General features: G+C 36.7%; 4 protein-coding genes across 5 annotated transcripts; 3 read left to right on the forward strand and 1 right to left on the reverse strand.

The window, feature by feature from the left end:
* Positions 1–6,177: 6,177 nt before the first annotated feature.
* On the forward strand, positions 6,178–10,208 carry LOC116163907 (mitogen-activated protein kinase kinase kinase 15-like). Its single transcript, XM_031478038.1, has 3 exons — positions 6,178–6,555; positions 6,612–6,893; positions 9,879–10,208. The coding sequence occupies exons 1-3, from the start codon at positions 6,178–6,180 to the stop codon at positions 10,206–10,208; spliced, it is 990 nt and encodes a 329-aa protein (XP_031333898.1).
* A 15,246-nt stretch (positions 10,209–25,454) lies between these two features.
* LOC116163280 (muscle-specific protein 20-like) lies at positions 25,455–59,160 on the reverse strand. 2 transcript variants are annotated; one of them, XM_031477151.1, is made up of 3 exons: positions 59,021–59,160; positions 26,080–26,291; positions 25,455–25,979 (listed from the first exon to the last, which is right to left on the reverse strand). In XM_031477151.1, exons 1-3 carry the CDS (start codon positions 59,048–59,050, stop codon positions 25,667–25,669), a joined length of 555 nt encoding a protein of 184 aa, XP_031333011.1. In that variant the 5' UTR covers positions 59,051–59,160; the 3' UTR covers positions 25,455–25,666. The 2 variants fall into 2 exon arrangements, with proteins under 2 accessions (XP_031333011.1, XP_031333012.1); XM_031477152.1 differs by lacking the exon at positions 59,021–59,160 and adding an exon at positions 27,684–27,701.
* Positions 31,905–33,145, forward strand: LOC116163281 (myophilin). The gene is made up of 2 exons (XM_031477153.1): positions 31,905–32,029; positions 32,484–33,145. Exons 1-2 carry the CDS (start codon positions 32,024–32,026, stop codon positions 32,985–32,987), a joined length of 510 nt encoding a protein of 169 aa, XP_031333013.1. The 5' UTR covers positions 31,905–32,023; the 3' UTR covers positions 32,988–33,145.
* On the forward strand, positions 48,004–53,595 carry LOC116163279 (circadian clock-controlled protein-like). The gene is made up of 5 exons (XM_031477150.1): positions 48,004–48,369; positions 48,418–48,566; positions 52,400–52,625; positions 52,739–52,888; positions 53,404–53,595. Exons 1-5 carry the CDS (start codon positions 48,303–48,305, stop codon positions 53,559–53,561), a joined length of 750 nt encoding a protein of 249 aa, XP_031333010.1. The 5' UTR covers positions 48,004–48,302; the 3' UTR covers positions 53,562–53,595.
* Positions 59,161–72,089: the final 12,929 nt, after the last annotated feature.

Genomic DNA, 72,089 nt, shown 5'->3' on the forward strand with positions numbered 1-72,089 from the left:
GGAGACACACCCCCTCACACCCCCAGCGCCCCAGCCACCCCAACTTTTAAATCTTAAATAGTGACCCCCATGTGTGATACGTCGTTGGAAAGCTCTGAAAAAATGCTTTCCAACCATACCAAATAGCATTACATTTAGGTTAGTAATTATCGTGCAAATCAAAAAATAAACATGGAAAATCGTATTTAACTTGAACTTCCAAACCCGACTTGACAGCAACTCATTTTTGATCGCCAGTTATAATCTATTCTCAAACTCTTGTCGAACCTTTTCAAATGTTGGTTTTGCAATATTTCGACATTCTTGAATTATTCTCTGTCTTAGTTCGTCTATGTTCGCCGGTTGCGTTATAAATACGACAGATTTCAAATGTATCATATTAGTTTATTTTTTGATTTTCACGATAATTACTAACCTAAATGTAATGCTATTTGGTATGGTTGGAAAGCATTTTTTCAGAGCTTTCCAACGACTATCACACATGGGGGGTCACTATTTAAGATTTAAAAGTTGGGGTGGCTGGGGCGCAGGGGGTTGGAGGGGGTGCGTCGCCAACTATGTCATTGTGATTCTCCCTCCGAATTACCGAAACGGATTTTGATTTTTTTAAATATCTCGTTTATTTAATAAGATATGGGGGGTGGTAAGTTTTCAAATTGTCACCCTGTATATTGAATAGCTTTTTTTACTACGAATACAGCGATGTATGGCACAATATGATTCTTTATTATATTATTTAATGGAGCCATCATTGAATTATTTTGACATTTTGTTAACGCCTATATACATACCAAAATGTTAAAAATTTCATGACAAACGTTTTTTCTGTCCTATTGGGGTTGTTCGGAAAGTCATTTCGTTTTGTGTGGTGAAAATGAAAGACGAATTTTTTAAAGTGTATAAACATTTTATTAAATTATATATTCTCCATTTTGGTCCAATACCTTTTGTCATCTTTCGGGCAGGACATTGATTCCACGCTCATAAAACTTCTGGTCTTTGCTAGCAAAATACTGGTCCAAGTGAAATTTGACGTCTTGATTTGAGGTGAAGGTCTTCCCGTCCAAAAATTTTGCAGAGACCGGAACAAGTAATAGTCTGAAGGTGCCAAATCTGGAGAATATGGTGGGTGTGGTAGTACATCCCATTCAAGCTGTAAAAGCTGTTGGCGGGTTACCAAACTTGTGTGAGGTCTCGCATTATCGTGGTGGAACACTACACGTTTTCTATTGACCAATTCTGGCCTTTTCTGTTTAAGTGAATCGTTCAATTTGTCCAGTTGACCACAGTACACTTCAGAATTAATCGTGGTATTGTCCGGTAGAAGCCCAAAAAAAACTATCCCTTTGAAATATCACCAAACAGATAGCATAACCTTTTTTTGGCGAATATCGGCCTTCGCAGTGGTTTGAGCTGGTTCACCTTTTTTACTCCATGATCTCTTCCGCTTAAAATTTTTGTAAACAACCCATTTCTCGTCGCCAGTAATGATACGCTTCAAAAATGGATCATTTTCTTGACGTTTGAGAAGCAAATCACAGTTGTTAATGCACCGAAGCAAATTTCGCTCTGTAAGAACATGTGGAACCCATATATTAAGTTTTGAAATAAAACCAAGACGTTTCACGTGATGATGAACGGTCGAATTCGATAAATGTAACCTCTCAGCAATCTCACGAGTTGTTATTTGACTGTTTGCATCTACCAATGCCTTTATTTCGTCTCCATCGGCTTCAACGGGTCTTCCAGAACGTGGTGCATCTTCAAGATCGAAATTGCCGGAACGAAATTTTGCAAACCAATTTTGGCATTGTCGTTCGGTCAGTACATCTTCTCCATACACATCGCATCATTTCCGCCTTGCCTGAACTGCATTTTACCTTTTCGATAGTAAAAAAGTAAAATATGCCGAAAATGCTGATTTCGATTTTCCATCTTTGATAGGGCACCAAACAAAAAAATGGCAAAGAATCAAACAAAACTCTTACCATACAAGCATTACTATGTCAGCTGTCAAAATATTTAATGTTTATGCGGCTTAAGTGTAAAATTGGCTGTGAAACAATACAATTAGGTTCTCTGTTGAAGAAAAACGAAATTACTTTCCGAACAACCCGATAAATAGTAAACAATTTTTAACATTTTGGTGTCGTCAAAAGCATTCAATGATGGTTCTTGTAAATGACGTATCCTCGAATTTTCTTTAGTTTGTACGCACGTCATCGGCGTATTATGACGTCATCAGTAAGTATGTTTACGTAGCATTAATCAATGGATGAGAATATATAGGTACGCAGGCAGCTATACGGACAGTGCTGCATTGCAAAATTGTCGTTATCTAAACGTAAACTACCACAATTTCGATTGACGCACAATTCTGCCTTAACAAGCTACATTTTGTGAAATACATTGATCAGTCTAATATAAACACGTAATTCCAACGTTTATTAAGCGGCAGAGCAAAGCAATGCAAGCTTTATAGGAGAGTCGATGGTGTCCGTCTGTCCGTCCGTCCGTGAACACAAGTGTCAAACGCTTGGACCGATTTGGTTCAAACTTTGCATAGTTGGCCTATACAGGGTGATTCCTATAGTACCTGCCACCGTTTGGGAGCGTATAGGGGGTGCCTAGGGGAGTATTTTGATATAGGACACTTGGGGTCGGAAATCTAAAATAAGGGCGCCAGAACCAAATTTATCTTCTGGAATATCACGCCTGTATGTAGGCAACCCAACCGACCGACGTTTCGCGCGGAGCGATGCAGAGCGAGTTAGCGCGAGGAAGCGACATGGGAGGGAAGGAGGGAAAACAACAGTCAAAAGCAATAACGTTTACAAGTGTTCAACGTGGCCACCGTTGTTCTCAATGCACTTCCTACATCTAGCCAACTATTATTATACTATTGCCATGTGTTTATTCACTTGATACGCGTCGTTGCAGACGGGATTTCGTGGGTTTAAACAAAATTCTGATCAAGTGTCAGCCACACATCGCCGCCTGAGATCGCTCCGTGTGCACCGCCGGCCGGTTGGGTTGCCTACCTACAGGCGCGAAATTCCAGAAGGTAATTTGGCTCTGGCACCCTTATTTTAGATTTCCGACCCCAAGTGTCCTATATCAAAATACTCCCCTACGCACCACCTACACGCTCCCAAACGGTGGCAGGTACTATAGGAATCACCCTGTATAAAGAAAGTAAACGGTATAACTGGAGAAACGAATAAAGTGTAGGGTGGTCATTAGCACCTCCAGCTTGGCGAATAGCGCCAAAAAACCGCTGAAAATGATACCTTAGTTAAAAAGGAAAATAAAAATAAAATTTAAGGCCCTAAGATTCTGCAAATAAAATACAATTCTTATTAAACGAGCATGCAGCAAATAAAACATTCGTAAGCACAAAATGTTTAGCGCAAACATGAACTTTTGTGGTTAACCGTTTGTTTTTTCGCGGGATAATTTTACTCCACTCTTCAACTTGCTTTCCGGGATTTTAAAAAGCGATACCTTTTCTGCATTGCTTTCGTAGCCTGCGTTACAATTAGGTACGCAACATCTCCTTCCAAGTATTGGCACATAAACGAATAGATACACCTACACCGCAAAACGGACAGCACCTTTACAACCCAATACTACTGCGAACCCGTGAGTACGACAGAGATGGCTATGGCTCGCCTCAAGCTTTCTCTGTCGTGCGGCAAGCGTTGCATGATCGGGGACAGCCATCTCCGCCTGAATCGACAGTCGTCGGATTCTTACACCGTGGGTCACACCAAGGTGCTCTGTTGCTTTTTTAGATGCTCTTTAGGGGTTTATTGTGGTTTAAATGATCTTTTTATTTTGTTAATACGTTGGCATTACAATATTCCCCAAAAACAGAATTGATAACGTGCAAACTAATATCTATTAAAGAATCATACTGTGCCATACGTCATTGTAGTGGTAATAACAAATGCTACTGAATACAGAATGTATTTTTTTCCGGTCCATACAAAAATGCAAGTTGATGATGATTTTTCAAAGATGAAATCTTGTAGAGCTTAAACAGTGCCCATGAGAAGTGTTACCTATTGGTTTTTTGGTATCTTTTTCAATAGTTCCAGAAAAAAATAACAAGCTAAAAAGTCCTTATGCAAGCATAAATGACGAGAGCGTATTTTCTTCCTAATAGTTAATGCTGTCACATTCTCTTCATGAAACGCTTTTAAATGCTTTTGTAAATAGCATTGCGCATTGTCTACATTAGAAATTTTATTGAATACCTTCGTAAATAAAACATACCAGCATGCGTTAACAGTAATTTTGAAACCGGTATTAGTTTTAGTTTCATTCAAGTTGCCTACATATGATATTTCGTTTAACTGCTTTCATAAATAAGAAAGTTGCCATTGCGCATGCGCAAAACCAAATTTTAAAACTGGTGTTAGATTTGCTTGTTTTCCAAGTGCCTATGTATTTAATTTCATTTAAATGCTTCAGTAAATAAGGAAGTTGCCATTGCGAATGCGCAAAACTAAATTTTGCAACTGGTGTTAGATTTGTCTTTATTCCAAATGCCTATGTATAAAATTTCATTTAAATCCCTCCATAAATAAGAAAGTTGGCATTGCGCATGCGCAAAACAATGGGCGCGTTCATAAGACACAACTGTTGTGGAACATTTACCGATACGTCTTATAATTACGTCGCTACTTTTACGCTCTTTACGTCGGCCATTTTTAGTAGCGCTACACACACATGTCAAAGTATGGATTGTGACATAAAACCACAACTGTTGTGTCTTATGAACGAGACCATTATTTTGAAAACGTCGTTAATTTTACTTATATTCGTAGTGTTTACATATAAAGTTTCATTTAAATATCTTCATAAATAAAAAAGTTAGCATTGCACATGCGTTAAACCAAATTTCTGACACTGCGCATGCGCAAAACGAAAAAAATATGGGTATGCACGGAATCCTTGGACCAAGCCCTTTCAAATGAGCCCTATATCGCCAAAATCGGTTCAGTGGTTTAGAAGGAGTACGTGTGACGGACAGAAGGACGGACGGACGTCAAAGTGCAGCCAATAGCGATTTTTCACTTTGACGAAAATACGCTAAAAACGAATATGGCTAATTTCGGATGGGAATTTCCGAATTTTTAAAACATCATTTTACTAAGCCCTAAAATACGCAACTTTTTTCTAATTTAACCGAGTGTGTATCTCGAAATGCTGTTCATTCCTATCTGGGACAACTGTATTTGAAGAAGTGATTGCGTTTTTAAAATCAGTGGCAAATGTTCTAGTCGATTTTGTGAGCTCATGACCTATAAAATATTTCAAAACTACGTATCTTTAGGCATTAGAAGAAAAATGTGTCTTATCTGGGAAAACAATGTGTGACGCAATGTCTTAGCGGCGATAGAGTGTGCTTCCGTAAACAAACAATATGCGATGTAGATATTAATTAATTAATAGACACACTCTAAAGATTGTAAACTAATTAAACCCTTCAGAAGATTTATCAGTCGTTAAATTTTGACGACTCTTAACGACTACAAGAATCAAAACAGATAGATCATTTTTATGCAAAGTGGTAGTCGAGATTAAAAAAACTGCAATTTTTGACAGTAATGCGTCGTATAGGATAATAAAGGAATATATTTTAAAATCAGCAAGTGACTGTTCTGGTGTCTGCACCAGTTGTAACCCAAACAGGAAGTAATAGAATAAAACTGATAATGATAAGCACACCATCCTTCCTTTTCACGGAAATTGTGCGCAAAGTTTTCCTATTATTTATATTTTATTTATATGACATGAATCTTTACAGTCTTCTTTCTCTTATTAACGCAGATGATTTTAGTTTTAAGTACTCTTGGTAAGGACGATGATTGATAACCTTTAACCTTGCGTAAATATTTTGTGAGCGTGTGAGTCTTGTTTATATTTTTACCTGTGTTTGCTTTATTGTGGTGTTAATTGTGATTGCAGCTCACATAGCAGAGGGTCCCTTTTACCGCCAATACAAATGCCTGCCGCTCTCTCTTTCAACAGGTAACCATTGCTTTTACCTTCGTTACAATTTCCAATCTTACTAACTCGTCTTTTCTTAACCTTAACGTATTCAACCTATTATGGCGAATTATGTGGACCGTTTTCCTTGACAGTTTGGCGTCTACGCCTTCCCTAGACATGGACCCAGACTGTGACAGCCAACAAAGAAGGGGATCCACGGGCACTCTTCTATCGCCAGAGGTCGACGTAGGAATAGAGACCGACGGATTTTATCTTTTAAAAAAAGACTCCCAGCGAAGGACAACGCTCGCAAAAGTCCTGGCGCAAGACGGCGCAAAGATTTGCGAGCTTTGGATACAGAAAATTAGAACAAAGTATTTAGGCGAAACAGTATTAACGTTGCAGCATTTAGCTAAGCTTATGGGTGGCTTAAAAGAATATTTAACTGAACAGTCGTTAACAGTTATTGAAACAACTGTGAGACACTTGAAGGAAGAGCTAGACTTTGACGCTACCGCAATAAACCAACTGCAATTTGCCATATATCTATATCAAGTTAGTATTTGGATCTACGCAACTAGTTTGAAATCTCCATTCTATTTCTTTTACAGGAATCTGTAAACGAGGTACTTCGACGTCACCCTATTAAACCGCATTGGATGTTTGCTTTAGACAATCTGGTGAGATCTGGTGTTCAGGCAGCTATTACAGTTTTATCTCCGGAACTAGGCGAAAATTTAGCAAATCATAGTTCTCCGAGTACGGTCAACTCTGCGAAATCGAGCAAGAGTTCAGCTGGTTATGACTACCGCGATCAAGTGGTTCAATTGCGTGCAGAAAATACTCGTTTACTACAAGAATTAATAGACAGTCACAAACAGTATCAGACGTTGGTAAGTGGCTTTAGTTATTTCTTATAACGGGCGATCAAAAATAAGTGACTAGTGACTGTCGATTGTTGACAATTTATAAATATTCCAAACTTTCCATAAGAATTACGAATTCACAATTTAGTTTTCTATAATTCATTACTTTAGCTGCTCGCATATTTGAGCAAACAAAGAATTGACGTTAGCCGGGCGCATAATTGCGCACCCCTTATTTTTAATTAATAGCAATTAACGTTGGTCAGAAACATAATTACGGAAAGGCTACATTTTAGGTAAGGCAAGGTATTGAACATGAGCGCAAGGCATAATTGCGGCAGGCTAAATTTTAATTAAGCATATCTTGAATTACGCCCCCTTGATGGGAGATGCATTTATTTCGAGGCAGTTAGACCATACGTACCTTTCGTGAATTATAAAGCCTACATGCAAATTATAAACTAAATTAATCAGTGGTAAATGAAAAGATATTGAAGTGCCTAATAATATTGCAAATTTTGACTACTCTACAATCGAGTTTCTATAACCTCCCGCATCCTTTACAACCAAAATATCAATTTCTTTAGAACCATCTTAAACTATTCCACTCTCGAAACGAAAGTTTTTTTTTCTGTTATTGCTTTAATCGCATAACCGAATTCTATGTAGGGATCACCTTTAAACATTATGAGAATTTATTGGCATAGAAACCAATACTGTTTTCCAGTGGCGGCTCGTGTGTTACAAATACAGAGGTTCTGCAAGCTCTGCACTTATATTTGTTGAACCCCGAAAAATTCCTGGATTCTCCGAGACACTCGTCTCTTCATGTCCTCGCAGTGCCAATTCAAACATTTCACAAATTTGTATGTAGTCAATCACTTTAGTTAGTAGATTTCGCCATTTCTTCCTTAATTTTTGTTAATATTTACCCAATAGGCAGAATCTAGTTGTTCTCTATTTACTGTGGCGTGGCTAGTAAAGCGTGTTATGTAAATAGGATCGGCATGTTTCCTTATTTTTTACTCAAATGTGTTAAATATCGGTGACTCTAATTTGTGTACACGATTTATTTCCGCCAAACAGTGCACACGGGAAAGAGAAGAGAGCATTTTTCTTATGGCACCCACATATCGATTCGTTTCTTAACATACAATTCGCGATTAAATTGTCTATATACTGTTTATCACTCGAGCCTTCTTCTTCAATGGAAATATAGGCGAAATGGACGTCCGTCTTGTTTTAATTTAATTTTTTTCGTAGGTGTTGTTTATAAACTTTTTAACATTTAATAAACTAGGAATTTCTAATGCGAATATCAAAATAAACAAAAAAATAGGTAGGTATAACAATACGCGAAAACTTTAAAATTGATCCGCAAGTAACAATTTCTCACCGAGAACCGAGCTGGGGCTGCATCAGATGCAGTTCAAAATCTCGTTAAAGCTACACACTAAAAATAACCTCCGCGAGTGTCGCGAGGTGCGGGGAAACCTTGAATTTGGAGCGCAGCACCTTCTCGTATCGCACTGCTAAGTTTATATAGTCTAGTGCGCGGAGACTCATCGTTTACTGTGCTGGGAAACTATGCCACCTTTTAACTTCCGCGCTTGTCGCGCTTTATTTTATTATTATAGGTTTAACTGTAAAGCTTATTTTTTAATTTTCTGGTGGTTCTGCAGCTCTGCAGCCCTTATACACCAGCCGCCACTGCTGTTTTCTTAGAAAATAGTTTTAGAAGTAGAGAAGTTTAGTATTATTCCCTGAGCACCTCGCTGAGCACCAAGATTGCATCCAGAGGCGCTTGTGCCGAGGGTTTTAAGGTGCGAAGACAATAATTAACTTCTCTACCATCCGTGGTATATGTATACTATTTTTTTCACTACTACTACTTGAAGTCTTCTAAATTAACATATTATATTGATAAGAAAGTGAACGGTTGGACAGAATTTTTTGTTTATTAATCTAACATGTGAATCAAGTGCGTGGAAGTACAAGTCAAACAGGCCGTATTTTGTTCTGTCATTGAGATATTTTCAAAGAGTAATTTCGTTCGAATTTTTTCAAAATGTGATAATTTTAGGTATGTAATTTCTCTGGAAATGGCGGATGGTGGCATTTATTCATTTTAGAGAACTTGTCTAAACGTTTATTGAGTGAAATTTCGGGTTGTGTTTTCTAAAAGTGACAGCGTGACAGTTCTCATTATTGACTACTAGTTAATAATGTCCACATTATTAACCACTTTATACAACTGCCGAGAAAGCCTACTTTACAAGTGGAAAAAAGGTTAATAATCATGTCATGAGACGCCACTAGTGAAAAATTGCTATTTGTGTATTAAGAGCGCAAAATGATATATTGTCGATTGAAAGAGACAGTTGACGCGCGACGAAGGAGCGCGGCAATCTCTCGAAATCGACAATCAATTTGCGCTCGAATTACACACAAGATTTTTTCTACAATCGAGCAATTCACATATTTCCAAAAATATACATCTTTCACTGTGACATCTTAGATCATCTTAGATGTCATTTACTGGTTGTCATTGGATACTCTGAGCAATGCATATTTGATTTATAGTTAATAATTGGGAGAGCGAGCGTTTTTTTTATTTTGTCGCTTAGTGACTTTCCTAGAAAAAGATGACGTTTGCGTTATCACATACGAGCGCAAATGCCTACTCTGACTATATGTAGAAAAATATTTTTGTTAAATCCAATAATTAAAAATGTGTAAAATTGAAAGAAATTGTCTTGAACGGTTTCCCAAAAAAGTCGTATCTGACACTTGCCATGAAAGTCGACAACGCATGTATCGTTAGCATTGCAGTTTGTAATGAATAAATTAAAATTATTTGCAATATTTACCTTCTTCAGAGCAATTTTTCCTTATTTTAGTTGTCATTTATGGCGCAAATGTTCGTGATTTTTAATGATATAATTATGATTGTTGCGCCATGATAATTGATATTTGAAATTTGTTATTAGACTAAGTACCATCATATTTTAGGTAAAGCTATCAATTGACAATAGCCAGCAACAGGCCCAAGCTCTCAGACAGATTCTGTCATGCCGTTGTCAACAAAGAGATGACGTACAAATCGACCAACGTTTACACCAATGGTTGCAGGGACTCGAATTAGACGACGTAGGACAAAAGTTAATCAATGAGGGTTTTACTTTAGAAGAAGTATTGTACATTATTAGTAGAGAAGATTTACATAAGGTTGGCCTACGAGGAGGTCCTGAGCTTCGCATTTGGCGAGCGATCGTTCATCATCGGCAAACATCACCGTCTTTATGCAATGGAGACATTTCAGAAATATCTGGTACAGTTTAGTTTGCCTTTTATTTTTGTTCAAGACTGTTTTTTTTTATTTTAACGAATAGGTTTTTGTTTTAATTTATAGATTTTATTTGCGAAACACCTCTAATGTTCCATATTTTTAACAATAATGATTATTATTGTTTTGTTACTAAGTGCCTTAAAAGTAATTTTATTTTTTTAAGTGTTGTTAATTTAATTGAATTATGTGTTTTATTTGTATATATGCTGGCATATTTTATTAGTACTTGGATACATAGCAAATTTTATTTACATCTTACTGTGAGTTACAACATTTGTTACTACCAAATGTTTTGTCTTGTTCAGTTTTTTTTATTAATAAATGCATATAATACTCACCCTTAATTATCGCTATCTGATATCCCTCTAATAAACGGATATGTAGTCATTTTGGTATACAATAAATAGTAAATGATTAAAATTGCCACCACCCCGGAATCAAGTAATAATGATGTTTTAACTTTAACCAGTGAGTTTTTTATCTTTTTTTTTCGTTTCTTGTCATCAAATAACGTAAACGTAGTCATTGCTGACTCGTGTCATATTAAACTATAAAGAAAACAAAAACATGCAAGTTGAGTCTATACCAACCTTGGTTGAGTCTTGCGTTACACAGCATCAACTTTAGTTTTTATATAACGCAAATCGGCACAGACTAGGCCCCCCTTCACGTGCAGTTCTTATCTTGAATTCTTGGCGCGCGCTCCCGATGTGTGACATGCGTTGCATCTACACGTTCGCGCTTGATTTTTAATTTATTTCAGTTTTATTCTGTTCCCGGGTCTAGTAGTGCAACAGTGCTGTTAAAGAATAAGTTTGAAGAAGAGGAAAGCAATTGCTTTTTTGTTGCTGGTGGACGACGAAAGAGAAGTAAGAAGAAAGAGAAAAAAGTATTGGTCGAAACTATGGTATTTGAGAAGAAATGAATCCACACACATTGATTTGTTAAAGGAGATAAATCAAACAAACCCTGAAACCCGGGAAACATAGGACTACCCATTCTAAATTTCATCAATTACATTCTACTAAAGCTATCTCTCTTTTGCACACCTTAAGCGTACTACCTCCACCTTTGTCATATTGTGTCAATCCCGATGTGAGAACTGAGCGCATCTACATGCTCACATCTTGCTGTTGCTGCATGTCAGTTCGCGCCAGGAATTTAGTCTGATTTGATTTCTTCGCTCCGCGCCGCAACTGAAGCGCGCCTGGCATGTTTAACCCCTTCACGTGCGAGTTTGGAATTAACTGAAGGAGCGTCAGTCCAAAACTGACATAAAACTGCACGTGAAGGGGGGCCTTAAGAAAAAAAGTACATATCTGTACCCAGGGATGTACATTTTTAACAGTACGGCACATCACTTGTTTTAACTTACAAAAAAAAACACATTGAACAATCCAATCGTGTTTTCTATTACCCACAAATAATTCCCTTTTTTTTATTCAGTTGTGAATACTTGAACAGTAAACAAACCTAATATTTCAATATTCATTTTTAAAATTTTTCTACATTCACAGTGCTATTAATTTAGAAGTAGACATAAGGATTTCCTATGTCTACTTTTAAATGACAAAAATGCTTCTGAAAGGCGCGTAATTTTATACAACCAAATAACATGCGCGCGCATTTTGCATTGTCATTCTAGATTTTAATAAAAAACGACAGCAAATAGTATGCTTTAGGTTATGATGACATTCAATTTCAAATCCTCCGTTAAAGTTGAGGGTTGTTTACGGTGTCGTATGAGGATCGCATTTAGATAACCACTAATTTTAAAGCTATCAACACAGAAAATAAGTCTCTGACGCTCTTTAAACTATTACTGGCACTGTACCAATTGACCATATCAACTTTTCCTTCAGTTGAATAAGTACATCGCACATGAACGAAAATTAAAAAAAAATTAAAACAATATTCTAATGTGATAGCAAATCTTCATTTGTTTTAAGAAGATATTTTGTTTGCATAAAATTAGGCATCCTTCAGAAGAGTTTTTGTTTTTTAAAACTAGACATAGGAAATCCCTATGGCTATTTCTAAGGGCCGGTATTTCCATCTTGGGATAAAGTCAAGTATAAGATATCTTCCAGGTAAACCGACAGTTAGCCTCGCTTCGGGTATTTCGAACCTCGTTTAAATATTATCGGCAGGATAAGTTCTAGATAAAGTTATTGGGTAGATTTTCTGCAGTTATCAACATAACCCCAGGATATTGCGTCAAATTTCTAGTAAACTGGTGACGTTTTAAAAATTTGCGAAATTACCAACCGTACCTTTACTAAATAGGAAGAAAGAAATTGAAGTATATAAGTAGAAGTACGCAAATACATATTATGTTTTCTTGAAGGATAGGTAACCTATTTTAGATTCCAAATGGATCAAGATTTTCTTGACACAAGCACACGATTTTCAGATGTGCTGAAATTAGCAGTTCTTTTCTTTCTACGCGGTGCATTTACATCACGATTTTGGTTCATGTTCAGAGTACTCATAAGTAAAGCTTATTCTGTAATTTACGTTTGTCAAGTATATTACAAGTCACCGAATTTCTTTCCAAAACAAAAGCATTCGTTCAAATTGTCAAGTAGTAAGCTATCTTGCTCTAATATATGACCCTGCCGTTCGCTATCTTTTTCTATTACAGACTTCTAAAATCGGCAACATTGGCTAGGGTTAGGTAGCTATCTACGGGATATATTTATACCGCACGCTGATGCAAATACCCGCAGATAGATAAACGGAAGATATCAGCCGGTATAAGTTATTTTGCAGATACGAATCTACTACTTTATCCGAAGATGGAAATACCGGCCCTAAGTGAATATGACTGTAGGTATACACATTTTATTATATAGTTTATGTTTGTTTTAAGAAGCTTTTTCAACACGCACCAAAACAGAGCTAATATGCTCCATGAGCTTTGATGATTAACCAATAGACCGCGGTTACTAAAACCAATCACGTCCGCAAAAGGGTCATTGATCAAAATCCACCAGATTTCAAGATTGCCGAGTTCGCGCTTCTCACGCTCGGTCGTGGCATCACTATGAACAAGTTTCATAAGCTGTTTTGGTCACGTAAAAGACATTAAAATTGTGCTATCGTTCGTTAGGCTGTTGTCAGTAAATTTTCCTATGCGATTCAGCTACTGCAGTGACTCATCCGGTAAATAGTATACTCTACTCTGTTAGCTGTAAATGTTGGCAAAAAGTCTAAGTTTGTGATACCATGAGATGCCCCAACCTTAGCAACAACCTATGAATATGCTTTATCAATAAGAAGCACTCTATGTATACATTGGCCCATATGAATAAAAGGGAGCAAATCCTTATAATTGTAAAATTCAAAGTAAATACTCGTAAGTGCTCCTTCACACTGGACACAATGCGGTGCTGCTAAACAAACCAGTATGAAGGGGCACTTATGAGTACTTACTTTGAATTTTGCAAGTATAAACATTTGCTCACTTTTATTCATACGGACCAATATGTTATTTACAAAAAGCTGCCAACCGAAATCTGGTGGGATTATAGAAAAGATTATGAGATGGCCGGAATTTCTCCGAAGACAACCATCTGCACGAAGCACACACTTTAGAAGGAGCTGCAATACCATGATTTGAACACAAATATGCGCACTACCAATTAACTGTTATCTGTAGTTAGTACATGTTCAATGAATGTACTGTTTGTGTTACAGAAATAGCTATTTGTGTATTACAAAGCCATAGAACAACACACTTAGAATGAAAGCTGTTAAGGCGGCTCCACACGCAACGAAAACCCAAGGCATGCCTCGAGGCGCAAGACCTCAAGGAAACCTCTATATGTGTATGGAGAATTCTGTTGAGGTTTTCCTGCGCATCAGACGCCAGGGGCCCTATTCTTGACTCTACGTATTTATCAATGTCATTCGTTTTGTCAACCAAAACGATGAACTTTGATCGAATGGTATTCTTGACCGTTCGAGAATATTTCGAATTCGTAAATATCATTCGTTTTTACAACGAGCGGAATAAGCCACTCGAATTTATACATTTACCAAGGGAGATTTAAGAAACTGCAGCAAAGAGTTCTTATCCGAACTTATCGATATGTACCTACGTCCTACAGGAACCATCGTTTACGTAATTAACGCACGTGCATGTCTTAAGACGAGTCTCTCGATCTGAGTCTGGCTTTACAGCGCATCATATAGCATATTCATTCTTTTCGTGAGGGTGAAGCAGTTACCAATTAGTTGTTGGAAATTCATCATATTTAGCTGTTTCGCAACCAAAAACAAACTATAATAGAATTCACTGTTCGCAACCATTGTAAGCACTTTTTGCAATTTACGCAGCTATGAGAAAGCAGTTGCAGTTCAATTGTGTCGTCACCAAACTGTTGTCAAGGAAACTACTAGCAATTTCTACGTTGCCAAACATATCATTCGAATTGAAATGATAAAGGTTACGAAGGGTACACATGAATAGCGAATGATAGTCGTATGCGACTTTTCATACATCGTTTTAAAACGAATACGAATCAATTCGAGTGAGGTCAAGAATAGCACCCCTGGAGGCGGGAAATTTCAATACAAAATCTCATTCGATTTGCCTCTTCTTTTATAGCGTCCCAAGGCCGATCGTATTGTGTGGATCGCCTCGAGGCGATTGTGCCAATCTTTCGGACTGAACCTCAGTTCTTTTAATAAATTTAGATGGGAGTAATATTTCCTTTTCTGTAACTAGTCTTTATAGTCCAGAACTTTCGCTTCACTCTTTTTTTATTACTTTCGACAGCTAACAATAATCCATATATATAAGAGAAGTATATGGATAACCGCCTATGATTGCAATGTGCAAATTGTTCGCCATAAAAGAGAGCTGCCCTATTCCTTAGTCCTGAACTCTGTATTTATGCGCAAACTCCCCAAGTAAATATTTACTTCTCTCCGCCTACTTTTAAGTAGCGCCAATTTCAAATTTCATAACCTATAACTCGAAAATAGGGTTAAAATTTTATTAAACCATTATTGTGTGCAATTACCATATGTAAACACAACCACGCACCATTCGGAAACTTCACCCAGACTTCTATTCGCTTCATGCAGTTCATATTCACCACATTGGCCCCATTCCACCTGCCGACTCCTATCACTATTGTCTGATCCTGTGATGTCTTTAGATAAGTATACTAGCTGGCCGAGGCCCACCCTCCCAAGACCAATCGCCGCCGAAGCGTTTCTTACCTGTTGACTATATCGCTTCGATTCCCCTACTAGCATCTTCACCGATCAGCGACGACAATTTGAATCTTCCCTTTTTTGTGCCCTCAACATTGTTTTCGGCACACAAGGATTCGGGACCTGCAGTCAATGGCCTACTTGAATGATTTCACTGCCAACTCAAATCAGCGCTCACGTGCCACCCAGTGCGTTCTGGTTCAAGGTACTCCGTATCGTTCTGCTTGGAAACTGTAGCATTTTCACGGAGAACTTTCGAGCTTCCTCAGCGGAGTTTGTTTACGGTTACACCCTTCAACTTCGAAGGCAAACTTTGTAACGATTTAGAAACTTAAATTGCAATTGAAATAATATACCTATAGGGATTATATCTTGAATATAACATGAAATTGGATAAGTTCGCATCAGCTATAATATAAAGTGATACATTACCAATGTTCAAAGAAACACAATTAAATTAAAGACATTTACTGATTTTAAAATAAAATTAACATTGTCGAGTTGGAAATCTTTTAGGTGTTAAGTGACCCCCATATAACTTCGTGCCCCCATCATGCTTGCGTGCATCCAAATCAATGCAGTCATAGCGGTTAAAATGACGAGAACACAACCTTGTTTTTACATCATCGAATTCCGATAGTTCACATGCTTGCAGTCACCGATTCTTGTTGCTTTTTTCACTTGGGAATCTAATAACAAGTATGGCATAAATGAATTGATTGCAGATAATTGCATTGTAACTTACTTGTGCCATGAAACCGAAGAATCCACTTTCCCACAAGTACCTGCATTTCTTTATTTCTAAGTAATGAACACACTAAAATTGCCAAACATTAGGTATTCCTTTACAATTATTGTGTATCACTTACGTATACTGATTTATATAACTACGAAAGGCTTCTTTACTATTAAAATTAAACAAAAGTTCAATAACTCATAAACAAAACAAACAATTTAACCTCAATCCGTTATGTCAAACTGGAGTAAATGCTTGGTAAATAACACTACATAATAACACGCAAGCGCATTAGCGCCTAGTTCCCAACTAATGACAGAAGTATATTTCCATCCACTAACGTTGGCGATAGGCGTGTCCACTCGTTTATCCATATACTTCTCTTATATATATGCAATAATCCAACAACAGCAAGAACGTCGTCCGTCGACGTCAATTTTGCGCGAAACTGGCGTGCCTTAAGGCTGGTCTTCGTATATTCCGTTGTGTGTGGAAACATAGACCTCAAAATTCGACTCAAAGAGCCTGAAGAAATAAAAATAGCTACAGAACAATATAAATCTGCAAAAAGCTGTACCTACAGCAAGTGACACCAAAAGTTCCTCAAAAGAAATTAAATAATGACATACCACTAGAAATTAAAATAATAATTACACAGAAGAGACGTGCTAGAGCAAATTGGCAGCGGAGTCACACACCCGCCGATAAAAATGTGTACAATCGCTTGAGTAATAGGTTAAAGGCAAAACTTAGAGAAGTAAGAAATGAACAATTTGAGCCAATATATATATATCCAATCTAACTAGAACTGATAATTCTATATGGAAACCAATCAAAAACTCAAGGGAGCCTAAACTAAATGTACCACCAATAAGGAAAAATAATGCCGAACCTTGGGCGAAGAGTGACAAAGAAAAGGCTAACCTATTCGCAGAGCACCTCACCACAGTTTTTCAACCACTAGACAATGAACCAGATAATGAAATTGAAGAAAATATATCCACTCCTTTAGAGCCATATTGAAAAATTAAACCATTTACCCCAAAGGAAATAACTGCTGAAATAAAAAAGCTCAATCCCAAAAAGGCCCCTGGTATTGATCAAATAACAGCTAAAATGCTGAGTGAACTCCCAAGAAAGGGCATTGTATTATTAACGTATATTTATAATGCGATACTGAGGCTTGAATATTGGCCAAAATGTCTCAAAGTTGCACAAATCATAATGATTGGTAAGCCAGGAAAAGATCCAACGGATGTTGCCTCCTATCGTCCTATAAGCTTGCTTCCAGTTGTTTCCAAACTTTTAGAATAGTACATTATATATCAAGGTAGAGAAGTCCACTATTATTGCCTGAGCACCAAGATTACATCTCGAGGCGCTTGCGCCGAGGGGTGTAAGGTGCGAAGGCAATAATAGACTTCTCTACCGTGGTATATATACTATTTTTTTTCACTACTAGCACTTGAAATCCTCTAAATTAACATATTATATTGATAAGAGAGTTAACGGTTGGACAGAATTGTTTGTTTCTTAATTTAACATGTCAATCAAGTACGTGGGAGTACAAGTCAAACAGGCCGTATTTTGTTCTGTCATTGAGATTTTTCAAAGAGTAATTTCGTTCGAATTTTTTCAAAATGTGATAATTTTAGGTATGTAATTTCTCTGGAAATTGCGAATGGTGGCAATTATTCGTTTTAGAGAACTTGTCTAAACGTTTATTGAGCGAAATTTCGGGTTGTGTTTTCTAAAAGTGACAGCGTGACAGTTCTCATTATTGACTACTAGTTAATAATAAAAAATTATTAACCACTTGGAACAAATGCCGAGAAAGCCTACTTTACAAGTGGAAAAAAGGTTAATAATCATGTCATCAGACGCTAGTAGTGAAAAAAAACTATTACTTCGGAGAATTAATGAGGACCTTGAGCCCCAACATTGGATTCCGGAACATCAGTTTGGTTTTCGTCGCGCTCACTCCACGGTACAGCAGGTCCATCGAATCGCACAAGTTATTAACAATGCATTTGAAAATAAGCAATACTGTTCAGCGGTCTTTCTTGACGTTAGCCAAGCATTTGACAAAGTATGGCATCCTGGATTACTATACAGTGAGTTTTTTTTAAATGCGAACATACGCTTTTGTATGCAATGTAATTTGCCTATGTTCGATTTTTAAAAAAACACATCAATCTATGTAGTGTGCGCGGTTCACATTCCCACCATCAAAACGCGCAACTTGCGTGACTATGAACAGCAACGGTTTCTATAGTTTTCATGATGAAGAGCACTCGATAAGATTTTTTTTAAAGAAGCCATGTGAGGTCATAGTAACTTTAGGATAAATTTTTCTTAAACTTACGATAACTTGGCCTCACAGGCCACGTACTGACACCACAATTCATTGTGAACCAACCTTCAATTATTTGCAGGTCATGTGCACCTGGTATTCTACTAATTTGATCTATTCAATACATAAATGAAGAAAATAAGAACATAAATAACGAAAACAACTACAATAAATGTTCAAAGTGTCCTTCTTGACATTCTATAAAGCAATCACCTAATCGATTTCGAAATTAAATTGGACAGCGATATTTTTAAAAATATGACAGCTGTCAATTGTATCTACTACTCATTTGAACTACTCAATAGATTGATCTGTTTTTTTTAAAAATCGAACATAGGGAAATTACATTGCATGCAAACTCCTATGTTCGCATTTAAAAAATATTCACTGTATAAAAACAAACACTCCCTACAGCCTATTTTAATATATTAAAATCATACCTGAGCGAGAGAACATTCCAAACCAAAGTAAGTGAAGAAACATCAGACCACTTCCCCATAAATTCTGGAGTGCCCCAAGGTAGTGTTTTAGGGCCTTTGCTCTACATTCTGTACACAGCAGACCTGCCAATGACACAAAATACAACAACAAGAACATTTGTAGACGACACTGCAATTCTATCCAGTCATGAAAACCCTCAAATAGCATCAGATTATATCCAGACTCACTTGTTTGAACTACAACAATGGCTAAACAAATGGAAAATTAAAGTAAATGAAAACAAATCGGTACATGTAATATTTGCCCTCCGTAAACAATTATGTCCAGCAGTTGTGATAAATAATGTGCAGTGCAGATACCACAGATGGAAACGGCAAAATACTTAGGATTACATCTAGATAACAAGCTGACGTGGAAGGAGCATATTAAAAAAAAGAAGAAACAAATAGACATCAAAGCAAGAGAACTAAATTGGCTAATAGGAAGAAAATCTACTCTACACTATCAACAGAAAATAAAATTCTAATATACAAGGCAGTCATCCGACCTATCTGGACATATGGAGTAGAGCTATGGGGCTGTGCTTCTAAAACAAATGTACTATTAATCCAAAGAAACCAATCAAAAATACTCCGGCAAATTGTAGATGCTCCGTGGTATATAACAAATCATACAATTCATACAGATCTACATATACTATTATGTATTTGTAAGTCTGACAACACTGTAACAGTCGCTTTTGCATTCGTCGGTTGGTATGGATCAAGGGGGATAAAGTAAAGAATGACGTTTCAAAATGTGTGCTGTGGTCCATAATTAATAATGATAATCCCATAAAATACACGACAAACTGGCGACGAGGATGGGATAGACACGTGCAATTAAACCACAGACTCGAAAGATATTATACATATCATATTGTAGGTTATAAAATGGCTCAATCTCAAGACATTTCCCAACTGGTAGGCGTTCTAACACAATTTATGGATAGGTTGACGACTCAATTACAACCACCGTCTCAAACACAAACTTCCAATCTATTATTGACTCAATCGTTAAACTTTGAAACGTTCGATGGCGAAAAGGAATCATTTGACTCGTATCGACAACGCCTCGAAAACTTTTTTGAAATCAAGCAATCAAACTTTTGCTCGTTTAAATCGTAGGACTACTTCTCAACACAGTCACATTCACATGTAAATTATAAAGACCTAGGACTAGATAGACTCTGTTTAAAATGTGGTAAAGACAACCATAGAACTCGGGAGTGTTTCCGCGAACGTGAATCATTAAAATGCTCTGCATGTAATAAAATAGGACACGTATCTAAAGTGTGCATTATGACCCTAACTCAATCAAAATCTAAAGTAAATAGAGACTCTGTGCGCGTTAAAAGAATCGAAAGTGAAACGGACGAATTAAGATTTATTGAACCTCAATTTAACGTAAACCGTGTAATAAATATCAACAAAACTGAATTATCCGAAGACTCGCAAAAATTCATGGTCCCAATAAAAGTAGGTTCGGTAACCATAAACTTTGAAGTGGACACAGGAAGCCCAGTCACCTTAATTAATCAACATGATTTTAACAAACTTCAATATCCGTCTCCTCTGAAAACCACAAATGTACTTTTTCGAGTTTACACGGAACAAACGTTTGCTCCTTTGGGGGTGATCCAAGTACCAATAGAATACGGCAACACAAAATCAGTCGAAGAATTGTACGTAGTTCCTGCCCCCTATGCAGCAATAGTAGGACGTGTATGGCTTCGACGACTAGGAATTGTAGATATTAAAAATGCACCCACAAATAAAATCTCACATCTTGCAACCTCCAATTCTGAGACACTAAAGAACGAAATCATGCAATCTTTCTATGATGTTTTCGAACAGAAAGTGGGTTGCGTTCCCAACTTTGCTTGCTCGCTCCGTGTCAAAGACAATCATATGGCTCCACTTTTTATGAAATCCAGACAAATTCCCTATGCACTGCAAGAAAAAGTAGAAGCAGAGTTAGATCTGATGGAACAAAATGGGCTCATCGAAAAAACAGACTACTCTGAATGGGGATCACCACTGGTTTGCGTTCCAAAACCAGATGGAAATGTACGCCTCTGTATTGATTACAAAATGACAATCAATCCGCACTTACAAAATGCTCGTTATCCAATCCCTCTTATCGACGACGTCTTAAACAGTCTCCGAGGTAGTGCAATCTTTTGTATTCTCGATATACATAAAGCCTATCAACATCTGCTAGTCGACAAGGAAAGTCAAAAGCTGCAAACAATTTCCACACATCGCGGTACATACAAAATGAAACGTCTCGCGTTTGGAATTAAAACGGCTCCCAACGAATTTCAAAAATTCATTGATACTGCTCTTCAAGGTCTCGAGGGTGTTGTCTCTTATTTTGACGATATAGTTGTGCACGCTAACTCCCTACAAGAATGCTATAATCGACTCGTAAAATGCTTAAATCGTCTCCGCAGTCTCAATTTGCATCTCAATCCTTCAAAGTGCACCTTATTTGCGAAGAAAATTAAATATCTTGGTCACATTGTTAGTGCAGAAGGAATCCAGAAAACTCCAGAAAAGGTGGAGGCAATATTAAACGCCCCACGTCTCAAAAATGTTCAAGAACTCCGTTCATTAATTGGCTGCGTCTCATATTATTCGAAATTTATGCCAAAAATTGCTGGGATAATGCGTCCCTTATATCAATTATTAAGAATCGGGACAACGTTTAAATGGACAGCTCCGTGTGAATCCGCATTTCTGAAAATCAAGCAGGAAATTTCTAGTAACCGAGTACTCATAAAGTATGATCCAAAGTTACCGTTAATCCTCGCAACGGATGCTAGTCCGGTTGGCTTATCAGCAGTTTTGTCACACATATATGAAGGAGAAGAACGACCTATTGCGTTTGCATCGAGGGCACTTACCAAAAGTGAAGAAAATTACTCACAACTAGACAAGGAAGCGACCGCAATATATTGGGGATTTCAAAAATTCTACACATATATATACGGTCGAAAATTTACACTAGTGACTGACAATAAACCTCTAAGCCACATTTTTGGGGCAAGCAACTGTCTCCCAACCATTACAGCTTCACGCCTCATAAGATACTCCATGTTTTTAAGCAGTTTCGATTACACAATTAAGCATCGTAAATCGGAAGACCATGCAAATGCAGATTATCTGTCTAGAGCTCCATTACCAAATCCCAAACCTGAATCTACAGATGAAGATTCTGAAGTTTTTAATATTATCGTGTCTCATTTAATTTCCGACCCTATTACTTTTCGAACTATACAGTTAGAAACTGACAACGATCCAGGACTAAAGGAATTAAAACGGAATTTAAGTCACAATAAAACAGCAACGACAGAATTCAGTCTTCACGATAACGTTATATTCCGAGGTCCTCGGGTAATGATCCCAAACTCACTGCAAAGGTACGTTTTGAATGAATTACATTCAACCCACCAGGGAATTGTGAAGATGAAAGCTCTTGCACGTCGATATTGCTATTGGAAAAAAATCGACCACGACATAGAATGCCTTGTTAAATCCTGTAAAGCTTGCTGTGATGTGAAGCCAAACCCACCAAAAGTACCTCTCCACAAATGGGAACCACCTAAGGAAAATTGGCAACGAATACACATGGACTTTGCTGGTCCCTTTCAAGGAAACTATTTTTTCATTGTCGTTGATGCATACTCGAAATGGCCAGAAATCATCCCGTCGAAGTCAGCGCCGACATCAGCTTCAACGGTGATGATGCTTCAAGAAATCTTCAGTCGTAACGGCTTACCACAAATTTTAGTCTCAGATAACGCAACAATCTTTAAATCAAGGGAATTCAAAGATTTTTGCAACAGGAATGGTATTCAACAACGCTTCATTGCCCCGGGTCATCCAGCTACGAATGGGCAAGCCGAACGATTTGTCCAAATCTTGAAAACAAAGCTAAAAGCTTAAAATGAGATATCCCACCAAGAATTTAATAAACGACTCTATCGTAACAGCCAAATTACGTCTGGGAGAACGAGTACAATCACGAAACTACAGCTCATCTACACTTTGGAAATATGGAACCGTGGTCCAAATATTAGGCAATCTACATTATCTTATTGAACTCGATGATGGGTACGTCATAAAACGCCATATCGACCAATTAAGAAAGACTCAGGTGCCAAGGAACGAGCATGTACCAAATGTTTCTGAACCAAGCGTTTCTCAAGACAAAACGGTCCACATGCAACCAAATACTCAACAAGGAAAAAACCCGGAACCCATTCCTATATTACCATTACCACTACCAGAACCCACTAATTCTGAGTTACAGGCAGACCAACAACAACACCCGCCACTGAGTGTAGGTGAATCTCCCAACCTTCTACCAAACACCAATCAGCCCGATGACCGATCAAGTAGGCCTGTTACTCCGGTCAAGAGTGAATCCACATCTACCGCTGTCCCACCTGAAACTAGACAACCCTCGACAAGAATCAAACGCCCCGTAATTCGCATGAATTTATAACTACTTATAGTGATATGTATGTGTGATAATGTTGTACTTTACGTCTGGGAGAATTATTATGTATTTGTAAGTCTGACAATACTGTAACAGTCGCTTTTGCATTCGTCGGTTGGTATGGATCAAGGGGGATAAAGAATGAGGTTTCAAAATGTGTGCTGTGGTCCATAATTAATAATGATAATCCCATAAAATACACGACATATACCAACGGTTCAGGAAGTAATCCAGGAGAGAGCTATCAAACACCATGAAGTCCTAGAAACCCACACAAACCCCTTATTGGAACAGTTACTGCAACCAAGGATCAATAAAAGACTCAAAAAATTGTGGCTTATAAACTTAGTGCGGGAGTAGTGTTCTCAAATTTCTTTTGACAAAAACAATTTATAAAACTTAGTATTAAGTTACATAGGTTGCATCGATGGATGTTAATCATATCATGCTATTTATCTGCTAGTACACCTAGCGGTCGTTATAACCCTTTAGCTAATAGAATACATATGTATATTGTTCTGATTGCTAAATAAATAGGTAGAAAAAAATAAAATTAAAAAAAAAGTATTTGCACTTATTCGCTGTGAGAAAAAATGCTTTTTATAGATTAATATTACAGCAGTACTCGCTTTCGAAACGTACTCAACACCAAATATTAAAAGGTACTTAGTTTAGAGAAATACTGCATATCTGCACCACTGACCTAAATAAAAATAGAGATCATTGTTCTGCACACCTGTGCGTATAGCGTATCCAACGTGCCTGATGTACTCGTCTCATAATCCATGATACAAAAAAGAATAGAATCTATCCACCTAAAGAGGAGAAATCTGTAGATTATTGAAGATTGAAGATACCTACGGTGGGCAGAGACTTGTGGGTTCGTTCATTCGTTGTACCCTGTCCTCTAACAGACAAAATGAATACTTTCGAAATTGCATTAGGGCTTTGAATTAATTTTATATTCAAAGATTAGGGATCTCAAATTTTTCCTACTTGTAGGCAACCCGTTATACGTATTTGCATTACAGCTGCGTTTACTAAATTTCCATTTAGCAATCTGTTCTTTACGTATCGTATATCTGTGGTTGTAGGTAGATGCGAACGATCCCAAAAAGCTTGTGGCGAAAGTTATGCTGCAGCCACATTTTTGCAAATTTATTTGTAAAAAGGCAGCTTTTAATCTCACTTTGGCTGTCTGGCTGGCTGGCAGTAAATGCAAGCCCGTAGAAGAACGTTTGTAAAAAGACGCGGAGTGTATGTACAATGTACTTATCGGGGCCGTGTAATTAACAACTTTAGGGACGGGACTACAAAATGTGGGTCATGCTACCCTAGAGTTTTTTCAGTTTTTTTCTATCTTCTTATACAGTTTTTCTCCGATTGTTTTCAAATAGGTGTCGTTGGAAAGATCTTGACAACGTGCACAACTTCTGCGTGGCGGAATTTTATGTTTTTTCTTAGGGGCGAAATGAACCACCTTTTACACCGCGCTTCGATGAGTAGTCGACTTTGGGAGCCCAAAAGTTTCTTAGAGCTCGAATCTGGGTCTCTCCTTCTCGAGTGGTCAACAAAAGCTCGAGCTATGAGAAGTACCGAAAAGTACTATCTGCCCCACAAAAATGCACTGCAGTCCCTTCGATCTCACACGATGACCTTGATAATTTTTTTACTTATAATTTTTATTTTTTGTGTTTACTAGTGGCTCTGTCCCGGTTTAGTGTCACAAAATTATGGTAGGTAAGCCTATCTATACCTATTCCCATTATTGACCAGTAATAATATGGGCCATTGATTAAAGTATGGGCCATATAGGATAACTGGGTCAGGTAACGGTATAGATCAGCCGCTACTGCGTTACTGTGGAAAAGATTCTAAATTAATACTCGCACGTAACATGAGGTTTACGTATTTACACATACTTGACGCTAAACGAAATAGAGGTATTTGAGTTTTATTAGAGACGGACAATGACATTTTCTACAACCAAAAACAACGATTAAATAAACTCAGCTGCAACTAAGATTGGTCTCACATAAATTATTACAAACCAGTAGTTATTTTTAGACAACCATATAATTACTACTTGGCGTAAAACTTAGTTTCAAACTAATACAAATTACTTTAGTTCATTAATTATTTGACGAGAGTTACTTTCCAAAGATAATTTTTCTGGAGGCCCCGAAGTTTTGGCCCGATTGGGTCGCTCCTTTGTTGGATCCCGCTTGTAAACCAATTATGGCTTCGCCCGCCCGCAGTTGTTCTTCTGAAAAATCTCGGCGATTTTCCTCCGATGGCCTTGGACCCAACCATGGGCCTCTCCATTCGGGATGACGGTACGCTGTCCTTCCAAGAGCGAAGATTGTTTGTGTTACCAAGACGATGTTTTTGAAATCCCACAAGTCTGTTGTTTGAAATAAATCAACGTCGGGAACGCCGTAGTGGACACACGCCTTTTGGAATCTGCAAAATTTGTCATTTTATGGTGAACAATTAAGTGTTGTGGAAAAAGTATGAATCATAGAATCGTATTGTAAAAATCTAGCAATAATAATAATCTTACTGATTCAGATTGTCCATCATTTTATAATCCCCTCCGGAAGTATTAACTTTTTGAATTATTCCAGGCGCCAATCGATTCATAAGCATACAAAGTAAAACCCCATCTCTCAGATTCTCTTCATACGAGTATCCTGGATGAAACCGTTGCCCCACCACTTTCTCAATCCAATCTTGAGCCTCTTTCTCTTGTTGTGGGTCACGTTTGCCGGCTACCTGCAAAAAATTATACCTGTACTTTTCCCGTTATCAAATGAATTACATCAAAACATAGACAATAATTCTAATCGCCGAAGGAGATATCCTAACATTCACCACACTACTTTGATGGGAAAGCAATAGGTAATACGGGTTCTCTTTCAAAAAATAAAATTCGTTATTGCGAACGTTGTTGTGTAATCTACGTCATGTTACGACTGAGAAAGTTTGCGACACGAGCGGGTTTGCGAGCGAATGGAGGAAGTGATCTCGAGTGTATAACTGTAGGTATAAGGGTTATTTGTGTTTTACATATGGCGTTACCGTTGTCATTTCCAATGTCTCCGATGATTGCATGGATGCGAAATTTGAATTTTTATACTGTTTATTTAGAAAGATAAGAAACATTTAGAAATAATATTGTGTTAAAATTATTCAATTAAATCGGTTGTTGCGATAAGAAATTTGTTAGCGTAATTAGTGCCGAGTTAAGCAGGTTTTGCCGATAAGACAACATAAATGTTTAATTTCGAAATCGCAAATTCAAGATATGGCAACAGGGAGGGTAGAATGATTTAAATAGTAGAGGAATACTCGAATCGTGGCTAGTTTGGTGGTGGACGTTAATCGTTGTTTTGTTTTTGTTTTGGACTTTGAAACTTAGCCGCCTATTGTGTTGGTGATGGGGAGTCGTTGCCGTATTTGAGCGTATTGTTGCAAGACTTGTCACTCTTGCCAGCTGTGAAGGTTTATAGAAGAAACTTAATCGTTGCTGTAAAAGACTTTTACTACGCCGTTTAAAGAGAGTGTTTAAGTCGAATTAAAGAAGTGAAGTTCACGAAGAATTTGTTTTCCTAGTACCTACATGTTAAAGGGAATTATCTAGGAGTTCATTTATCATCAAATAGCCAATATTACATCTGCAATTCAAACAAGGCCAGTGTTCGAGATTCAAGTGAATCCGTCCATCCGAGGATGGATTCAGAAGAAGCCGAGTTTTTCATTCAACAGGTGTTAAGAAGGGTGTTTGCGCAGGTGCATTTCAAGATTGATTTGTTTTGTGGCCTATGGGTAAGATATTTCGAGAAAACTTTCACTACAAATACTCGTAATACTATTGAATTTAGTGGTACATACCTACCTATGTTAAAGAGTGGACTTCATCAAACGGTTAAAATTCAAAATCAACTGGAATGGAAACTTACAAATTTTCACTAGAACTAGAAGTATGGCGAGGTATATTAAAGATTAGTGTTGTACGATGTTGAACGCGTGAAAAATACGCTTTAAACAATCTCGGAAGTGCTACATCTATACCATTAATTTATACAAAGTGATTTATGATTTTGAGTTATAGGCGAGAAAGTAAGAAGATAAAAAATTAAGATGTGGGAGACACTCTGCACTTACCATAAACCGATCTCTGAAGAAAAAAGTTCAGTCACTCGGTACATACCTATCTACTCTTAATTAAGTGGACTAATTATTTGTGTTTTCTTTTATAAATACTCGTACAATAATATGATGAACATACCTTAACCTTCAAACAACATTTTTGATTTTTGTCTTGTTACACTTATTCATAATATGGTAAATGAAATTAAAGTGTAGTTAGAAAATGATCAAAGTTACGAATCAGAAACTTATAATGACAACCATGAATGTATTAATATTAGTTTAGCCATGTTTGGTGTTTCAAGTCAAATGTTGGAAGTGTTATTAAGTAAGATTTAAAAATAAATGTGATTGATGCCAAGTTCAATTTCAATATCGTACTAAGTAGGTGATTTTCCAGGAGCGGTTGCCAAAATTTAATAACGCGCGCTTTTCTTTTTAGTTTATGAGCCATATGTCGATAAAAAATATCTAGGTACCTATTATTGGAATTGTGGTTAACGAACAAAGCTTAGGTACTAAAGGAATTTGCTGTTTCCCTTTTGCCACTGTTGGGCATTTTTAACATAACCTTTTCACGAAGTGATTTTATCTAATCATGAATGCCTATTCCTTAATCGCAGTTTGTGGCAGATAAATTGCATCTTTGAGTACCTACGTCTGCTTTCTACAACGACAATGTTTACTGCATTCGAAAATTTGATCAATGAAAACGTTTTGTTTATTTACTATACATCAACGTCAACCTGTAGAATGTTAAGCTTTCAAGGTAGACTGAAGCTATTTTTGAAACCCTATTCTTAGTGTCCACGTTACATATGTTTAAAGAATTATAGATGCGTTTTTCTTTTGTAATGGTGTTGTATTTCAAATCCATAAATTGGTTTATAACCTTGCATTGGCTATCTCAATCCGAACAAGATCCAGTTAAACAATAGAACTACAGTAACCGGTGAAGTCACAAAAAGTAAAACAAATACAACAATAATATATTGTGGACGATATTTAGGCTAAAATACTACCGAAGATAATAACGAGCAATCATATGCGAATGTTTTAATTTAATATAAATCTGGAAGATTACATTGCGCATACGCACGGAATTGGTTTATTTAATCGGAATTTACTATTTTAGTGTCTATTTTTCCACTTTAGGATTGTTTTTAATTGCTTAATTTCTTGTCTAATTTTATCATCCGTGCAAATCATAAGGTGAAAAATTGCATTATTAAGGAACATTTGGTCGAGTGCATTTAAGTGCTATCTGTTTGGATGCGATAAGGACGTTATCGTGAAAGTAAATTGATTTCGAGTGTGTTTAGCGCTGATAACAAAGCATACAAGTACACCATTTCTTTTGCGCGTAATGCTGTTATGGGACATTTCAAGCGGTCCGTATTGGGCGTTACATTTGGAATTGGCGGAAGTAGGATTATGATGATTAAGTGGAAGTGGTGTTCTGTTTAAATAGCAAAAATAAGAAAGAAACGGAGCTTGTTAGTCTAAGGCGGCTGTCTCACCGTATGTTGTTGAGAGCGTGTACGTTTTTATACGCTAAGTTTGTCAAGTAATTCGCTTTTCTGTTTGTTTGAATACGCAGTTTCGTTACAATTGGAATAATCTGTGCATATATGCAGTTAAGTTAAAGTTTGTATAAAATCTAATGCGGTTTTCTCCTACGTTGATTTTCAAAAAGCAGTTCTAGTGCTAAATGACACCGTTTTTGAACATTATGATGATTATTTTAGTCAACAAAAGTTTAGTGTTTCCCGTCTGAATAGCCATAAGAGAGAAATTGTGTCCATTCATTCAACAAATCAGTTCGAATGATTGATTTCAGTGTAATAGTAAAGGAATGAAATTTCCTGATGCTGTCAACGAGTGTTTTTTGTGTTAATGCTACATTCACCTGAATATCGCAGAATTGTTGTTTTGACCATATCAAATCGATTTTTAAGAGTTTTAATACTTTTTTTGTTTATTTCTGTCGACCGCTTGCGTGTAGGGTAAATGAACCTGGCTTGTGGTTGTGTATTTCAGATGTTTTTTTGTGCCCAAGAAAGTAGAAAGTATAGATGAGAGTCTGATGAACTCCACAACGGAGTGCCGAGAAAGGTAATAAAGATTATGTCGTCTGCCTGTTTAACCATTCGGTTGAAGTTTTGACAAAAATTTCTTCTTGAAACACAAGGAAATTGTTTCCACGACGATATTGTAATTATGTACACTCCATTAAAAATACTTCATGCAATGAACTGCTGGAATCGAGTTATAAGAAGCCTTTGGTCTACATGCGATTTACGCATGCGCGCCCGCGCATTGGCGATGCGAGCATACTAGTGATGGAATTAGTTTGCGTACGATAAATTACATAATTTTTTTTAATATCATATCACATGAAGGTGTTTAAAACGTTCAATCAAAATCAGGCTCGTCGTTTTTAAGAAATACCCAAAAAATTCTCCAAACTGGCTCTCGCAATGACTGGGTCTGGGTCTGACCAGGTCAGTGATACATTTGGAAGTCATCATAGACTCCCGCTCGACCTCGAAAGGGCACATTGAGCGAATAAGCAAAAAGGTCACTGCAGCAGGGTTTTGATTATACATGGGGCTCGACTGGTATATTGACTTTACAGTGTAGTGATAGGGCCAATTAATAGTACTGTACGGTGCACTTGTATGGTGGCCTGCTATGCGCAGGGTAACCTACAGGAAGCAGCTAGGAAAAGTCCAGAGACTCGCCTGTCTGGGAGTCATTGGAGCCCTGAAAACCACGTTAACTTTCACCATGGAGGCACTTCTGGGACTAGAACCTTTACACTCAGCTGTAGAGGCAGAGGCTCAGAAGGTTTTCATATAGTTAAACGATTGGGACAAGTGGACGGATCGAGCTGGCCTTGGACACGAGGCGGATCTGGGAGGATATTCTCAGGTCAGATCTCCTCCTCGTCAGAAGGGATGGTGATCCGGGCTGTCTTACTAAGACCAAACAGTTATAAAATCACTTTTCCAGACAGAGTGCAGTGGCTAAATTCAGATGGCCGATTCCTCAAATCTGAGGGACTCGTGTCGTTTACAGGCGGGTTGCTAACGGAAATGGAAACGAGTATGGGTATCGTATGTGGTGATCGACAGAGAGCTGACATCCGTTTCTCTCTTGGTAAGCATAGCACCGTGTTTCAGGCAGAGATGTCAGTCATTATGACCTGTGCACAGGAGAACCTCCGTAGAGGTGACCGTAAAAGCATATATACATATGCAGCGACAGTCAGGCGCCGCTAAGGGACCCAATCAGCAGACAGGTTCCGATCGGCTACGGCGCTTAATTGTAGGCGAACTCTAGATAGATTATGCGAGTCTAATAGGGTAAGCCATAGAGGAAATACAATTTACTCTATGGATAAGCTCGATCTGGGTGCCAGCGCACTACGGAATAGCAGTGGTGGGTTCTTCTAAGCGTCTAAATCTGAATAGAAGCCAGATTAGGAAGATCACCGGCGTCCTCACGAGGCACCTGCACAACATTGCACTTGAAAGAAAGCCCACGTGCAAGTTCTGTGGCGAGTCAGGTGAAACTACCGAGCTTGTGGTCTGTCACTGGGAACAAGATTGAGAGCATTATCTCAATGACCAAGACATGAACTTGATGGATTTTTGTTAACTATAAAATGTATTATGTAAGATTAAAATGAATTGTCGTTAAAAGTGATTGTAATACCATTGTATTTATAACCAAATACAATGGTAATACTGAAGATCCTTCGATACTTCGTTGTATCTATTAAAGGTCATACCATTTAAATCACCCCTGGTCGAGATAATACAGCGTTAATTACATGCACGTGGTCACTTGTCCTTGAGTAGGTACCTTATGTTAATTACCTACTTATATCAACGTCGAAGAATGTAAGTGTTGTTAGATGAAAGAGTAGGTACCCACAGTATACCTACTCTTTGATGAGATATAGGTACTTTAGATGAAAATGGCAACAAAATTGTGTTTATGTTGTGTTATATATAACTTATATTCAAGATTCAAGGTTATATTATATGTATAGCGCCTAAATGTTAACACATGATTTACCAACCACGGAAACAGGTGTAGCTATAATATCATTGTTTTTTACATAACAGCGATATGTAAAGAGATTATTACCAATATTTATTTTAAACCGAGTCTTTATAATAATTATAGTTCTGTACAAAATAATTCGTGGCTAAAAGGTTGATGACGACTACTAACAAGAGTGCACTGCATCTCTCGCCTCCGCATTGGGCGCCCTTATATTTTAAACTTCCCACAATAAGCATCAGTAACGTCGCGACGCTCGCATTAGACGCTCCAATATTACCATGGCGGTAAGTTAACATGCATCATTTTACAATTACCTATCATCCTTCTATTAATTATTATTACACTCAATAACCAGCAATTTGCTAACACATGTGCATATTGTTTATTAGATTTGCATGATTGCAAAACGGATGAGTGATTTTTATACTTTCTGTAAATAATTTAAAAACTTTTGAAATCGTAATAACAACGCCCCTTGCCCGTTGAAGGTATCCTCATTCGATATTTCCTAAGTAACACATGCGCCAGTGTGAAAGTAATATCAAATCAAGGGAATGTAATTTAGAAAAGTTACATTAAAAGTTAAAAATAGTCAATCACTCTACCGCCAAATTATTTTGGGAAGTGACAATTGTTTCCTCTTGACTATCGCGTTCCAAAATATTAAAGCCTCTAATACAGATAAATTTAGATTTTCATTCAGAATGGCTCACGTATTAAGCTCCTTTTTCGTTGTAGCCCCGTAATAAGGACCAAGAAGCAGAAGTACTTAACTGGATTTTCCAAGTAATAGGTCAACCAGTTCCAAAGGGCGAATATGAAGATATTTTACGTGATGGAGTTGTACTCTGCAATCTTATGAACGTTTTAACACCGGGAAGCGTTAAAAAGATCCAAAGCAAGGGTACCAACTTTCAACTTATGGAAAATATTGAGCGCTTCCAGAAAGCAGTGAAGGCGTACGGATTGCCACAAGAAGAAATATTTCAAACCGCAGACTTATTCGAAAGAAGAAACATATCCCAAGTTACACTAAGTCTTTACGCTTTGGCCCGATTGACACAAAAACACCCCGAGTACCAAGGACCGTCCCTTGGACCCAAGATGGCTGACAAGAACGAAAGAAGTTTCACCGAAGATCAATTAAGAGCATCTGATGGTCATCTCGGTCTTCAGATGGGTTACAATAAGGGCGCATCTCAATCTGGTCATGGCGGTTTCGGTAATACAAGACATATGTAACTTAATATTCATTTTTGAAAGTTGCATTTCGTATTTATTTAAAAGTTCAGTCCATAGATGACCTCTATGTGAAAGTTTAGAAACCGACATCTTACACTACATAATAAATATTTTTATACTTCATACGCCTTGTCTTTAAATAAAATTTAACAACTTTACGTTACGCTTTGGCGTGAAGTGCATGCGTTCCTATTTTTATACACACCTGCTCCTAATGCAATTCATTACGTACGTCATATCGACATTGATATATATGTACCTCATAAATGATCATCTACAGAAATAATTTTCGAAAACACGCTTTGGTTGCCAAGAAAGCAAAGTCGATAATTTTAAAGACAGTCGATTAAGTTATAATTTGTAGATTGAGGGCATTCACACAACTGATTTATATTTAAATTAGATTTCCCCACCGCCAATAAATATCGTAAAGTAAGAAGACAAGATATACATATAATCTTGTAAGAAGATTTTGTTGAGGCGTGGTCAGTGGATATTTTGAGTGCCCAAACATGTTCTGCGAATCTATTTGATTGTGAAGTTTCTGACAGTCTCCACACATAAAACAGAATCTTGACCATGTTCGAGTTTCCTTTTTCTGCAGAACAAAATTAAATTTTCTCATCTCCCACGATACACAATTCCTCCATGTTTTTACTACTATAATAGAAACGGGTGCTACCTTATCAAATTTCATATCGCATGGGTTTATTTTCGAAGCGTGCAGTAAACGGATTTTTGTTGTATGATACTCGCCCGAATCGCTAATTGCATGTTATTTGCACAGCTTTCAACATCAACCTACATCAACAAGTTTTAATATGTGGGTACACGATGTGATGATTTTGTAGTCATTATGGTTAGAAAAATTGGTGCGATTAATTTTTCTATTTTTCACCTTAGGAATACGCCGTTTAGGGTACGAATTTTGGGAAAAGCATACTCAAAAATGTGAACAAAGCCGTTAATTGTGCTATGGTTGCTGCCAAAACAGATTGGGTCAATTTGAGGACCAGTGACAACAAACAACTCATGAACCCCGACAGTTCAGGGCCTTTTTACCTGAGCTCCTCGGCACATCTGGGTCTTCTAAGCTTCTTAAACTGAACCGAGGCCAGATTATGGGCCTGGGCCCTCACACTGAACCTAGTTGCGAAAAATGGGGATAGATACAACGAGCATTTGATGGTGTACCGTGTACCTAAGCGTGCTGCTTAGTCAGCCTCCCCTTGTGATTAGAATAGCAGGTATAGTGCAGACTACTGTCGTCAAAAAACGTTTGTAGCCTTGAGTGAGTTTGGAGTCTACTAAAAAGTAACCGTCGTAGGATTTGAATGAAAGCCGGTTGTGTTCTACGGTCATTATTAATAAGAATTATCAACGGATATTTGGCCACCTGTCTGAAATTGGACAATGCAAAGCTCTCGATTTTTAGGCTTTCCGCGCTATAACGCATATAAGTATCCTCACTCTCAGAGCTACAAGTCTGAAGTATCCTACCTTCATATAATCGTAAAATTGAAATCTACCACTCGATTCAACTTGGGGATAAAATTGAAATTGTACCTAAGTATTGCAATGGAAGTGTAATTTTGAAATAAGAAATCTCATTTATTTGAGCACATTTTCTTATTCAAGAAATTCTAAAATACGCACTTTACTAGGAAACAGGTAATCTGTGAGGAATCTAAGATAGTTGGATGTTTGTTAAGGTTAACGTATATTATATGTGATAATTTTAAAATATCTCTTTAAGTTACGACACCGCGCAATTAACTATCGTTAACCTTTCATTTAAATATCTACACAAATAAAAACCGACTGCGCATGCGCAAAACAAATTTTTGTATTCGGCGTTAGATTTACTTTTACTGTTACATGAATAATTTTCTTAGGAGGCTTTGAAGTAAACGCGTTTTGTATAAAATTGTATAAGGAACATTTTTGACGAGAATAAAATTTTCTGTGCGACTAATAGTTTTTGAGAAGAACGAGGAAAATCACCGCAGTGCGCATTGGGGCTGCGTTTTTGGGGTGAAGCTCACACTATGAACTCTTTTGATTTTAAAAAGTTTCCTTTTAGTGCATATAATCTCAAAATATCAAAACATTATACTTTTTTTTCTAAGTATGCTAATATCAATGTAGTAGCTACTAATACTGCCTATCGGTCAAAAAATGCGCCGGTCTCGACCTGTCGTCTACAACGGGCAAGGAATGCGCCAGCAAATAATACAGAATTTTTGTCCCATTAAATTTTGAGTTATCGTGCGAACAAGCTGGTCAACAACAACTACGGACTTTTTCATGTGAAGAAGAAGAAGAAGAGTAAAAAAAAACCTATAGGTACCCCGTCCCATTTGAAGTAGAAAAATTGTCAAACTCACTTAGAGTGCAGGTACCGCGATCTCGTATCGCAAGGTGTTTATATGATCCACTGATAAAATAAGCGGGCCTCCTTTACAAAGTTTTTGACTTATAGCTAGAAATGGTATCGAAATGTAGAAAATCCCAAAAGAAACATTAAACGGGTAATCTAGGTAATACAAATTCCTAATTATACGAGTTTCAGCTCACAGCATCAACGGAAACGTGTATTTTTCTAAATTTGTTCGTGTGCACGACGCGACGGGGAGGTAGGATTTATTACCAGCTAGTAATCTTCTAAAACAGCGTGTAATACGCAATTGGCACCGAGTCAAGATCTGTAGTCACAACACATTTGTGTTACCTACTATAATGACGTAAATTATAACTACAAAAGTTTTCATTTAGAACCATTTGCAGTTTTATTATTTCATTTTACAAAGTTGTAGAGGTGGGTTCAAAAATTACGTTTTTGAAATGGTTAAGTTCATAAAAACGGATTCGGAAAGGTGCAAATTTATCTTATAAGATCAATACCTGAATGGTGGATTTTACCACAGATATACACCTATATCTTTGAATATAAAATATTTTATATTCAAAGATTATACCTACAGGCCAACCATTTTAATTTTGTTTAGAATTTGGGTATCTATGTTTGTGAATATTATAACGGAGCCGGGTCACTTCGCCGAACGCCCACAACGCCGACACGATTTTTTGATGGTCCATATCACCGATTAGGGACACTACGCCCACGCGGACGGACACTACAGCGACCGTGCCCACATCGTCGACAAAACGTGTACAAGCTCTAAAGTTACTTCGAGAGCAAATTCTTCCCTTACAAATTTCAACCTTATTGGTGTCCAAATTAAAATTAACGTAATCCTAGCAAACGTTTTGTTGTAATCCAAAACGTACAATATGTACAAATTGCATCTGCATTCATTGCTTCGGAGGCCCACAGATAACGGGCGATCAAAAATGAGTTGCTGTCGAGTCGCCTTTGGAAGTTCAAGTTAAGTATGATTTCCCATGTAAACAAAAATTCCAAAGGTGACTCGACATCAGGAACTCATTTTTGATCGCATTGTACTTCTAATCATCAGCAAATGAATCCTTTATAGTTTTGTATGGTTGTCCGCTGTTTTGCCCGCCCGTTCGTCTGTGTTTGCCATAACCTTAATAGATCCCCAGATACTTTTTATACATTTTAATTTTTGTCCGTCCGTATGCGCTATAACTATTTTTAAAAGTGGCCGATCGCGTTGAAATTTGGTGTACGGGCACTTTAGACATTAACGAAAGACGACTAAAGCCGCCTCATGCACAAAACCTTGTGAATCTATTTTATAAACGCGTGCACATAATAGGCCATAGACAATGCGTAACTTTTAACTCCTCATACAATAACTATGTTGTATGATATGTCTGACAGTTATGCAACCCACCTTACACACTAACGCCAGCAGTGTAAACAAAAGAAACAGTAGTTATTCACGATCATCGAGATTGTTTATAATTTTGTATTGCTGCTTCTTTGTCCGTCTATTCGCGTGCACGATAACTTTGTGTAGAAACGTCCGATCGCTTTTAAAATTAATACATATTCAGAATATAAGAAAGGTCGCCATTGTTTTTCGACATTTTTATTCTGCATTTACACGAACTATTTACGGTAAGCAAATAGGAAACTCTTTTCTTAAAAATGAAAGCAAAGAAATGCACGCAAAGGATGCAAACGTTACTAATTAATTTTTGAAAATAATCGTAAAGATATAAAATATAATTTCGTACCTATCTACCCACCCTACATCTGCAGCTGCTATAAAAACATCTCCGCAAATTCTATTTATAAAAAGCGTAAGGTTTGCCGTGACTTTAACAATACAGTCACATGCCACCTATGCCTCTGAGGACGACCCAACATACAATTAAGCCATAAAGGAATTACATTTACACATTTTTAAGAAGTAATTTAAGATTTAAGTACTATCATAGTATAATACAGTACTATAAATTACAGTAGGGACAACGAGGTACTATTGTAATTAGCCCAGTCAGAATAGGAAAAATAAAGGAACTAATTCATGTATTACCAGTTCCTTCGGAATTGTGTAAGGGACGTTTCCCTAATCAACAGAAAGTAAAGTCCCCTCGACTACCGACTGTGCTAAAGGGGGGAGAGGAGCGAGAGTGGCTCTGAAGGTCCCATTTTATAGTTTTTTGCTTACACCGTCGAAAAGGTACGCTATAGCAAAAAATTTTGTACATAAAAATGAAAGCTTATTAAATTTGCTATAACTTTAAGTGGATACATAATTATGAAAAAACGAATCATTTTTATGTTATTGACTATCCAAAGTTGAATATTTTCATATGTGGATTATACATATCAATGTAGTATATTATGACCTATACCTACATCATGATTTCCTTTGGTTTTTTTCCCTCCAGGAAACCTTATCGTAACTGCATAAAGGAGAGGTAAAGTATATAATTCGAAAGTGGATCGTGCTATATACAATGTGTAACATCAGATATTAACAGTATCTAAGACTATTTTTCGCTGTCCGAAAAAGTGAATGTGTCGATGTTATCTTCTTCATCGCCGTCCTCGACGACCGGTGGGTCATTAAAGTACGCACTTTCACATCCACAAGCTGAATTGCAGTTGATGCCCGTCTTACGATACCCACACCTCGGGCCGCATCTAGTTCTAGTTGTTCAGCTGCAGAAGGTGGAACTTAGGACATTGGCAGGTGCTGGCGGGTCGCTAGTCTTGATACAGCATTCAATCCTCTCCTCTCCTCTCATCCAACCCCACCGCTGTGGAGAGTAAATCCCGCTATGCGGATCGAGTTGGCTAGTACGGTCATGTGTATAATCCACATATTCAATCTTGGTGGGTCAAAAACTTAAAAACGGTGGCTTTTTTAAGAAAGTGTATAGAATCAAAGTTGTAGCAAATTTAATGAGCTTGTATTTATATGAAAAGAATTTTTTTCTAGGACATATCGTTTTCGATTTGTAACGAAAAAACGATAAAATGTGACCATCAAAACCTCGGTCTTCCCCCTCGCCCCTCTAGCACACCCGGTAGTCGGGGGGGCTTTATTATATGTTGATCAGAGAACCTTTTGCTACACATTTCCGAAGGAATTAGCAATACCACAGACAACATATACTATGTTGTTGTTATGTTTGTTACATGATTAGTTCCCCTATTTGCCATTTTTTGATCTATCCTTACTGGACTAAATTGGTGCGGGCTTTCTCTCACTTGGGGTAAAAGTCGGGGTCGGATAAACGCAGAGACGTCCCGATGAGTTAATTGGGGGGGGGGGGGGTTATTTGGTCAACTCTTCGTAAATAATTGACCAATATGGAAAGAAAATCTATAAGAGTGTCCAAGATAAGGAAGTCTATCATGGAGATCGACCATAGAAGCTACGACGATGGTCAAATTTGAGAAAAAATGAGCAATGAAATCATTATTAGAGAAAACAAAAAATTCCGAATACTTCCGAAGATATGACAGAAAAACCGAAACTTGCCGATTTTATGTTTATTTTTTGCTGGTAGGTATTATTTGAACAGATACAACAAGAAAGACAAAATACGTATCATTGCCACTTTTTCAACTCTACAACTTGCGAGCATACCTATCGGATAAATTCCTGGAAAATAGAAAAAATGTTAGATACGTATGCTTGCACGATTAAGACGTTGTGCCCGGGTGCACCATCCTGTTGAAATCAACAAGTTCTAACTTTTGGTTTTATTTGTGTCAGGTTGTACATAGTTGTATTCGTAATAAAAAGTGCTACTAATAGGCCGGGAGGCAGCGTACATAGTAACTAAACCATAAGCGACAAAAATTCGACAATACAGGCTGAAAGTACGTTGAAAACTAATAATAAAATCACTCGTCTGCCAGTCGTAAGTGGGAGCATTAACTTGGGGCGGCGCTGAATAGGTGACTTCTTTAGGTGATCAACTAAATTACCAAACTATAAGGGCCACGGAAAAGATGTGTATCAAGAAATCCCATTTTTTCCATAGTTTTCAAATATGCTATGGCAGACGATTTCAAGTGCAGCGTTGGTAGCGAAAGACGCCCTTCAATGTAGGGAAAAACACCCCTGAAGTAAACCATGAGGACCGTATAAAAATTATACACAAAAACTTCCTCTTTTTGTCACTACTTTAAAATATATCCTGGCAGACGATATTAAGTGTAGCTTTAATAATGGCAGACGTCTTAGAAGTTAAAAAAATGTAGGTATAGTAAATCACAGCGGGTGCGAGCGTATAAGAGATAAGCGCGCGAGAGCACAACGAACAGAGATAGCTATAGATTTACGCACCGCTTGGAGTTACCAAACGAATTAAATTAGGGAAAATAATGAATTGTTTATTTCGCCATAAGATTGTCGGTATTTCTTGAATTCTTCTCAGATTGAGAAACAGAAAACTTGAAGAGAAAAGAAGATAGATCTTAAGCTCGTTCTAAACTATCCTCTGACTCCAGTTCCGTTGTCTCTATGCAACATTGATGGATCGATGATTAAAATCGACAAGTTTGTTTTGCTGAAACTTTTTCGGAAGTATGATTTCTTCAAGTGCTCCTAGTCCATCGCCAGTTGTAGATGTTGTTTTAATCGATGGATTATTTTTTTTTGCATCTTTTAAAAGATCTCCGGTAAACCTTTGAGCGATTTTCTGAACACATCCTCGGCAAGATTTGTGCTGTGTCAGCGAGAGAAGTACATCTTACTTTTGACAGATAGTTACCCCTTCCATGAAGGACGCAGAACATGATCGTTGGGATCAAAATAAGGAAAGATTACAATCCTACTCAATTTCTGTTTCCACTCAGAAGCAGCCTGCAAATTTCATAAAACCACTTCGCAATGATAGCTCAAAGCCTCTCTTATAGATTACTTATACCGTTCATAGGCAAAAAAGACCTGTTGTGCTTTACTTGGAAGGAAAGTTGTGTTTGCCACATATGAAGATAAGTGCTATAAATTTGTGACAAGGGAAGATGATGTGGTAAAAACTGAATTGTGCTGCAGCCACTAAGAGGCAGATTCTCGAATAATTTACCATCTTGGTAAACTACCAACAAGTAGCAAAGTCATTATTAGCGCTTCCTATATGGATATTGCTGTTATTGCTTTGGGAAATGTAAAATTGGAAGTAGGTCTCTTTTCCAATAACACACAGAAATTCATAAATCTTCGAGAGATGAATTTGGATGTTGATGTGTGTAACGCGTTACCGGGTTCCCACGCATTTACCGGATGTATGACTTGTGTATGGTTCTCATGGTTTAGTTCATCGCAATTTGGGCAAATGCCACCGAAAAATGTCTGAGTTTCTACAATCCGTTTGATTGAAGTGGATGGAACTATGTGAATCAGAAGTTTAGAATCAAATGGTTTGAAAGATCTCAGTAGTCAGTATCCTATCGCTATCTCTGTTGGTTATGCTCTCGCGCGCTTATCTCTCACACGCTGGCACTCGCAGGGATTTACTATACCTAAATTTTTTAACTTCTAAGACGTCTGCCACTATTAAAGCTACACTTAATATCGTCTGCCAGGATATATTTTAAAGTAGTGACAAAAAGAGGAATTTTTTATGTTTATTTTTTGTACGGTCATCATGGTTTAGTTCAGGGGTGTTTTTTCCTACATTGGAGTGCGTCTTTCGCTACCAATGCTGCACTTGAAATCGTCTGCCATAGCATATTTGAAAACTATGGAAAAAATTGGATTTCTTGATACAAATCTTTTCCGTGACCCTTATAGTTTGTTAATTTAGTTGATCACCTAAAGAAGTCACCCATTCAGCGCCACCCCAAGTTAATGCTGCCACTTACGACTGGCAGACGAGTGAGTTTATTATTAGTTTTCAACGTACTTTCAGCCTGTATTGTCGAATTTTTTGTCGCTTATGGTTTAGTTACTATGTACGCTGCCTCCCGGTCTATAAATACAGTGAGTACTTTTCCACTGGCCATAGGTATAAAAAAGTATAGTTTGTGATAATTTCTCCGAAACAAAACGTTGTACTAAGAATCTTCCAACGGTGATCAAAAAGGGACAATGAGAAAGTATTTTTTGGGAACAAGAAAACGGCAGTTCTAGGTTCTAATGTAAAGCCGAGTGTCTTCAAATTATCGTCCAAAAAGTTATTGATGATCGAGTCCAATACTTCACAGAATTCCGTCCGCTTTGAGGTTTCGACTAGAACCAGCAGGATTATATCGTGCCAGTAGAAAGGTCAAATTACCACAACTTACAACGCCATCTGAACCACTGAATTCATTACTTTACTTTCAGGGCAAAACCCTCTATCGAAGCATTTCTTGCAGAACACTTAACATTACAACTGATGTGTATTCCAAATCACATCATTTTTTGGTGCAAATATAATTCGGGAAATGGGTTTCAATCCAAATTTTAAGGTATTATTTTTTCTGCAACCAACATCTACACATCCATCCCAACCCTGATCCCAACATGTAATCACGAATACGAAAATTATACACACCCGTGCGAAGCCGGATCGCAAATTTCCGTTCCCTATACAAGATGGGGATCGGTGGCACAAACTCGTATAGGATATGGAAGTAGTGAATGTATTTACATATCCTATCCGATTTCGTGATCGTGATCAATTATGTGTAATGTGAACATTGCACTATCCTTCTTTGCATTTTCAAAACATTGGAACCAAGTAATAATACTTACTAAATATTTTACGATTTTTTTGGATCTTGGTAATTCCGTTGGACAATCCAGTTTGATTTTGTAACTTTTGAATAATCTTTGATCCAGTTAACTGCATCTAACCACCACTCCAACTTCTTCCAATTTATTTCAATACAATTCTTGATAGGTACTTGATACTTTGACATATGCCTGGCGTCGCCGCCTTTCCCAGGATTTAGTCAACTGTCGCGGGGATGCGTACCTGCATGGTAGGTACTGGCAGGGGCGTTTCACCACTACTTTTGTTGCCAACGCGCTGAGCTGCGACATATGCCAAACAATGTGGTGGATTTTGTGGATTGGAGGGGGGGGGGCGACTAACTGGGTGTTCAATTCTTTTGTTAAATTCTATGCTGCACTAGCATCACTTACACTATAATTCATCATTAAATTTTGGAAACATGAGTATCTTTTTCGATTGCCTTGTCGCATTCGCACAATTTAAAACAACTTATTCTTAGATGTAATATTTTTTCAACCTTTTGGAATTTGTGATGTAGGTTTGGAAACAAAAACTGTTATTGAGATGAGCTTCAGATAGAAGAATATTTCACTACTTCCACCTAAGGTGTATCACCATCCCATGTCCAGCAGGTATATTTTTGAAACAAGCTATTACTCAAAACAAAGAAATGGAAAATGGACGTTTCATATCTGAACAGTGAACACATCATTCATGTATGAGAAATAGACGTTTTTATGGAAATTCATGTTTGGAATTACGAAACATAACACCCGATGGATGTCCAAATCAATGTGCAATTGTCCGGCAACGTAATTGTTTTGGTTTCGTGGAAGCTAAGGTGGAATCGAGACTTTATGTATACTGTTGGAAATTCGTACTCTCTACACATATGGTGTCCAATTTTCTGTGGTGTAATAATGCGTAATTATTCCTTTTCGTAATTACGGTAATTGTAAGTGAATTAATACGTAATTAATTTTATGACCTACACAATTAGTTTACATCAACAATCGAAAGTAGATATCTAATAATCATCCTAATAATATAAGCATTGCAAAAATAAGATTATGAAAGGACAAATTACCACTATTTGCTTAATATTGTTTCTTTTATTACATGCAATAACTTCGTAACCCCCGAAACCACGTACCGAGGCAGGTATATGGCATAGAAATTAGCAAAAGTGTAGAATATAACGATATAATGGAATTCATGGGTCCTCGTTTTTTGGTTCGTTATAAGTAATAAAGTGATATTTGGAATAGTTTTTTGAGTCTATATTTAAAACAACCATATATCTACCGTCTAAGAAAAAGTGTTTAGTGACCCAACTTTAAAGTCCGTTTACTGAACAGGAATTATAGACTAGTTGCTGCCCATCACTTTTATTCGTCGAATTTTCGAAACCCGGAACACAAGCGATCACTTGTTTTTAATTGCTGAACTGAATTAAGATCTGTAATCGGCCTTTTGTGGGTGTTGCGGTGTCGCATTTTTATTAGTTGACAGTTTTTCTCGTCTAATTGCTATAGGCAACAGATTTCCATTACTTAAGCAACCCAAATTTACTCGGTAAAATACAAACCTCTTGTGCAATTATAAGTGATAATACAATTTTATGTGTGATCTTTTTATCAGGGAACTATCAAATTGGTTTAGTAGTATAAATTGTGCAGAACTCTTGTGCAGATAAACGCATTTTTTTTAAATCGAAATAGCTTTTGTTTTAACATGATAAGGGGACAGAAAGAAGGGCAGTAGTTGGTAGAAAACAATGAGAAATAAAATTAATTTTTAACCTCCCAAACAACCGCTGAATACGGGACGTTTGGATGCCTACAATATGACAGCCCACAGTCACTTAGACGGATTTCTTAGACGAAAAGTGGTTGATAGCGCATTTAGAGTATCTACATCTCCGTAAAATATAAAATTGTGGTATAATAGTGTGGCTTGTTTTCGGCAGATTTGTCATTGTTATTCTTCTCTTCTATTCTGAAATTCTGTATTCATTTCATTTACTTCAGTCATTGAATAAAAAATTAATATTCAATGCTTCAGTTATAAGTTTAAGTTCTGCCAGTTCACTCTGCTGGAATTTTTCGGAGTCCAGAATATTTTTCTCGGTAGATTGCTGCAGTAGTTCGTCGAAATGTCGCGAGTCGGCGCGATATGATATCGGTACGGCGAATTTTTCAATGTAAGCTGGGGCTCTTATATGGACAGAGATACCTATATCTCTGTAAGTATATGGATCAACTCGATACAAGTGATAAAAATTTCTGCGTATAGTCTAGACGCCAGGTGCATTTCCGAAAGAACTATGAATGAGCCCGTTTTACATGCTGAGAGTTATTTCATGAAAGTGGAAAGCGAAAGAACTTTCTGGACATTTTTGAAATGGCAGATGTGCTTTACACGCTGAAATTCTATTTCACTTTCAAATAAAGGTTTGCTAATATCAACATAAAAAAATTCGTTAAACCGCATGTGCCCTTATGAACATTTCATACGAAATAATTTTTAATTTTTGATCGAATGACACCAATCCCAAGCCTGTAAGTGGTGTAGTTCCGGAGCCTTTGTGACTCAGACAGACAGACAGACAGGCAGACATCAAGAGCGAAAAAGTGCACTTTTTATTTTTTTTAAGTGAAAGTGCATTAGAAATATGTTAGATCAACGCCTGTCATAACTTGTTCTTGTTTTATTTCTGTGCATTTGTGATTTTGTCTACATGATCTGTCTTTACCTCCTTCAATACAAATGACCATCAGATGACACAAACCTACATGGTACTCTAATGAAAGGCCTCAACGAAAGGAATTAATTTCTACCAAACATAGCTCTCCTCCTCGACCTCTTATCGTGATCGGGTACCTATATTACTTATACCTCAAGAACGGATTGTCGGAAGAGGGTGCTCACAAAGGGCGATTGAGACGTCTGCAAGAAATATATCCATTGGTGATGCCAAACAAAAGCGCTTTATCTGCAAAAGAGTTGGACACAATTTATACTTGTTTTGTTTAGCATTGATTTTATTGGGAACACACCGAGATAAGAATTTGATGCGTCGTCATTTATACGCCAGTTTAAATTGGGTGATACAGGGGGAACTGAGGACCCAACGTGTTTTGGGAGCTACCCTTAAAAAGTGGCAAATTTTGGATTTTTGGCAACCATAAGAGCCACTGACATGTGGCACGCCTTTGAATAGGTTTTTAGGTACCTATGTCCTTAGCGATTGTATAAAAATGTGTCTATCTCAACCAAACTTGGTATCTGAGGATTTATGAACAAGAAAACCACTCATCTGATTAGTGTTTAAAAATTGGAAAAAATAGCACGAAATTTGAATTCAAAATTGTAAAACACTAAAAAAATACTTCCTCACTTCAACCGTGCCGTTATAACGTAATTTTCTCCAATGGATAGATCGGAAGAGGCGGTTCAGTAGCGTGGCCACCGAGATCGCCCGATTTTACGTAACCAGATTTTTTTCTACTGGGTGTATGGCGGGAATGGAACGTAGGTGGTAATTTTTTTGAAAATGTTACTGAGGCAGATGGAATCACTACCGATTTGTAATTTGCAGAGGCGAAGTTTTTCAAAGAAAAGGTTTTTCATAACTACTAATTTCTCTAGAAAAAAAATAGGCCGTACCTTTCGCATTGAGGTGGGCGTAAAAAAAATAGAAACACATCGGCACAATACGCCGCAAGTGACTAGGAGCATGTATCGATCGGTACGCGAAATAGCAGAGTGTGACATCAACAAAAAAACTTTTAAAAAAATCCTATGATCCGATCGGGCCCAATTGTGAAGCTAATCCATCCGTTCAACCGTTAAGGAGAATATATACAGGGTCTTCATTTGAAAACTTCTCACCACGGATTTATCGAAAACCAGTGATTAAAGGAAAAAAGCGGTATTGAGTAATAGCTTGTTTGAAAGGACTGTCGAAGTCCTTTATTTTGACGTTTAATTTTTTTAAATCGGTAGATTCGTTTTCGAGAAAAATTGAAAAATCTTTATCTTAAATCAAATCTGAATCAATAAATTCCTTTTCACTATCCCAAGATTGTCACAAAGGTAACTGACAGCAAATTAAATTCTTTCTTTCCCATAGCAATAAATAAGTGATTCGTTTGTTTTCTATCTGCACAAATTAAGATGGGTCGATAAAATAAATTAAATAACGAATCAACCGATTTTAAAAAATCAAACCTCAAAGTAAAGAACTTCGAAAGACCTTTGAAACAAGCTCTTACTTGATACCAGTTGTCATTTAACAGTTTTAAGGGAATGACCCTGGGGGGCAGATGGTGAAAGGGGTTAAGTAGTTTTTGGTTTAGAAGTTGTCCCCTGTGATGAATCTTTTGACGTGTCTCGGCGTTTTTTCCTTTAATCAGTGGTTTTCGATAAATCCGTGGTGGGAGGTTTTCAAATGTATAAAATTACTGTATAAAATTACATATATCATAACTTATCGTTAATTTTCATTTTTTAAAAACTGTTCGCCAATTTTAACTCCTGAAATATGTGCACAATATATTTCGTGGAATTTTCGTTGACCGACTAAGTGGTATTTTTTTAGTTTCTAAGAATTAATTTCAGATTCGTAATTTTCTTATTCAAAGACAAAATTTTATAGAATTTTTGCCCGTTTAGGCGTGCGTCACCTTGTGTCATGAATTTTACAAGAAATTTGATAATCGATAAAATCCCAAAACTTATTCATCCATCGTTGTAACTTTCACCGTAGCCATTAAACGGTTGGAAATGGACAATTCCCGTTGGCACGCTCTATAGACACTTTTTGTAGGAGAATGTGAATCTGTTGCCATTTCCATAACACGCTAGACGTAGAAGCTACCATGGCACAATAAGACAGAAGGAAGCTACAAGGTACTACTTTCTTATTTCTTTGGACCCCATATTGGGTTTTTGCGGAATGAGATAGTTTGTTTTTAGGGCCAAGTTTTAACGTGAAATTTAAATGGGACAAGTACAATTGCTTGGGATGAGGAGGAATCTTAAATTTTTAGCAATGTTATATGAAAATGACCTATTCTATTGAAATATGGTGTATTATGAACACTGAACAGAGATTGCTTTGGCATTGGCGCTGGAAGTTGAACGAGAATCTACAAAAAGAAAGAAGAGGACATACTGGGCGCGTTTTTCTGAAGACGAAGAGGTGTGGGTGTGGCGCAAAAATATAAATTCAAACTTCAAAACCATTTTTCCGCTAATATGCGCTGAATTTAATTTTTTTATATGCCGTAGGTACACGATTACATTCATACCTACACTTTTACTTGACGTACCATTTAAAAAATGTGATAATACCCAATTGCTTTAACATTCATCGAAATACTTTCGTTTAAAAAAAACCTACTTCAGTTTTCATTTAAATCTAGCAAGTTTTGAAAAAGGAAACTGTTCCATAACTGTACTATGAATTTGTGGAAGTTTAATGTCTAGATAGAATGTTCTGTTCGAAATATACATAACTCCGTACCACGGTAATCAATTAATCAGTATATAGATCTCTAGAGCGACGCATAGTTTTTGAAGTGGGTTTTTACTTCGGCAAAGGAAATTACATGAAAGACTTGCAAATGAGGTGTTTAGCTATTATTTTGCACGTTTGAGATTCTTTTGAATTTTCAGGAAACTGGTTAATTGGGGTGAAAATATGACACTTTGAACACTTGGGTACGTAGTTCTAAAAGGAAGAATTTGTGGCACACAAAACGTATTGGCGCATTACCATTATAGTATTATTTTCGGTTTTTTTTGCGTTATAGTAAGATACGTCTGTATACAACTAACTCCCGTCTTGAGAGTTGAGTGTTACAGAAGTTATGTGTTATGTCACCTACACTCAGTGTTTATTTTGTGTCGAAAAAAAGCATTGCTTAATTTTCTTTATATAAAATCGCGACGAATATAAAATTTATGTAATAATAGTAAAATGAAATAAAACCAGTTATTGGCGCTATTCGTGCACTAAAGGTAGGTCAGTAGAGCATTAACTAATATAGTACTCCTCATAGTAAGAACACAAACAAATAAAAGTTATGTAACGTATGCTATATGGACCAGAATCAAGAGTGAAAGTGTTTGTGGCGGTATTGAGGAATAACCACCGTTGGAACCCTGTAATACGAATTTGTACATTTTAAAATGTGGCTTCTGATAGTGTTGATCACCTGTTACTTTCGGTCGGGATATTCTTACATAGACAAGCAGCGTAAGTACTTACTCTAAATTTTTTTTAAGCCACATCGAAATGTTACAGCCGATTTCGTCGAAACGTGCCACATAAAAGAAAAAAATTTTGAAGCTTGCTCAACTAAGGCGGTACAAAGATTATTCAATAAATTACCGGAGGGTATACCCAGCATTGGATTGCAACCCCTCGACCCGCTGAAGGTATCGGTGATAAAAGTGAGTATTTTGTGCATCTCATAATTGGAATTAGATATTTAAATAATGTAGTTATATTAACTTTCCTTCATTATTTTAAACTGATTGCACAAAACTTGTTGGTTTCTGTTGACTTACGATTTAAAATAAAAGGTATTTATTGCAGTAAACCAATAAACATTAATTTGAATGCTTAGATCTAAATCTACCTGCAACTAGTGTGTAAACCTTAGTTATTGATCATGTACTCAAGTAGCAGATTGCATTTTGCAGTAAATTTGTGTACCGAATTTACTTAAACAAATTTTATTATATAATACTTCAAAAATTTAAATTAACATCTAATGAACGCATATTCCGAAATTATTGCTTAGATTATCCCAATTTGCATGTTTGCAATATTCGAACATTTTAGCTGCACTGCAGGCATAGCCAATCATGTTGCAATATTGTGGGAGCAGCATTTTCCGTCTAGGCTACTTATATTGAGCTTGAGTTTAATTTATATGTTTGAGTAACACTTAAAAAGGTATGTAGGACGCGAAATGCAAAAGGTGAGAAGGAATTTTATTTTACATTTTGTCGTTGAATGTTCTAACTACAGAGATAAAACAGGCAGCGTTTGACAAAAATTGGTACAGCTGTATTTAATCTTTTATTCAACACCGTAGTTTTGCAAATCGCTAGTATTTTGGTAGGTACCTATTATAAGCAGCGGATGGGATTCCTTAGTCCACCAAGATAAATGCGGACATACTTAGAACAACAGCTAATGGTGTTGCCGTCATACAATAATTTTTTTCTAATTAAATTCAAGTCAAGTATTTAAAATTTGGTAATCTACGTAATTAGTGCACAGTCATACAGGTACCTAATTACACACTTAATAAATAACACCGATATCAAACCAACTTTCTCCTATCTTTAATTGTCCTTTCAAATATATCGAAATTGCCTAAGTAATTCTAATGTAATAAATGATTTAGCAATTAATCTATGCTATATTTATGTGCCGTACAATTGAATTGAAATCACACATGACTATTCAATGCTATTAAGAAGAAAAGTTTTGACATTCTGTGATCCCGCCAAATTGTTGTGCCAATGTTAGCCCGAGCTCATGCTATGTAATTCACTAAAGATGTGTTGAATGAAAAGCTCTTAGTGTATGAGTAATGACTAATGAAGGGACATAATCCAGACGGTGACGGTATACTAATTTTTGAGTTGTACCAAAGTGTGTATCGCGATAAGAGAGGTTGTTCGTTGAAAATTTTTTTCAATTTTTTTAAAAATAAATTTTGATTGGTTGCTATCATTGTGCAGCATATCGCTAAAACTCAGATAAATCCGAAAAAAATTAACAAGAAACTCAAATTTTGGAACTTTGAGCGTTTACCTCCCAATTATAATATTTGGGAGTCTTATTCGTCTTAGTACTTGAAAAAACGTTTATTTTCGCCCCCTTTTCCATTTTATACGTTGAAGAAACAAGTTCCCGATATTAAGAGGTCGTCTAGAACGCTAACGGCAGGAGTGTCTCCGGAAAAATCTAAATGTTAGGATTAAGTTATTAATTTGTTGTACGACTCGAGAGTTTTTTTGTTTGACAATCCAATTGTAATGTCGGCTTCTGAAAATCGTGGATTTTGAGAAAGCGCTAGTTCAAATCAGAGTTTACCATAAATTTGGCTGTTAACAGCTCAACCCTGCGCTTCAAACTCCTATTAAATCAACGGAGAAGAATCTAGTTCAGTCAGTAGGGATTTTCGCCCTACAAAAGGTGGTGTAGTTGTTGATGTGTGGGTCTTGAAACAAAAACCATGTTTTCGACTTTGGGGGATACTTCTCGCCCCGCCATTTTGGATGAAAAGTACAAAAAATAGGTTTGTTAAAATAACTCCGCAGCGGTTGATCTTACGGAATAACGGTTGAGATTTTTGTAATAAACATTTTTGTACTTTTATGTTCCACAAGTTGTAGAGGCGGAAATATTTTGTAAATCCAAAGTGTACTCATTTGTACACCACCTTGAGGTACAGAACGTTGCGCGTTTTCTCGGTTATGGTATCCTCGATAGACCTAATTCACAACGCCGTGAAATGGCGCTTGAACCGCGCGATAATATCATTAGCGTTTTCCTTTCTTTGATGGTCCTAACCGTTTATGTTGATGTTTTGATTGTTATCATCATGAGTACTTCTTAGCAATACATTGTTCTTCCACTGTTTTCGTTATCATCTTTCACACACAACTGAGCACCCAGTTCCTGAAACCTTATGCTGCGCTGCATCCCTTTCGACAGGTACATGAAATAAATTTCAATAAGTTGTCGTCTGCCCGTTGCTCTGTCATTAAGAGTGGAACAAGCCCACTGCTTCCTAAGTTTCCAGTCTCCTTTTTTTTTCGATTCCATACCATTTTTTAACTAGACGGTATGTCCCAAACGCATGATACCGCACAGCGTGTTTCGTTGGTGGTAAAGCAGCAAGATTGAATTTATTTGTTGTCGAACAAATTTGTCATTCTCTAACTACTAACTTGAGCAATATTGCTAATATTCCTACACTTCGTCAAATTGCTACCAACTAACGAGAACTTTTTAAGAGAGTGTTGTCACTGGACCTAAAATTAAACGCATTAGGCCCAGGGACTCAGACCGAAATGAAATTACGGTTCCGGTGGTGATTATATTTAATAATAAATGTCTTTAATAAGTACCTATATAGGTTAATTACATATTATAAATGCGTACAAAGGGCGAGATTCTGTAATGGAATGAAACATACCATTTCTGCTCTTCCATCTAACCCATGTGATTCCGTTCATTAACAGAAAATAAAAAAATTAAAAATAATATGTCTAGCAAAAATAAATCTCAAATTAAATTATAAAATATCATTTAGAAGAAGATTGTTCCTGCAATAACGTCGACATGATATCTGATCTAAATTTTTTGTAAAGCATGCTTTTGAAGCCCATAGCTAAGAATTATACCATTTGCTGATGTTGTAGGTAAAAGATCTTTCATACATAGCTGTGGCTTGCGAGGGAGGTGTAAGCAAACCTTTGTTTCTCAAATTTAGCGTATGTACATCAGTTCTGTATTTTAATTTGCGGCATAAATAGGTGGGTTCATTATTTACTTATTTTTCAGCGAAAATATTTATAACGATTCCGGACTGCTTTCGGTTCTAAAAAAACGGTTCGGTTCTAATCATTTTTTCCGTCCATAACGGTTCTTTTTCGGTTCTAGTCTTTTAGAAAATATGGTATTCAAAGAATTCATTATAACAACGTGATATGCTAATAGGTATGAAAAACAAGTAAAAAGGTTTTCGCCCTAAAGCGAGTAATTTCAGTGGCTAGAGGCATATATGGTTAAAATTTCAAAGAAATATCTCCATAAACCAAAAAGTTGGCGTTGCGCAGTTCGAGCAATTCCAAAAGTTGAGCGTAATCGATCAGCATTCACACTGTCCTCTTCGCATTTCGACCATTTATAAACCGAATTGCAAACTGTCTTATTTATGAAGATATTTAAATGAAATTTGATACATAACCACTTGGAATAAGGGCAGATGTAGCGCCATTTCCCAAATTTGGTTTTGTGCACGATGTGCAGTGCCAACTTTCTTATTTATGGAAGCAATTAAATGAAATTTCATACTTATACACTTTAAATAAAAGCAAAACTAACACCAGGTTCCAAATTTGGTTTTGCACTATTTGCATTATTGGCGGCGCTTTTTTACCTACATAGGTCTGTTTCTTTGCACGTTAATTAGATGTTCACAACGTCGATTTTTATAATTTGTTTAAGCAACTGAATTATAATTGCTGTTTATTTATAGATTTTACAAGGAGCTGGACCGGTCAATGTTAATGCATCTTTAACAAACGTAACCGTGCGAGGTTTTGGACACACCCATATAGTGTCAAATTTAGTGGACCCCAAGGACTATGATTTCTATACGAAGTTACACTTACCAAAGTTACGAATCGACGGCAATTACGTTCTTTTGGGACGAATCCTTGTTATACCGCTTCAAGGGAGAGGAAAATGTTGGTTTGAAGCAAGTACGTATATGAGTATTAATATTCGTAGTGAGTATAATCTATCCACACTTTTCTGTGTCCTTTTGTAACCGCGACAAGGTTTTAATATCCGGTAATCACCCATGATATTTTAGAGGACTTGGATATCCACGTAAAAAGTGACGTCGATCTTTATAAGAAAGATGGATTGAATTTTTACAACCTGACTGGGGTCCACATAAAGTATAAACTTGGTGGCTTGAAGATGTACATGGGGAACTTGTTCGATGGCATTAAATCTTTAGGTAAGTACCTAGTACGCAAATACAGTGCGTTCCAAAATTTGCACCTCTAAATAAAAACAAAAATATTGAAGTGCGACCAAATTTTGCTCCACCTTCAAATCTTTATTCGCGTCCTCTTAGGTGGGGTAACAACCTTTTCAAAAGTTTTAATGGAAACATGGGTCGTTTGGTACATCATTTGCAACTCCTCTAATCCGATCTACAATAATATTGGCTTCATGGCCGTTTGCACCGACAAATTTAAGTGGAGCTTAGCTTAAGTATAGCTTAAATGGCAACTATTGTCTCAATAATCGTTGCCATGGATTTTAAGCTACGCTTAGCCTAAGCTCCACTTAAATTTGTCGATGCAAACGGCCATCAATCTCTATCAGAAATACTGAAGGTAGTGCACGAACGAACAGATTAGGGAGCTCAAAATTTACAGGGAGGGGTACTAAGATGCGAGAAGGTGCAAATTTTAGTTATGACAAAGTGTACATAAGTATAGCTTTTTATGGCCATTTCAATTGCAGAAGAGTCGACAAACGCCTATTTAAATACAAATTGGAATCTAGTATCCGATTCTTTATATCCAATTTTGGTAAAAACGATTGAAGATATCATGTTGGACATCTTACAGCGAGTATTCAACAACATTCCTGCCACATTCTTTGTACCTGATTTTGATTAGAAATGTTTCAAATTTGTATTTGTTTATGCTTCAGTTTTTATACGATAATAATTGTTACTACCAAAATTTGCGTGTTTCTTTTTCATCTTTTACTGTACCTTAAAGGGGGTCGAGTAGAAACAAATTGGACAATAACAGAGAAACTTCTACTATGTTGATTACAAAAGTGTAGGTAATGGTTAGACAGTTTTTTTTAACATATACATTTTCTGTAATAAGGAAATACCGGGTGATTCATTAGAAGTGAGGACAATTTGAATTTCCCGCAAATCAAAAAAATTATGAAGTTGGTACTAACTGATGATCATTTATTTAATTACGTTTACTTATTTATAATCTACAAATACTGCTTCTGTTTTACCACAAATTATAAACTAACACTAAACACAGTCACGTTTCTTACATATTTTAGTGCATCAACTCTAAAATTTGTTCAAAATGGAAAAAGTATAAACCGCAAATGGCACACAACAATTAACGGCGACACTGGTTTCTTAAATGACAGTCATGACAGAAAAAAATTACTAACGAAATTCAAACCGTCAATCTAATAATGCAAAAAATACTAAAACCTTACGCGCGAAATTCAAGCGATCATCACTTCTAATGAATCGCCCGGTATTAGAAATATTGCAACAATAGGTTCTGTACAAATAGTAAATTGTATCTCAGATTCTCTAACGCTATTGTATCACAACAGTGTAATATTTTTAAGTACCCTGGGGTTAGGGAATGCAATCCCGCAGCAAAATCTCAATCCCGCGGGATCCTGGTAGGTATTTGAGGGATCGCGCAACATTTTAAATAAATTGCCAAATAAGCAATTTTGTGCGGTTAACTTCTGTATTTAAATAAATCGCTTAATATGACAATGTTCAACAAAAAGTACCTTCAGCCTAACTTAGAACAAAAAAACCTTACCTGTGAAGCACAAAAAGTGCCACAAAAATCAAAATTTCTAACCAAGAAGCATTTAATATACTGACCGCGATGGTTCCTGGTCGATTCAGATATCGAAAATAGAAGATGTGGGCAGCGATGATCGCATTTTGAAAATACTCAAAATATATCGCCAGCATATTAAATGCTTCTTGGTTAAATCAGCATTTTAGAAATGATTACAAAAAAGTGCACTTTCTGAATGTAAACACAGCAGAATAATTACAAATTACGGCTGTTATTATTTTATAATGCATCGTGTTTCATTTGTTTAATTTTCCAAGGCCTACCTAAAAGTGTTGGGTGCTTTTCTTTCGTGCTATCGACAAATACCGGAAATACGTAAAAAGTAAATTTAAGATAGGTACAATATAAGCATTTTAATTAATTAATTAATCTCATTTTCCCAATATTTGAGGTTAGTAACGAGATTTTGAAAAACGGTTTTCACTGGCCTCTTTGGATGTTATTTGGTTACTTTTTCATAAAGAAAAGGTCATATTATTCCATTTGATTTTTTTAGGATGTTGCATCATAGTGTCAAAACTAGTCCCTTGGCGGAGAAGGATTCAACTAAATTAACTATATTTTGGTTGATTCTTGTTACCCGGGGAATGCTCTTTTCAACCATACCAAATTTGTTAAAATCGATCAAACAGTTAAGAAGTTAAAGTAAGTTATTGCAAAAACAATTGAACGCCCCACACCATCTTTGTTTATACCCGAGTTTTTGTTTTTACGAAAATGATAGATAAACTGGTTCTCTTTATAAATGTGAAAAAATTTTTTTAGTTTATTATGCGAAATTTCAAGAAAATGCAATTTTAAAATTTAAGATGGCAGTTACGGCCTCTGTTGGTCTTTTTTAGAATTTGAAAATATTATCCAGGGATTCTTCATGACCTATTTACCCAATAATTTTTTTACCCCTAAGTCATATGACGAACGGTTCTCGAGATATGGCTGAGGAACTGTCTTATTGGGTCACCCGGTACATCTTGCCTAGAACAGACGCAGTTTCTCTTAAGCTGGATTCACATGAATACGAAATCCGACGATACGGTCATCCGAAATGCTTATGATTGGTCAATAGTTTGAAATGTCAAGCACATTTCAAATTATTGATCAATCATAAGCATTTCGAATGATCGTATCGTCGGATTTCATATTCATGTGAATCCAGCTTTAACCTTCCAATTTTTGGTGGCTGTGTTCTCTTCCGCTTTGGTGCTTGGAACAGATGGAAGATATTTTATGTATAGAAACATCAATTGCTTTAGTCCTATCGATGATGATCTCCTTTACGTAAGTTTTGTATTGAATCATCGCACTTTCTTCTATAAGTTAAGCGCTACGGATTGCTTATCTTATCACTTATTGCACCTTCCAGATTGCCGAGTTCGTTTTCAAACTCGGAGAATGGATTTCTATGCGCAGTCGCATAGCATCAATCATACAGGGTGACAATTTGAAAACTTACCACCCCCCATATCTTAGTAAATAAACGAGATATTTAAAAAAATCAAAATCCGTTTCGGTAATTCGGAGGGGGAATCACAATGACATAGTTGGCGACGCACCCCCTCCAACCCCCTGCGCCCCAGCCACCCCAACTTTTAAATCTTAAATAGTGACCCCCCATGTGTGATACGTCGTTGGAAAGCTCTGAAAAAATGCTTTCCAACCATACCAAATAGCATTACATTTAGGTTAGTAATTATCGTGCAAATCAAAAAATAAACATGGAAAATCGTATTTAACTTGAACTTCCAAAGCCGACTCGCAGCAACTCATTTTTGATCGCCAGTTATAATCTATTCTAAAACTCTTGTCGAACCTTTCCTATGTTGGTTTTGCAATATTTCGACATTCTTGAATTATTCTCTGTCTTAGTTCGTCTAATGTTCGCCGGTTGCGTTTTAAATACGACAGATTTCAAATGTATCATATTAGTTTATTTTTTGATTTGCACGATAATTACTAACCCAAATGTAATGCTATTTGGTATGGTTGGAAAGCATTTTTTCAGAGCTTCCCAACGACGTATCACACATGGGGGGTCACTATTTAAGATTTAAAAGTTGGGGTGGCTGGGGCGCAGGGGGTTGGAGGGGGTGCGTCGCCAACTATGTCATTGTGATTCCCCCTCCGAATTACCGAAACGGATTTTGATTTTTTTAAATATCTCGTTTATTTACTAAGATATGGGGGGTGGTAAGTTTGTCAAATTGTCACCCTGTATACTTTACATCAGTAAGAAAGTCATTCTGATTCTTCAGACCTTCATCGTGGTGAAAGAGGTCGTAGGTAACATCTTGCGCGTTTGAGGTTATTTTGAAGTCTGCGACTCTTTTACTCACATCGGGACTGTACAATTTCCTCTATGGTGTAACATAAACGTAGGTAACGGAGGGTACGGTTGGAAATATAAATTACTCTCGGCATGAATCATACAAGTTATATATGTACCTATACAACTTAGAAAAACGCGCTTTCCATGTTAATAGACACATTCTAAAGATTCCGCAACAGTAGGACAAATTGAATAAAATGCGATAGTGCGATTTATACAGTGTGTTACATTTTAGTTGTACCAAAAGGATCAGGCGGTAGAGAGGATCAGAATAAACTACTTTCAAATAAACCGAGCGAAGGTCGCCAATCTTTCGTCTAAAAAGTCTCCTAAAGAACCATAAGACGTATGAAGAAAATGTTCTGATTTAGATGAAATTGCAGGGTATTTTGGTGGTCTTTCAGCATCACAATTAGTTTTTGAAAATCCAAAAAATATTCGGTTGCATTTCTTGGTCCGGCAGTGAGTGATCAGTATTTAACAACAAAATTGCTGAATAGTTTTTAAATACGACTTTTGGAACAAAAGTTCCCAATACCTTAAAATTTAAAAAAATCCCGCGCATTTGATAACTCCGTAAAAAAACAATCCTTAGTCGGTTTTTCACGAACTTTCTACGGATATAACTAGGTTACGGTTGGACGAATGAAGCTGATTTTTTTTACAGACTGATGATAGGTAGGTACTACTAATGACTTAACGGTGTTTCGTTTTTAAATTTTTTCTCTAATTACAAGATTATCTTATTAATAAGATAACTTATAATTAGAGAAAAAATTTAAAAAAGAAACACTCTCATAGTCATTGGCTGTACCTCTCATTAGTCTGTAAAAAAAATCAGCTTCATTCTTCCAACGGTAACCTAGTTATATCCGTAGAAAGTTCGTGAAAAACCGACTAAGAATTGTTTTTTTACGGAGTTATCAAATGTGCGCGATTTTTTAAAATATTTTTTTAAGAGCTATTATCAACGTTTTCATTTGGTGTATAACTTATTTTCTCGAAAAACAACCTTTCAGAATTGGTACCACAAGAAGTACCCGCAGCGCCTTAAGTCGTATGACCTGAGGCGGCAGGCGATCGATTTGAGCATACTCTGATAGGGCAAAACGGAACTCCATCGGTTAAAATTTTGATCATTCTCGTTCAGTGGATTTCGTGCTAGCTCCCCTACTATACTGTCGATTTACTCCATTTGGTATCACACCAATTGAACATCAACATGGATTTTCCACCCAACGCAACAATATTGCTTTTATTACGTAGCGCAAACTCTGGGAATAAACTGCAAAATGGCATGACATTCTAGCGAACAAAAATCCACCGCGATCAGAAAGATCTTTGAGATAGACACATTGACATTGCCGCATGATTGGGCGACTCTTGATGCCACTATCAAGCGAGTGATTCGCCCACCTCACATATTTTGGTTTGGTTTGTAAAGAATGAAAGAGTAGTTTAGAAAACGATCGGAGCAACAATAATTTATCTCGTTTTAACTAAAAATAAAATTACCAAAAAATGTAACAATTGTTATCAGAAAATAAAAATACAGTCGCCCACAATATTTTATATTAGAAATCTTGGCATAAACATCCACGACACACTTACTAATTTTGGGGTAGTGTGTTATATCTTAACCTTAACCTAAACTCATTTAAAACAAAAAGGGAAAATATCCGTTCGCAGAAGGTAAAGGTTTTCTAAATCCTTACTGGAAGCTCTAAATCTAGTTTGTTAATCGATAATTTTAATTTACGTGGTAGAAACCCGTACATATACTCAAATATTTGGAAAGGAATGATTCATAAACGTGCAGAATAGAAAATAATTATATTTAGACCAACACGTGGTACAACGTACACCGTTTTCAAACTTATGGATTTAAAAATATCCTTCCCATGTATATGATTCATTACTAAAGCTAATCAAAAAACGGCAATACTTAGAGATCAAATTTCGCTACAACCTTTTGAAAAAACTTCGCGTACGCATTTCGCAAATCCATTATTGTGCTAATCTAAGATTTCGGTTACAAAACTAGAACGCAAAATTTATGAAGTTATTTTGGCAAGTGAAGTATTTTGTAAATATGATTTTAGTAGGTAACAGAAACACAGAGAGGGTCGAATTTCGATTGGGAAAGTATTGTGATTCTTGTACTTACTTGCCACAATGGTCTTGACGGTCCAGGCATTTTGATTTCGAAATGTACACAAAAAGATTAAAAGTGAGTAGAATTCAAGTTGTATGATTCAACGGTTTCAGTTTAACTAGAAGTATTTCGGAATTGGTCACTCTTATATCTGCTGCTACGTAATTAAACGCCCAAACAAAATGTTTACAATACCGCATTATAATTTTGAAGAGTTTACACCAAACAAAAGTGATACGCGTTTGGTGCTTATACCGCTTAGGAAACTACTATAAAATAATTAAGTCCTTAAGATAACACTTAAAAACCTGCCATTGTGGATAAGTCCTGTACTCAAAACTTTGTATAATTTCTTTAGTAGGTAGCTCAAGCTCATTTTATGATCCTTTCACACAAAACCTACAGCACAAGTTCACTTCGCGGCACAGAAAATATGCAAACCGGCGTAATGAAGAACAGCAACCAGACATGTAACAAAATTGAAAATCTTTTGAAATACAAAAAAATTAGCATGTATTATTAAAATGAACATTATTTTCAACAAAATCGAGTCGCAAAATTTGGTAGGAAAAATTTTAAAACGTATAACGGTTGCTAGAGTTAGCGCTGCCGCGTTTCCTGGAACATGCCGCATAAACGGCCAACTAGCTCAGAGTTGGAACACAAAATAAGAGCTTGGAGATCTTCCACAGGTCTGGACATTTGATCTTCTCAACTTCGTTGCACTTACCATTGGGGTTGCGCACCATTCAATTTCTATCTTAACTCTGCCCGTTTGAAATTGAGAAGATAAGATGGTAGTAATAACATTATAAATCAGTTTAGGGACCAAAAGAAATGCTGGCTTATTCAAACATCAAATGTAAAAAATACCAATTGTCTCCACTGGGTTTTCCGCGATTTTTCAAAATCCTTGAAAATGAACTCCAAGCACATTATAAAAATTATTGGTACTCATTTTTTTGTCAAGAGAAATCGTTGTGATTAGCAAACACGATTTTAAAATGAACGGCGTTTGAAAAAGTTTCGAATGACCGCCACGTTGCTGTGACGTCACTACGCACGTTGGCAGAACAGAAGTCATCGCGAACATAATAAATTGTTTATAAACGTCCCAGCAGGAAATATACGAAAAAAGTTCGACGTGATACGCGAGTGACTCTTTGACGTCCCATTTGTATTGTTGTGAAGACGATTCTAATTAATTAAAGTACATAATGTCGATTTACTTTCAGTCAGTTATCGACGAAAATCCATCGATATATAATATTGTAATTCAGAATATGGTTTACTTCGAACTCTGTGTTCTGGGCATATCCGTGCCCTTACAGTGCACACATTTTTCTCTATTTTCACTTCCACATATCCAACACCATAATTTCTCGTTGAAATCCGTATGGTGCATACTTTATTAGGTACCTACACTATACCTTGCACTATAGACGCAAAACTTGATGTTATACTTCCTATGAACCATAACCATAACAGACTTGCCTCCGGGCTTTGACTCCACTCAAACGAGTGGAATGGAAAAACTCACTTTTCGAGAAAAAGGCGGCGACCATTAACACTTCTGCCTTTGGCAGACTATCTAACTGCCCTTTTACGAAGCAGTCAGAACTCAGTTTGTGGCAGAGTGCCATAATAAGTCGAACTCCTATCAGTGTCATCCGTTTAACTCCCGATCGGCAACCTGCGTAGTGACGTAAGCGACGCTCGGCCAATATCGGCATGTCGTCGGCTGCATGACAAAATTTGAAAGTTTTACGATATTATATGTTGTTTCCTGACATGTTGCAATTAGAAAAAAAAGTTTTGTATATGAGATGTTTAATTACAGGTTATAAACTTTACGGTAAGACACAAAAAAAGTTAGGATATTTCTTTCAGGAAGACCCTATTGGATAGCGTATCACACAAATACAAAATACTCCCCCAAATATTAAAAATTATAACTTACGTTACCTACTCAGAACTCTTATTTCCCCAATCAAAAATGATCGATTTACGATTAACAAACTAATTACTGAATCGTAAAACAACTTTTCACAATTAAATTGATATTCCGGACAAAAATTCGCACGTATAGGGCCAAATACAAGTGAAACATATTATAAGGCAAATCTTACCTTGGAATACCGTTAGATGATAAAGATAGATAATAAACAAGAAGTGAGCACAATTCTCGCATCCATAACCTGAAATCAATGAAAAGAAAGCCACCCAAGCCACAGGGCTCGGTATACCTATAATTAGTTGTTTAATGCCTGAAGAGCCTCGCTATACTCGATATCTGCTTCTATACGAGGTACGGTACTTCATTGGACAACCTCTTCAGAAGGAAGTGGCAGTCTTCAACCGCATACGCGTTTCAAACTTGATCATAATCTAACCAAGATGGCAAAGATACTGAACTTTACAAATTACTTAATATATAATAAATAACATATAACCCTGAAGGGCCTACATCCAGAGACTTACTATAACTAGACTGCGCTTAACGTATCTAAGGTGTTGTCGACACAGTATGCAACACACAATGCACCGCGGGGCAAAAATCGCTGAGATGATATGCAATATAATGAAATAAGCTGTTATTTTAGATGTTCCGTTCATTAATCATTCTCGTGATTAGCTCGAATTAGTGAACAGATAAATTTCTGTTGAGAATAAACCAATAAACTTAGGTTAACTTGTGCCTATCAACATGTACTCTGTCGATAAATTTTTAAATAATATGCTGATTTTCAACGGATAAAAGTTTAAAGGGCCAATGGATCAGAGCCATTCGAAGAGAAAAATTTACTCCCACCATAGTGCATTTGCGGGGAATGAAGCCGATTTTAGAAAGGTACCTACGAAGGTGTTAAACAATAATGCAATACCGAGCGTTTTCAACTTTCCCATTCACTTAAAATAACGTAGAACTATTATTCGACATCCTTACCTGTAGGCACGAGATCCTTACCACCCCATTCTTTTTCAAATGAGCCGCCTATTGTCGAAGTCTATACAGTTTAATGAAAAATAGTGGAGCGTATACAAATACATAGAAATTTTGAAATGGGCATTAGTTTAACTTTTATTCGAAGTGTCTACATATGGAACTTTTTTTAATCCTTTCGTAAATAGCATGTCTACATTAGAAATTGCATTGAATACCTTCATAAATAAAACATACAGCATGCAGTAATTTACAGTAATTTTGAAACCGATATTAGTTTTAGTTTCATTCAAGGTGCCTACATATGATATTTCGTTCAACTGCTTGGATAAATAAGAAAGTTGCCATTGCGCATGCGCAAAACCAAATTTTAAAACTGGTATTCGATCTGTCTTTATGCCAAATGCCTATGTATAAAATTTCATTAAAATGCCTTTATAAATAAGTAAGTTAGCATCGCACATGCGTTAAACCAAATTTTTGACACTGCGCATGCGCAAAACCAAAAGATATGGGTATGCACGGGATCCTTGGACCAAGCCCTTTCAAATGAATCCTATATCGCCAAAATCGGTTCAGTAGTTTAGAAGGAGTACGTGTGACGGGCAGGCGGACCTCCCACCACGGATTTATCGAAAACCACTGATTAAAAGAAAAAACACCGAGACACGTCAAAAGATTTGCCAAAGGGGACAACTTTTAACCAAAAACTACTTCACTCCTTTCACTCTCTGCTCCCCAGGGTCATTCCCTTAAAACCCTTAAATGACAAGTGGTATCGAGTAAGAGCTTGTTTGAAAGGTCTTTCGAAGTCCTTTACTTTGACGTTTGATTTTTTTAAATTGGTCGATTGGTTTTCGAGAAAAATCTATTCAGTTTAGTTAATTTTTTTAATTTTACAATTTTGAATTGTAGCACAGCGCGGCTTTTCTCTAAGGGTCTCAGTCAACAAAAATATGTCATCTTATTCATTAAGCCAGTCTGGTTTGTCATAAAATTCTGTTTATAAAACAAATTGAAGTATCGCAAACCTTTTACTACTAGATTATTTGGAATATTAAGTAAAAACTGTAAGTAATTTTAAGATTTCTTCGAGGATTTCTTAACTTGGCGTCCGCCACCGGGCAGAGTAATATGTACAAACAAGCTTTGTGAGCTTTTCTTTCTTGCAGGGATTTTGGTTTAAGGGTGTAATCCAGTACTACAACATTTATGCGAAAATAGTGCGATTTATATTTCGTCTCAATTCTGTAAAACATGAGATGAAAGACGGGGCTAATTTTTTTCGTGTAAATTATACATTTAAAAAGTATGCTACAGAACAAAATTTTAATATTTAAGAAAAATCAATTTTTTAGAGCACTGCCAATAAAAAGTGATAGGTAAAATGGCGTCAACACAAATTATTTTAAAAATCTCCCTGTAGCATACTCAGAAAAAACATTAGCAAACCATAGAGCCATCCACCAAACTTTCAAATAAATTACAAAAAATTTTAGACGAAATATTCATTCGAAATTTTTTACAAAAACTTGTAGCGTTTAGTGAAGTCATTCACCATTTATAAATGTACAGTAGACAACACATCATACGGCAGGCCTGACTTCATTAGCGGCATTGTTGCGTTTATCGGGACTAATTTAGAAATAGAAACCGGATTCATTAGAACGTATTATAATTCCATAAAATATGGGTAATAGAATTCACACGGAAAATGTGATTTTTTTTGGGTAAATTAAAAGTTTACGTCTTTTCTGACGTTTTTTGTAACACCCCTAATATTTTAGTGTGATACAGATTTGAAATTATTCCCATGTAGCATCTTTCGGAAAAAGATATAGTTTGCGAAAAAAGCGTTAGTTCTCATTTATTTTGTGTTGTTCCCGAATTAGACGAAATTTTGAAACACCCCTAAAATTTTAATTTGATACAAATTTGAGATTATTTCCCTGTAGCATCCTTCGGAAAGAGACATAGTTTGCAAAAAAAGCGTTAGTCCTCATTTATTGTGTGTTGTTCCCGAATAGACGAAATTTTGAAAAACCCCTACTAATAAATGTTTGGGATTTGGATATGCATTTTGTAATATATCTAATTATAGGTACTTATTCGCTTACATGCGTTATTTTCCAGATAGAGTCAATATAGTTCATGATCATGAAGTAACTATACTGGGTTTAAAAAAATATATACGTCTTATGAATAACTGGGAAAAGTGAAATTATTGAGGATTAGCCGCTGTGACAATGATTTGCGTTTTCTAATCGATGTTTAATTATATATGCATATTCGTCACAATGGCCTAGGTAAATTAGCGTAATTACTTGTTTACTTTATACAATGGTTGATGGGCAGGTAAATTCTTCAATCTTTGTTTATTCGTTTCGATTTCATTACAAGTAAGTATTATGCAACCCATCATACGTCAATCAGAAATAAAATTTAAGTGGAATACACCCTTTTAATGTTGTTTCGTGTGTGCGTCGGAATAAATTTTTGTCATTGTCAATCAATTAATTGTGTGTTTATTCGAATTCATTGTGCGACCCGGATGGAGTTTTCATGTCAGATTTTTCTTTTCGTGTCCAAGAATTATTTTAGATGTGTAATAAATTCTTCGGAATTTTCGGAGGGTGATCGAGGCCACCGTGCCTCTCAAATGGAGAAATTTGAAGTCAATATTGGGATTTTTCTTTATAGCAGATGCCGGATGTGTACGAGGAGAGATTATAGATGTTTAAGTTTCAATTTTCGTTTGTGAGCTAGCTGGACAGGTCTTTTGTGGGTGGCATAGTGACCGCATGTCATTGCACACAGCAATATATTACCTAGGTTGTTTTTAGCGCATTTTAAAAAAAATACGCTATTATATTCGTTATGGCTGGCAGGCCGGCTGTCCGCGTGAGATCTCAACAACTACAATAGCTAGAGAATTCAAATTTTCACTATACTTCTGCTATAGTGTAGTTGTGCAGGCACTAGTCTATTTTGAGTTAGATTACTTGTGAGTTCGATAATTGAAGAAAATAATTTCGATATGGGTTTCGGAGGTGCTATAATTTTACCGTTAAATAGCGCTACCAGTATAAAAACTTATTATTTACTTTGTGATTTGTTTTACAAAATAAAGACGTATCCTCAATTGAAACTAAATCAAATTAATTATTTAACGCAGCCAAAATTACTCGTGAGATCGATAATTTTACACTTCGCTACTAAAATACTGACCTGCATTACCAAAAATGCGCTTTAATCATGCATATGCTGATTTACAACTTGTTTGTCTTCGCGACTGTATACGGTTCTTCTCAAGCTCTTCGTAATTTCGGAAATATCCCGCGTTTTTTGTGAGGACGATCCAACCAAACCAGATCTCCGGGTCGATAACCACCCTTGCATATTATGGCGAACTTTATCATGAATGACACCCAATTTGTGATTCAGATTTTCTACGTACTAGTTCCCCACAATACCAAACTTCATAATCATATGCTATTCGGAGGTCCCGCCCAAACAACATGGAAGCTGGGCTTTGTACTGTAGTTTCCTGTACCGTCATCAGGAACACACGCATATCAGATATTGATATTATTATAAAGTATTATCTCTTATGTACATACTTATCTTTGAAAAATGTTGTACTTGAAAGGAGCTTTAAAAATAACTGTTTACCTTCAAATGCAAAGATCGTGGTACAGAGACAAGAAAATAATAAACCGATGCAACGAAATATCGAAGGATCCTCAGTGTTATAGTTGCGCATCAAATTCAGCTCTTGGTCATTGAGATAATGCTCTTGGTCTTTTTCCCAACGATCTTGGTGTATAAATAACGATTTTGACATGTTTTAATCAAAATCCATGTGGTCGCCATAAATAGATCAAATTCATGTTTTGGTCATTGAGATAATGCTCTTCGTCTTTTTCCCGATTTTGGTGCATAAATAACGAATTTGACGTTCAAAATCCATGTGGCCTCAGAAAAATAATTTAACATCTTTGAATCATACACATGCGGTTATCAATTGTGCATGTGATGTACTCTTTCAGGACCAAGATAATGCGTTTGAAAGCTTTTACAGCTCCAAATTTATGTGTAAAGAATAATTTTGGGTATATTTTGCTCTAAAACGTTTGACCTATACCACAGAGAAGAGTTATATTGAATTATTACACATCTAAGAGTCATAGGGAATAACCTAGCAAAAGTCCGAACTCGATACATGACCTAGGGAATGAAATATGTTGATTTCAATTATATTGAGTCCGCAGTTTTTCCTGTTCCCGATTCACTCGAAGCCCTATAACTTTTGTTCCTGTTGAACCAGATTCCAATAGCGTCCGTCCTTAATGTCCAAAGTACCCGTACACCAAATTTCAACACAATCGGCCACTTTTAAAAAGAGTTAGAGCGCACACGGACGGACGGACGGACGACAATACAAAACGATAAAGGCTCTGAGGATCCTTAATAAAAATACACGTCAAAAATCGCGAATGCCTTAAGTAAAACATACGAAATGTTTAAGCGCCAAAATTAAACTCTCAGCAATCATTTCTGATCACCAGGTACTTAAAACCCGGCGGATGTTTTGCGGTTAACAGAAATGGTACCAACGCTGGAAATTGCTTACATCATTCAAATGCAGGGTGCCGTATAGTCCACACAACCAATGCAACCTAAAATGGATGGTATACATTCTTGAAAAAGGACTGTACAATTATTGTGTTTAATGAAATCAAATTTTATCATTAATTAAATGACCTTTAGCTTCAAAAGGCAATTACGTCTTAAGACCTATACTTACCTGCAACGCAGCACATAAAATCAATCACGTTTAATCCTAGACGCTAGACCTTTATATCAGAGCTCAAGGCCACATTGGAAACGGCCATCCACTCATAGGCGATACACTAGTAACCGGCGATTCCTAAACGGCGCTATACCAGACCGGCTATCACAAGCCGGAGCCAATCATACCGGCGCTCGGTCAAACAGGCGATTAACTAGCCGGCACTATGCCTTTCCGGCGCTCGATTAGCCGGCGCTCGTTCCACCGGATGCATTCCGATTTGTGTGGATTGGATTAATAAAACGCGTTATACTTAGTTAATCCGATTCCTCTTGTTTGGCCACTTTTAAAATGATAGTTGCTAATAACAAACCCTCCAACACCCCACCTAAAATAATTTGAGAATGCCATCGACATGTTTATATTATGGCAATCCATATCATTCCAAATGTGTACGTTACATAATTTGCAGATCGCATCGATTGAACAAGTGCCCATATGCTGGATTGACAAGCGCCAGTATGACCGGCATGACCGAGCGCCGGCTTGGCAGGTCGCCGGCTTAGTGCGGCCCCCGTTCGTGCATTGCCGGTTTGACAGTTGCCGGCTTGTAATCGCCGGTTTGGAATGATCCGTTTCTTTACTTTTTTACCTTTATTTGACCTTCAATTCAGCGTGTAGCTGACACTTACCTAGATCTTTGAATATAAAATTTTATATTCAAAGCCTAGATGCATATCCACTGCACATAGACAAACCTGCATCTCGTGTGTAGCCGTTATAGACCGGGAGATGGTGACACTTTTTGTGGTGTGGCGACCATTCAAAGGTTTAATTAAGTACTCCTTAAAACGAAAATGGTGCTAACTCTCTGGGAGTGCGGCCGTTATTGCGTGACGATTTTTTAAACATGTCGGAAAATTTAATGATTTTGGACAATTTACTACACAAAATTCTTTGGATTTTCTGGTAGTCGGTGACTTAGCAAATGTCGGAAACGAAATGCCATACTTTTCTGGTGGGCCTTATAGCCCGCCATACTCATTGGAATGTGTCGATTGTTTGTTTTTTTTGGGTGATTTGCTACAAGCTCATTTTTTTATGAGCATCAAGTCTTCAATCAGTCATTCACAAAAATCAACCTGCCATACCGCAGCGACGGGCCCGCATAGCCGCCATACCGGCATAAAGATGTCATTTTTGTTAATAATTTTGGGTGATTTGCTACAGTATGGCATTTGGATTTTCCGAAAGTTCATGCTCCACTTTGATCCATGATATATGTGCCATACTCGTCATGAAGACTTAAGATGGCCCCATACTCGAAAATCTGTTTTCCTAAAACAAATTTGTGCTATAACTGGGACAAGCAAGAAACCTTAAAAATGACCTTCTCGCGAGCTTTAGAAAAATGATTTTATTATTAAAAATTGGTAACACAATCCATTCAAAAGAATAATTGTTCTAAATTGATTAACTTATCCCGACAAGGTATAATATCGTACTCGCGTTTAACAATCACTCGTCATCGGTGTCGGATTCCTCAATATCGTCATCGGTCTCTTCTGTTTCGTTCCCATTGCCCTCGTCACTACTCAAATCGATTTGATCTTCATTCTCTTGGTCAATGCGATCCAGAATGATATATCCGACAGTAGTGGGCATGACGTCGCCGTCGAACCAATTAAATTCATAATTATCTGGGTCCGTTAACTTCCATCCGTAATTTTCAGGACTATATTATGTTGATGGGTATTTCAGATGCGCAGTGCCAACTTTCTTAATTATGAAAGCATTTAAATGAAATTTGATACATATATGCACTTAGAATAAAAGCAAATGTAACAACAGCCAACAGGTGCAAAATTTGGTTTTGAACATGCTATAGCCATACCCAGGAGCTCGTTTGCTATATTTGTTTAAACATTTATTATTATTAGTGTTACTTTAATTTGTATAATGATCAAATTTTTATCGTTTTTTAATTCAAAATAAATACAACTGCCCTGAAAATTTTATCAAAATTGATCAAAGTATACTGGGTGTTCAGATACTTATGGCGGGTAGTATAAACTTGACGGCAGCTGCTACCTACTACCTGTGATCCATCCAATGCAATGCAGAACACAACGACCCCGTCCGGGACCTTTACAACTTAACTAAGAGGTTCGAGTATTATCTCGTGATAAAACAAGATTGGTCCGGTATTCGTGTTTGAAACTTGATATTTACTTTTATTACACCTCAAACTGTCACGAAAAATTGGTGCCATACTGTAGCAAATCGCCCAAATTTTCCGAAAATTCTTACATTTTTGAAAAAATATTACACATAATTGGCCCATGCCACAGGTATGGCGTATCGAAATTTCTATTTCTGACTATAAAAATAACTGGTGGAAAAATTATAGGGTGTATCAAATCGCCCAAAATTATTAACAAAAATGATATCTTTGTGCCGGTATGGCGGCTATGCGGGCCCGTCGCTGAGGTATGGCAGGTTGATTTTGGTGAATGACTGATTGAAGACTTGATGCTCATAAAAAAATGAGCTTGTAGCAAATCACCCAAAAAAAAAACAAACAATCGACACATTCCAATGAGTATGGCGGGCTATAAGGCCCACCGGAAAAGTATGGCATTTCGTTTCCGACATTTGCTTTAGTCACCGACTACCAGAAAATCCAAAGAATTTTGTGTAGCAAATTGTCCAAAATCATTAAATTTTCCGACATGTTTAAACAATCGTCACTCAATAACGGCCCCACTCCCAGAGAGTTAGCACCATTTTCGTTTCGAGGAGTACTTAATTAAACCTTTGAATGGTCGCCATACTTGTAGCAAATCACACCACAAAAAGTGTCACTATCTCCCGGTCTATTAAATAAGCATAACAAACAAAAAATAATTCTACCTAAAAGGAATTACGCAACCAAGTAATATTTAATATTTAAAAAAAAAGTATACACGTATCTTTAACACCTGTCTTTCACGTTTCCGTTAAACTTATGTTATAGAATCTCCTGTATGAATACATTATTTTATATCCAGATAGTTTTGACCGCCCTTAATTTTACACATAACAATTAACATAATAACATATACAAAAAGTTGCGCGATATCAGTAAAGATACCGAGATTGGGCAATTTAATTCTGTTTACAGAAATTTATTCGGACTTTAGGGTACTCACTTTACTCGTTTTTGTAGGAATTTAATCGCATTAAAATTAAGCCTGTGGCATTGGTAACAGCGTATGCAAATGAGTGGTTAGCATAGGTTATGAGGGCTCAATGCATGTGGGGCCAACGGGGCATGCAAACCCACCCTGTTCAACACAGTATAATGTAAAATGTGTAAATATTCACACATCATACTCAACTCGCATGCATATTCATAAGGTTTGGCCTACTGTGCTTTATTTGCAAATATTAAATAGAATCTATATGGACGCTCCACTCTAAAATAAAGTATTTTAACGGTGGAATATATTGCTAATCTGTAATATAAAATGGTACTTAAAGTTTGTTAGTTTGCACACCGTGTTTTTTAAACGGCACTTACAAACAATGAGTGAGAAATAGTATAATTACGCAACTGTGCGAAAGTATACTGCGCGCCTCGGGTGATTAAAATTCTTCGAAAAATAACCTTTCGTCGGTGTTCGTATATGATTTTATTCACGATCATCATTATAATCATTCCATTAACAAAAATAAAATAATTCACCAAATTTATGAGTATTATATTAATCTTATGCGCCATCTGCAATATTAGTGCCCTACATAAAATGTTGTAGTATATTTAAATCTGTGTTAATATTCATATTTATTAATTTAAAATTTATGTTAAAAAATGGCCCATACTAAAGAATTTCAATCTACATCCCCTCAAATAAGGGAAATTGAGTGTAGTAAAAAATTTACTCCCCGAAAAAAGCAAAAAACGTTATGAATTTTTGAAGTGAATGAACAATGGTGGGCAGGAAAGGGTATAGGTAAAACTTCATGTTTTACTTGCCTATTTTAATGAGGTAACAGGTAAAGGTAAAGAAATCATCTACATTATGAACGACCTATATCCACCTTCAAACCTAATGCCTAATGACCATGTCAGTTTCATTATTCTAAAGGCGGCGCCAGACATGCGGTATTCGGCAAGTATCGAGCGACTGCTCACCGAATCGCAAGTAACGAGGCTGCTCGCGGGGTACTCGCCAAATGACGAGTACTTGCAACCAAATATAGGTACGTGGTTTGTCATTTAGTCGAGTCATTGTGGGAACAGGGAATATTCGGACAATGGACAGCGATCATGATACTACAACTTTTGTAGTATCATGGACAGCGATACAGAGCTCGTAATTAGCACGGCCGCTTTCGTAGTTATGTCTTATGTAGTATTTATTATCCATCTTAACTTCCAAGCGTTTCCAAGCATCATAAATGTCGTTCCGGTTTTTATGGTTAGGTAAAGACGCATTCCCTATGACAGGTTCCTTTTCGTAACACTCCAGAAATTCCAGTACTCTCATTAGACCAGTCCATTTCTTTAAACAGTTCGCTACGATGAACAGACACTCACAAACAATGGCATCATTCTCCCGTTCCGATATACTTACAATTTGAACGAATATGTGGATGCGGATTAAAAACCTTATGCGGCGAATATTCGTACACTTTGATGCGTCACAAAATACCGATACACCATATGGGACCGAGGCGCGCACCGAAATTGGCAATCGGCAAACAGCAAGCGACACGTCCCCACTAATTGGCATTCGGCGAGCAGCTACTCGGTACTTGCCGAATGTCTGGCGCCGCCTTAAAATGTATAGCGATCTTTTGTGATTACAGATTTAGACTGGGCTACAATATTAGTTTTATAATCTGCATAAAGATGTCAATAACGAAAGATTTATTCTCCAAAGTCACTTAGGTAGTCACTAAACAGCTGTTAGGTCTAATACGATAGCCTTAAAAAAATAGCATTATGTATGTATTTCTAGAATGTGACAATTAATTACCGGACATTGTTTTTGGCATATAAATTATAATCGCTACGATATTAGCAAGTGCCGGTGGGGTTCTTCAACTTAAAACAGTTCCCTTGCTCTTCTCATGGGTCGCAACCCAATGTTTCCATGTCTAGACTGGAATTTAACTTTTCCACCCAGAAATCTATACAGTAATGGTCTCTCTAAAGTAACAATTAAGTTCATTAAACTCAAGTTCGAGTTTTATATACTTGCCGATCCTTTAATAAGTAACAACTTGCCGATCCTTTAATAAGTAACAACGGTTTCTTTTGTTCTTACTTAAGGGTGTATTCCACTTAAATTTTATTT

This window comes from Photinus pyralis, unplaced genomic scaffold (assembly GCF_008802855.1).
Source record: "Photinus pyralis isolate 1611_PpyrPB1 unplaced genomic scaffold, Ppyr1.3 Ppyr1.4_LG2, whole genome shotgun sequence".
In the NCBI taxonomy this organism is placed as follows: Eukaryota; Metazoa; Arthropoda; class Insecta; order Coleoptera; family Lampyridae; genus Photinus; species Photinus pyralis.

Excerpts from the sequence above, each read along its gene's own strand:
- LOC116163279 (XM_031477150.1), top strand. The coding sequence starts at position 48,303 with ATGTGGCTTCTGATAGTGTTGATCACCTGTTACTTTCGGTCGGGATAT. Across the intron at positions 48,567-52,399 it reads TGAAGGTATCGGTGATAAAA|ATTTTACAAGGAGCTGGACC; the intron begins GTGAGTATTTTG and ends GTTTATTTATAG. Across the intron at positions 52,889-53,403 it reads CGATGGCATTAAATCTTTAG|AAGAGTCGACAAACGCCTAT; the intron begins GTAAGTACCTAG and ends TTTCAATTGCAG.
- LOC116163280 (XM_031477151.1), bottom strand. The coding sequence starts at position 59,050 with ATGCCTGGACCGTCAAGACCATTGTGGCAA. Across the intron at positions 26,292-59,020 it reads CGTCAAGACCATTGTGGCAA|GTAGCCGGCAAACGTGACCC; the intron begins GTAAGTACAAGA and ends AATTTTTTGCAG. Across the intron at positions 25,980-26,079 it reads ATGATGGACAATCTGAATCA|ATTCCAAAAGGCGTGTGTCC; the intron begins GTAAGATTATTA and ends CAAATTTTGCAG.
- LOC116163907 (XM_031478038.1), top strand. The coding sequence starts at position 6,178 with ATGGACCCAGACTGTGACAGCCAACAAAGAAGGGGATCCACGGGCACT. Across the intron at positions 6,556-6,611 it reads TTGCCATATATCTATATCAA|GAATCTGTAAACGAGGTACT; the intron begins GTTAGTATTTGG and ends TTTCTTTTACAG. Across the intron at positions 6,894-9,878 it reads ACAAACAGTATCAGACGTTG|GTAAAGCTATCAATTGACAA; the intron begins GTAAGTGGCTTT and ends ATCATATTTTAG.